A 72,089-nucleotide genomic window follows, 5' to 3' on the forward strand; every position below is an offset into this window, starting at 1 on the left:
TTGTCTTTCTCTTTGATGGTGATAATGGAGATAATGATGGCGATGCACTCAGGGTGAAAGTTGAAAGAATGTGATAAACAGTTTTCTAGGGCTGTTGTTGAATATCAAACAGAGCAGGAGCAAAGTGGGGCAAAGAGAGGTAAACTGAGGTTGATCTGTTTCGTTGTTTTTACGTCATGTCATCAGAACATTGAAAACTTTTGAAGAATGCATGGTTGGTTTAAGTCCAAATTGTTGAAAATAATGAGCTCGATTGCTTTTACGGATTAACAAAAAGAGAACCAAATTGAAAGAACGGCGCACGGGACAAATACATTCAACAACACTAATTTGGGCTTCCCACAAACACTCAAATAATTAAGCACATTTACATATGCAGTTTGTAAAACATATGTGTTGGTGTGTCAGATAGATGGTAAAGACAAGTCTAGAATGCAAAAGTTATGACTTTTATTAATATTTTTATCATTTTTAATAGAATTCGTTATCCAACAGACTTATGTCTTATTGAGCATTATTTTCCGTCATACTATACACTGAATATAGTTTTATAAAGTTAATATAATTAAACATATCAAAATATAATATTTATTATAATATGAATTTTAAAACATTTTACATAAAATATTTTTATCAAATTGAATACAATATAGGGTAAATGTACCAATAGTGGTGCAATTTGTAGTGGTACCGATGTGTTTTAATGGATTTAAAGTGTCAGGAAGGACATTTTCTGAATATTTTAACTCATAGCAATTGGAATATGTTTTATCTTCGCAATCACAACCATTTTTATCATGAAATACATCAAATTTACGAAAAAATACATATTTTTGTGACTGCTTCGTTGTACCTATAATGGTGGTATGGTTCCTATAGTCGTCGTATTGTGTTCCTATAGTGGTGGTAAACAAAGATGCATAAAAAACAGTGTATAATATCAATGAAACTTAGTTTAGAAGCTGTTTTCGTATGAATAGCAAGGATTACTGCCATAATATTGGTTTCTTCCGTAATTTGATCGTAAAAAAATGTATAAATTTGATCGATGTAATTATTGACTAAAGTACTGCATCACACCTGTCGTCAACCTACACCCGGAAGAGTGTGCTTGATTTGAAGTCAATTTTTCTTTCAACCATATAAGCGAATTTTTGCCTGTTTTTGGTAAATTACCTACATAAAACTCATTTCTGTTGCTTATTTTTAGTGAAAACAGTACGACATGTCAAAAATATCCTCGAAAAAATCTAAAACGACCTGTATTTATTGATTTTAGAACTATAACCACTACAGGAACATGCCTGTTTTGTGTACCTATAATGGCACTATGGTGAAAAACACTTAAAAATGCATAAATATGGTCAAAAGGCAAATAATTTTAGTAAAACAATAACATTTCATAACAGTTATGTTGAAAAACTAGTAATTGCGTGGTTATATGGTCATTTAAATCGTTAACAGAAAAATTAGTTTCGTTATGAAATCCTAAGGATTTTGGAAAAGGTTGACATATTTCACAAAATAATGGATTTTTCGGTCACAAAGAAACGGAATGGTCCAATTTATCTTTTAAATTCTTTGTAAAAGGCTAAAGAACATTTCACACTGACGAAAATAACTTAATAACTTTTAATTTACCGTATGGACCGCATTTACGGTCCGATTTTTAGTAGTGCAATACCACCACTATTGGTACTACCACCACTATAGGTACATTTACCCTAATTAAATATAATTTAATAAAGTGCAAACTGAGCTTTATTCCCGTCATACTATACTCTGAATATAATGTGTTATAATATAATAAAATATAATATAATAAATGTAATATCATGTAATACAATAAATATAATATGATTTTCATTGAAGTAATGCTATATATAATAATATAACATAATTCATTTCAACATAATATTATATGATATAATGTAATTTAATCTTTAAACATGCTAAAAAATTGTGATTTTTTACATGTTTCATGTATTGTTTAGATGCTTATAATTTTATCGTAAGTCTTTATCTGCGAGCAATCAAAGTGTGAGACCAATGATTTCTCAGGTTATACCAATGTTCGCATTAAAAGATTAATAATTGCATAGTATATATTTATTCTTCCACAAATTAGTGTGAGTAGTGAAGTCCCAACCGTACCAATCTTGTTTTTAACTTACTATTTTTATCACTAGCCTTCAGATCGAAAACTACCTCATGCATAGCTCGTATGTATCAAAACAAGTGCACGTGGTGTGAGAAATTGATTTGAAATGAATTAAAAATGCTACCAAATTGTATAAACACCACAGCACTTTCAAATCCTTTCGATCGAGGTGTAGATTTGTCAATAGCGTTTTGAATATTGTATGATTATTCCGAAAAATAACTAAAAAGAACTACCGAGTTGGATTTAGCTTATACAAATTGCATAGTGAAATTCCGTGCAACCGATCCTGTTACATCTTTACCACAGAAGTAATAGAATTACCGATGAAATATGAATTCACGTTCTTATATATATGTATATATGGATATATATTTATCCTGGTAGTTGTTGGCACAAGAAAGCTGTCAAAGAATTGTCTTTAGTAAATAAAATACTAAATATTATTAATTTCCATTAATTAATTAACATAATTTTGTGAGTGGAAATTAACTCTTTTATAACTTTTTTTAATAGAATGACATGTATTGAAACGCAAAATCATCTTTGGAATGCGATTACGTTTATGAATTGCAATAGGTTTGAAAAATTCTGGGTGCGAATACTGTTAATACATTTATGTATCTTGAAGGCAAAAAATCATCTTATTTTAGGACATAGCTAGATACACACTTGACAAAACTCACTCATGGTTCACATTATTCTTAAAGTCGTCTGATGTTATTTTTAAAATATAATTTAGCAAAAGCAGAGGATAGCAAAATTCAGAATAAAACGCTTGCCAATACACACACCCTTACAAAAGTATCGCAATTGCGGCCCGTACATCGAATATCATCGACGGCCACGGCGTAGTTCAGGTTGCAACTTGCACTGGCGATTGGAAACCAAACATTGGAGCTGTTATTTGTTTTAAATTTATTTCTGTGAATAATTTTATTATTGTTTAATTGAATTTAAATGGAATAAAATATTCTGCCATGCTCGCGTTTGGCAAATATTTGCCGTATGACGATGTATGCTCATGCATGCATGCATGCGTTCGTGCATGTGTTCATGCTAGTTTTAATGCATGTACAAGAACAATTTAAGCTTCTCTTACTGTACATCCACTTTCGTCATGCGGTTGACACGTGGTGCAATCCACCGACAACGACCATCATGCCGGTAGTGGCACAATCGCCACTGCAGTATGCAATACTTGGCGAACAGGTTTCTGGAGGCAAACCGTTCAACGGAATGGCGATGTGTGACTCCCCATCCTGCTTCGAAATGTGTCGGTGTAGCAGGAAGCGAATATGCCCTCTTTATCGGTTCACCAATTCGACCACGCTCCGCCAAAAATGTGGATCACAGGTATTCGCTCCTTTGCCGAACCGATGGGGGAGTTACAATCCCGACCTTTGCACGCTCCTCCACTGCACAACAACACTGTGGACCAGTACTTCGTCAGCTGCATTTATACAGTATGAATCATTTGTGCATTGGGACGAGATGGCAATCGATTACTTAAATAATCGAGTTCAATTTTTGTTGCATTGCAAGTAAAACAAATAGGAGGAAAACAATGAATTCATTTTTCCACCAACCGGCTGCTGGAACCGGAAATGCGGACGGACGAAAAAATTATAAATGGTAGAGTGAAGTGTCATATTCGCCATACGTTACTGTCTTATTGATCGATGCGAATAAACAGCACCTCAAAGAAAACAAAACAAAAAATGCTTTGAATTGTGTTGTGTGGTGTTGCAATATTGATTAAATCGAATGCATGTTAAATAATTATAGCCAGTATGCTACTGCATCAAAATCACCTGGAGAAGGTTAGGTTTTACTAGCTTTCTTTGAATGCAATAGGTTTGTATAGCATTATTTTGGTAGCATTTAATTTTATTGTAGATATTTAAATTGAAAAAAATATGCCAGGAATTATATTTTATCTTCGCCTGATGTGACACAGTGAGAGAAACATGACGCATTTTACTTAGCCGATGTACAAAATACAAGAAATCGACAGGGGGCCGGAGACGCAAAGCCGCACCGCAACGATAGTCACATTTCATGCAAAGAAGCGTCCAGTAGGACGAATGGAAGATGTTCTAGTGAGACGCCATCATGTCTGCGGTATACACCCTTATCTTGCGGCTCGAAAGCCGCCTCTACTTGCATACATGAGACTGGATGCATGTATGTGAAGCGTGGAGAGGGTCATGGCAGTCAACTATTTTTTTTGTTCCCAGAGACTTAAGAAAAATGGAGACACAATGTTCTTCGGCTCTTATATCCTGGGCAGGCTGCCCAAAACTAGGCGTTTATGTGTTCATAAATTACGCAAAGGGTGTTAAAAATTTGACTTTATTCAGTTCATGGGCACAGCACGATATCTACGGCGAAGGTTCAAATCCTCTCATCGAGGGAATTATGGATTGATTTTTTGATTGATTTTTTCACTGTTATTGTGGTTCTGTAGGAAAATTTCGTGATAATGCTTGTTGTGCACAACAGCACATCAGTCTACGATTTTTTTTCTCAAAACATACAGGACATGGTTTATCTAGCTCAGGCACAAGCAATAATAGGAAAATCTGATGGAAGCTTCTAAAGCCTTCAACAAGTTTAGGCCATGCTTAATATTTCTGAGACATAATGTCTACCAGTTACGTGCAAAATCGCGTAGACCGTACTCCAACAAAGTAATCTGATAATTATTAAGAGCCAATAGGCTAGCGCCCGTACCTTACTGTGCAGCGTTTTACTACCAGCCTCGTGGCTCGTTTTACATCACGTACAACATCGCCTACAATGATGATCCTCAGTTTTATTACATGATGCAGCAATTTTGGATTGTTTACCCCGCCGTATCTTCTCATCCTGCTGATTGTTAGCTTTATCTGATGTTTTGTTGATGAAAAGAACGATGACCATTGATGTGGGTGAACAGCATCTATAATATAGTGAAACAGTTCACGCGAAAATCCTTGAATTGGGTCGTCAGGTTTGTTTGGTGTTGTACATGAATGGGTTCTGGTTACCACGAAAACCCGAAACCACCAGCTCCTCATTCTATGAAGCTTCCTGTGCAAAGCGGTCGCGCCAAAATCGGTTGCAATGTAGTGTGAGTAAACTGTACGGGGATGAGAGGCAGAAAGGATTGATTTTAATCAATGATGCCAAGTGTTTAATGAGTGCGAACAATAAGGACGCCACAGGCGAGGAAAATTGAATTAAAGTAATCGATACAGTTTTTCACATATGCTACACGGACGCTCCCTGACCTTACGTCAGACGTTTGTTGTGGTGGAAATTGTACATCCACAGAAATAGTACCGTTATTCCAATTGCAATCGTTTATAAATCTCACTTTAGCCTGTTCATCAAATATTGGCGTGTTTGTTGGTAATCTGTTTGAATATTCTAGGCTGAATAGAATAAAGCAGTCAATCTATATACAATAAGAAACGAAAGAGTAGCATTAATTTAATCAACTTTATAAACCTTTAAGCTAAGGTTTTGCGGATTTTTTGTAAAATAGCGTAAAAGCGGTAGTATTTTTTTAGTTTGAAAAACACGATTGTTAAGTGGATGAAACATACAAATAATGATAAAGCTATATTATGTACACTATGTTCTCCATATTCTTTATCTATCTTGTATTCGGATCTATATCGGTGTAAATATTGAGAATAAGCTATTGTTAAGACTATCAAACGCATACAACATTTTATTAAGGGGTAATTGTGTAGGCTGCTTAAATACATTTTCATCCATACCTTGGTTATGCATCTATAAGCGTGCTAGAAATGGGGAGACACAAATAATCTGTGCATTCACGAGAGAGTTGTTCGATTCAACGCTTCATAGCGAAACCACAATCACATCAGCTAACCCAACGTTTTTGATCGGTCAAATTTGTGATTCACCAATCTTTTGGTTCATTAATACGATTACGAATTAATTAAACTAATCAGGTTTCTGCATTCTCTCGTGGCAACACACCCGTATTTTCGGATGAGTGTTCGGTCGATAGAAAATCTTCACCGAAGCTCTTACCTCGTCCGGTGGACGTGTCCGATACACCCACCAGAATCATGATTTTTATCCTGCGTTGCATGTGATGGCGGAGTTTAGGGATAGCTGCTTCGTAAGGGTTTTATTTTCCATCCTTTACTTTTTACACTTTTCCACCGCTGGGTACGTTTCCAACGTACGGCATTCAGTTGGTCGTCGTGTCATGTCCATGGGGAATCGTTTTTGATCGAGAAGAAAGGCCAAACAGCAGTTTCCAGGGTTGCAGTTCGAACTGGAGCCGTGTGAGAGCTTGTGTAAAGACTAGAAAATCGTTCTGTTTATTCCACCTCGTGTACAAATCCAGGAGTTTCTCGTGGATAGCCGCTTTGATCCAACCCGGTTCGTGCAGACACTAACACCGGAGGTAACGCAGACTCGCCAACGGGGACTCTTAGACGAAGAGCAACGGGGTGAATTGAGGGTCGGAGACACCACCATGTTGATCCTAACGTAAAACCATGCTTAAACGAGGGTGTAGGTTAGTGAAGCTGCGAGTCGACCAAACGCAGGCTCTCCGGATTCGGATGGGGTCGGAAGAAATCGAATTAAAATTGTATCAACTTTAGTGGCGTTGGTTATTTTTGACGGTTCGTGATATGCTTGCCGAATGGCTTCGTTATCTGATGCGAATAGCTGGTCAAGCCGAGGGTGAGCGAAATATGTGAGAGGAGTAGCCAACCCAAGCCTGAGTTAGTACTCTAAAAACCGTACTCCAGGGTGAGCTTCTCCTATCGGTTGAACCTTTTTCTAGCTCTTCCCTCTCGGTTTATGGTGAGGAGTGATAAAATAAGTAAACCGCTCACAAGTGAGTTATGAATGTTTGATGATCGGTAGTTCACCTCGAAGCCATCAGCCAATGCTGCTTACCAGCAAGTGGGTTGACTTTATTATTGGTCATCCCGTTTTCCTGTCGTTGATGTAGTTCCATTAAGTTTAGATCAATAATTTGTACCGTTCCATCCTTTACATGTGTAATTTGCCGTGTTCGATGAACACGTACTCGTGGAGGAATCGAAAGTATCAGATTCATAAATCTGTCTTATCCATTGCTCTTTCTTGATAATTTCTTATGATGATATTTTGTTGTTGTTTTTAGTCATCAGTCAAATATAAGTTATGCATCTAGAGGTTTGCTTGATACAAAATCATTGCAACATCCGGGCATTATTTGAGACCATATGCATTACGCTGTTGCTATTCTAAAAAAAAATCTCGAAAAAATATATTTTAAATCTTTATACTAAATGTTTCGCCGGTATCGTGGTACAGTCGTCAACTCATAAGACTCAACAATATACCTGTCATGAGTTCAAGCCTAGGATGAACTGTTTAATTATCATATTTCTTTATTCCGAGGAATGATATATACAATATCAAACTAAGAAAAACACGAGATTACAGTCTCCCATTCGTATTAGCTATTAAGATTAAAATAAGAGACTTCTAAAAACTTAGGTCTTGCAAAACTTTATCACAAAAATCACAACCATTACCTTACGTTTAACTATTTTAAATCATTGTAATTTCCACAATTTTCGACCAAATTTTGAAAATTAATATTTTTTTTTTTGAAAGGGTTTAATCTATTACAAAATATTTAGTTTATGAAAATATGTCAATTATTTCATTACTCTATTTTATCATTCAAGTATCTTTGATATCATGTCAAATTTCAACACTGTAAAACATCGTGTTATCATGTATACCACGTCAAAGTTTTACGTCTCAACAAAAGATCTGTAAAGTGATAATCACCCATGACGTGATGAATGATCATCGATCAAGCCAAATAGACCATGTAAGCTTTATTTTTTTAAAGTCAGAGTACGTAGTATATTGAGTATTACCTCGTATATTCGTTACGCAGCCAAAGAAGAGCATGTTTGGGATAGAGGGATTATTTTTTAAATTAATTAGAATAATTTAAAAAAAAGGTTTCTCAAGACTAAATGAATCTCTGAATAATATGGAATGTATAACAATCTTTCTTTTTGAAAACCCTTGTTTTAAGTGATATCATATCTTCTTACGTAATATATGTGTTTTCTTAAATACATTCCTGTGGTTCTATTCCATCTCTTGCAAGGTTTGATTATTAGGGGAAGGTAGGTAAAGACGGACACTGCGGGTAAGATGGACACTTCTCATAAATGCATCAAAATGGTAATTTTCGAAAAAATCAATAATGCAGCATCCTAACTTAAAGTTAAACAACACATTTGCGAACATTTTTGGCGTAATGTATGCAAAATTGGTTAAATCCACGCACAAAATAAATTTTCAATCGTGTGCACCCTTGTGGATCTAATTTGACTACTACGGTTCTTAAGCTCTACAACTTGTATTATTTATATTTCCGGAAGTTTTATTTCATGAATGAGTTGTCGTGATCATTAATGAAAAAACTGGTGAAAGAACGAGAGTGAAAGCAATACAAAATATTGTTTTCTGGTGGTTTAAACATCCTGACACCAAAGCGGGAAAGACGGACACTTTGTCGTAGGGAAAGATGGAAACGGAGTTTATTGATTTTTGTTACTTCTTAGATCAATTGCTGATAAATAGATTTCTTCAAATACCTTAAATAAGGGTATTCCGAAGCTATAAACCAATCAGCAACTAGAGAAAGTATGGACATATGTGATAACGGAACACCAGTTAAAATGGCAGCCATTCATTATGCTATTACTCGCTTGACACTAATGAGGCGCTACACGAAATCCAATATCTTGTCACGACTTGGACAATTTTAAGCAATAAAAAGATGAGTCATTGATACGACATCGTGCAGGAATAGATGAGAAATTCTATAGGATTACAAATATCAAATGTTGAATTTTGACATGGTGGAAAATGGCTTAAACTATTAACTAGTCCCTGAAAAATACTGGGGTCGTGGACTTTTTGCGGCGTAATTTGCTAAAAGGAAGTTCTAGACTGTTGTTCTGTAAGCTGGAGCAACGTCAGCTGTAAGTGTGCAATATTTCAATAATGCTTTAGATGCTGCATTCTACGATATATTAGAAACGGTGCTTACAATTCCTAAAACCAGGGCTGAATGAATCGTCGTTGCAATAGGCCAAGAATTGGTTTATAAACGTACCAGGACATGGAAAGCGATAGAATTTGTTAAAATACTGTAAATGTTTTTCATTCATGAAAAAAACGCAAAAGTCGATGGAAACTTAAAAGTTTCAACACATTTTATGATGAAACATGAGTGTAAGATAATATATGCACATTTTCATGGTCGTTGCACTTATATATCCCTAGATTTTTACCATTTTCCTTAACGTGTCCGTCTTTACCTACCTTCCCCTACATGATTAATGCTTTGAAATCGTAAGGCTTGATGTTTTGCCTGATGTCACGGGTACTTTTCATTCAAATGTAGCAAATTCATTTTGAGACGTTGCATACCCCATGTCTAATGGATGACTTTTGGGAGTACGAGATTTGGGGTACGATTTATTGTTTCACAGCAAATTAAATATTATTTCAATTTGATCTCAATGTATTGGTACACAGGTCCTTTATTATAATTTAAAGCAACAACCTTTTCGGGCACGAACTCGCACCATAGTTTTTAATCTATTGTATCGGAATAAATACCAGCAATACCTTTACTAATTGGGCGATCCCAAGGTACAGTCGTCAACCAGAACGACTCAATAACTTGCCCGTCATGGGTTCAAGCCTAGAATGGACCGTCGTCCTGTAACAAGGATTGATTATCCGGCTACGTGGCAATGAATTAAGTCTCGAAAGCCTGTATAGGCCAGCATTTCCGAGTAGAACGTTATGCCAAATAGAAGAAAAAGAAACTTTACTAATATCGTGGTAATAGTGTCGGTGATGATTTTTTCTTTCATTTCTTTAAGTATGTTTTACCCTGCCTCTGTCTGGAGTAGCTGTTATGCTTCAGGTCAGGTCAGCTGCTCTTGATAATGCTCTTGATACTGATCCTGGGACTTGTCAAATGAGGGAATACTTTTTGAGAGCTAATTTATCATATTTACGTTATGGTGTCATCTGTTTGCATCAGTTTCGATGATAGTTTGTGCCATACTGTTCACAGGCGTTCATTTTTTACTGACATAGAAGGGCAAAGGATGAGCGGAGATCGTCGCATAGTCTGCTCATTTTTATTCATCATATGTTCTTCGTTATTACTCTCCACCCGATTCCAGCTATCGACAGTAGAGCGTGACAAATTTCAGCTAGCAGAGAAGTGATTTTTTTCTAGCACAGTATGGTTTTTACTTTACAGGCACTTTTTAACGGCATTTAAATTAGTTTGATAAGGAGGGATTCCTCAACTTCCTGCGATTAGGGAGCAATTAGTTAATTTTTTTAATGATAATATATACCTGTTCATAGCTGTATGGTAATGAATCAAAAGGAATTTTTTTCTGAGAATCTGTAGCTCATTACGTAAAAGAGTTGACCTTTCGAACGTTCAGGATGTAATATAATGAAAAAGTAGCGAGAGAATACAAAAGATAGTTTGGAAATGTTTCAACAATTAGTGTCATTGCAATATGTGCAAAATTTCTCCCCATTGCGGTATAGATGCGAATTTGCAACCACCATCGTTGGCTACGACCTAAAAGTCTATCGAACATCGCACACGCAATAGATGAAAAATCGTTTTCGAGCTAACTACCTATTTGAACGATTGTAGCAGCTACGAGGAGCGCTAAATTACATCAACTCGTAGTATTACCAAGCCGGTAGCATAACCTCCAACTCACCCATTCACTTTATTCTTTGCCGTTATATTCAACACTGATTGATGACATACTTGAGTGTAAAGTTAGTTTTTTTTGTATGGCTCTAGTTTTTTATGTACGTCCTTGTCGCTATTACCACCAGCAAAGGAAAGTACATTGTGAGCTCATGGTCTCATTGCAGAAAGCAGACGAGATGTTCCGTCTAGTAGGCATACGGATTGCGGCTTATACCCTGTCGATGAGTATCCGGAAGCCGCACTTAAATGCCATAGGCACGAGATAGCAAAAAGATATAAACAAACCGAGCATAAGAAATGCAGAAAGTGCTTTACATAATTGAATTGCAATGCGACACGTTGGCGACAAGTGCGACCAATTCCTGTGGTGAGTTGAAAGGAAGCATATACCATAGAAAGGCGTTTTTTGACTTTCTTAAAAAGTGTTCTTCTCTGTGTGCGGAAAGCAATGCGAAAAAAAGGATAAGTTTTAACAATGAAACCGATGCTCGTTAGAAAAAGTTGCTTACAATCAATGATAAATTGAACAAAATACATAAGTAGCTTTTTAATTTCCCCAGAAGCGTGAAAGATTTATCGTTTAAAGTTTCGATGCGGCAAAGAGGCTGTGTACATCATAATAGTCCTAATAAAAAGCTGTATAAGTGTTTTTTTTCACAAGCCCTTTTTATTCTCAAGAATGTCATCGAGGGGCACTATTGTGGTCTTGGTGAATGGGTTTTTTGCACGTGTGGTTTTTTCAATTACAATTTCCGATGTTTAACGCATCGCACTTATTTTTATTGAACCCTATTGGAACAGTGTTTTTTTGTGTGGATTGAAATACGATGATACGCTTTCATTTCGAATACCGTGAGAAGAATCACAGGTTTAGCATGGGAAAAGGAAACAAACTCAAGGATGTCAACCATGCGTCGATGAAGATAGCTTCCCCAACGAAACAGTGAATGTAAAATGCATGAAAACGAAGAAAGAAATCACGAGCTACAAATATCATAATGACGGTAAAGTGGTGAAGCTAGTGAAGCTGTTAGCAAAATATGGAATTGTGTGCCTTTTGTAGCATGCACACAAAACTGGCGCAACATTTTGACTGCTAGCGTGGTATGTATATAAACGAAACAAAATAAAACTATAGACACGCATATCAGCTGTGTCGTGATGACGGAAACGGAAGCGACTAGGACCATTGCTTGCGTTTTCTGAGCTTGGCCACTCTTCGGAAATCGGGACACCCAGTACGGGAAAAATATTTTCACTGTAAATTTGAATTTTATTCAATTTTCCATTCATTTCTCCTCGAGTTGCCAAATAGTGGAGCCGCTCTCTGGGATGCATTTACGGAAGATAGGTGGATGTGGTTCTTTTGAAACCAACCATTCGGCGCGTGAGTAGGAACCAGGTTTTCTGGTGGAACAGGCTGTGGAGAGCTGTGCTAGCCGACGTCGATTTGTCGCTGTATGCTTAACTATTTCAATCGGAGGTGTCAGGGTATATATTTTTTGTGTATGTGTATGTGGACCTTTCTCAATCGTCACAACATACGAAAAAGGGCAAAAATGGAACATGTTTCTGACTTAAGACATCCATTTTTCTCCATTCTGGTTGTTTCTCGTGCTCCTGCCGCTTTGTGATATTTCCATACGACAATCGGGGCAATATGCAGAATAATACGTAGAGATGCTTGTGTATTGAATAGACAACGTGGCGTCCCATATGTTAAGATATTATTTTATATTTCCATGGTTTTAAGGGTAAAGCTAACGGCCGGCTTCACATAGGGCGCTCGGTACACTATCCTCTCACTTGATGCTCAAAGAGGGTATGGAAATCTTTTCCAAGAGTCATGGATTCCAACGTGGGTGGCGGAGTGGAACGTGCAGAACTAAACTGCATCGCTCTTAAATTGCCTCGATGGCTGCCTTCGGTAGCTCACGTCGCTTGCGTTGGCTTTTAGCTGTATCGGTTTGAGCTCGTGGGAAGCGGAAAGGAGAAAGGGTAGCAAGAAATATGTTTTCGAAAGAAAATTCAATTTCTCCGAAGGATTTCGAAGGTTTCACTTTTGGACGCAAACGTGCATCGCTTTCTTTTCGAGCACATCCATTAATGCGTATGCTTTTGAGCGGTTGAATGGTGAATTTGTATTGGCACAATTTGCCAGCGCGTGTTATATTTTCGTTAGTTTTGTTTTTATTTTCGCCCTATAAAGCGGTTCGGCCGTGTTAGTATCACACATTGGCAATTGTTAGTTACAATTGGCAAAAAATTGGCAACAAATTTCGCAACTAGCTTAAATACTTTGATTTGTACGGAGTATAAAAAAAATTCAAAAGGAATATATCAAAATAGGTTTATTTAGTATTGGAAAGAAAAATGAATGCTTTTTTATCTGCGTTTCTAAATTGATACGCAGTTTCATCGGCTGTGTATTTATTTTCCAAGCAGATTAAGATGCAAGCGCGAAACTAAACCGCGGTACTCACCAGACCAGGCTGTAATCAGATGGTGCAAACCATCATGGTTTGTTTTGCTAGCATCGTACACAATTTAGCGTAAAATTGTCCAAATCAGTCACACTCATCAGAAATCTCAAATGAATCAGATAGAATTCAGGGCTGTGCTTTTTACGTTTGAAATGTTATTTTACCTGTCATTGTCATTTATCTTCATTTGGAGAGATTGGTTTCAATTGTTCTTAGTTGTGAAATTCATCGTGATGGTGTCAACTCAAATATGAAAACAGTGCTTAATTTCTAGAGGAAGTTATCTGTTTATGTAATTTTAGTGAGAATTTAGTCTATGTAATTCTAACAATATTTTTTGTTTTTGTTTTATCTATCCATATTTTAACAATCAAAGTTCGATCCATACTAAAGTATATGGTGTATTTTAAAATATATGGGGTTTTATTGATTAAGTAGCATGGAAATGTTGTTTACATGGTAGGATTTTCTGGGTGCGAACTAATGTTACAATATTTGTACTTGTTGGATGGAAGACCAACAGTACAAAAAATGTCGAGTCATTGATACAATCGAATAAGCTGTAGATTTTTTCACACTCACCGCTGCGTAACCATTATTTTCCACTTTTCACGAGCTGCGTATCAAAACATTCGTGCACTGTCCGTGAATATAAAATTTACTCACGCAAAGTAAGGATGAGGTTTGCTGTTATTTTATGCCCGCTTTGCGTTTGCCTTTTGCATTTCAGCTTCAAATCTACTCCCTCGGCAAACTTTCATTTATACCCATTTCTCTTCCCCCTGCTTGATCGTCAAACAGATCATCAACCGGATCCCGGGCATAACCGGATTAAATTTGAATCAACCGAAAATCGGGAAACGTGATATGCTTCGAAATCGGTCGGTCGTATGGTTGGGGGGGTGGGTAGAGCCTTTTTGCAGTGGTCTCCATGATTCATGATTCGCCTCAGCAGGGTGGCCGTGGATATTATTCTACCTTATCGTTTTAATCGAATCAAAACATTATTTTTTTCACTTCACCACTCATACGGTTGCATAGCGATAGCAGTGCTAGTAACAACATCAATACTCCGCAGCTCATACAACCAGACCATGGCACGTATGCAGAAATGAGTAGGAAGGTAGTCAGATTCCGCACCGTTCCAGGAGTTTTCTGGGCTAGTGAGCTTTGCGACTGTATCACACTCCCCAGTAAAATCTTTTCCGGCTTCCCCTATCCTTCCTTCAGGCTTCATCCAAAATTTTACCTTATTTAAGGGGGCACCCTCCACAGTCAAACACGTTAACGCTTGCACAATTATCAGGGCAACCATCGTTGTTACTTGCTACCAAAAACAGGCCGAAATGGTATGTGAATTTACCTTTTCCGAATACGCCGTCTTGACGATTTTTCCTCTTCTGAAAAGAGGATGCTTGGGTACTTCACACCTAGCATGAGGAGTTCCGATTAGGAATGATTTCGATTGTCAACTAACACAACTTCATTGAAATGCCACAGATTCCTCCACGTGGAGCAAGCCTTGTTGTTTGTGAAATCTATTTATTCTTTATTATTTTTTTCCGGCATTGACTAAGTAACTGTATAATCGTCGCTTGAACGCCCTTCAGCCTATTAAATAGGCAAAAAGTTTCACTTTCTTTCAAAAAGATATCTTATTGCTAAATATCTAGCAGCCGGAAAAATATCCTTCATGAAGTTTTTTGTTTGTGTGTACGATTTTCTTTTGCCTATGTTCATCGACATTAAACTTTTCCAATACTTTCTTCGGCGAAGGAATAAGACACATACAAACAGTTTAAAGTATGGTGCCACCTCAACCCTTTTTTTCATCCTTGTTGAAAGCTCAGCGTCTGTCAATGATTTTGGCTCGGGATTCGTCATCTTCAACTACCTGAGGAGTTTCATCTCTTTAGTCATTAGCATGACGACTTTCTTCCGGTTTCCTTTTAAGAGACAAATTTTTGATTGAAATACTTTTCGACCGAGACTGACTGATTCGCGTTACCGGGTCTGTTGATTTCATTCATGCTAGGAAAAAAGATTAATATACAATGAAATGCTTCGTTTCGTGAAGTGAAAGTGATAATGTCGATGTTCATGACAACATGACTCTTAATTTGAAAAGTTTTTTTTTACAGAATTTCTTGAAACCATTGTATACACATAGCAGTAGCGTTTACTGTTTAGAAAACTGGTAAGAAATTTATATTGGAGGGCCATATCTTAATATGCATGAAGATTGTACAAGTAATGCATAGTTCAACTGATCCAGAGTCTTTCGATGATTGTATACCATTTCATTTTAAACATAAAAGAAACAATTGAGGTTTATTTAAAGGTTAATTCACAATTTATCATTGGAAACCATTATCTTTTTTATGGCACCATTACTCCTAAGATTCACTCTGCTGTCATGCGTATACTATACTTTTTATATCTATATATAGATATTTATTATCAGGTAACAGCGTTCAACATGTAGAGCCAACTTTTGCAATTTGTTCCCAGAAATATTGACGTATACATTTATTTAACGTATAACACCCATTTGATTTTGGTCTACCAAGCCCCCGTTGATAATGGGGCGATTTTATAGGATAAAATCACACAGCAGCATCATTCATTCTTTGCACAGTAGGGGAAGGTAGGTAAAGACGGACACCTTAAGGGAAATGGTAAAAATCTAGTGATATATAAATGCAACGACCATGAAAATGTGCATACATTATCCTACACTCATGTTTTATCAGAAAATGTGTTGAAACTTTTAAGTTTCCATCGATTATTGCGTTTTTTTCATGAATGAAAAACATGGTTTTTTTCGTGCAGTTTTGAAATGTTCGGGTAAGACGGACACCTGATATGGGAAAGATGGACACCATGAAGGGTAAGATGGACACCTGTAGAAAACGTTGGAAATTGAAGAGTTTTACAGTATTTTAATAAATTCTATCGCTTTCCACGCCCTGGTACGTTTATAAACCAATTCTTGGCCTATTGCAACGACGATTCATTCAGCCATAGTTTTAGGAATTGTAAGCGCCACTTTTAAAATATCGTAGAATGCAGCATCTAAAGCATTATTGAAATATTGCACTGCCATATTGCCTCATCAGCGTCGAGCGAGTAATAGCATAACGAATGGCTACTATTTTGACCGGTGTTTCATTTCTCGCTTATTTCAATACTTTCTCTAGTTAGTGATTGATTTATGGCATCGGACTACCCTTATTTAAGGTATTTGAAGAAACATATTCATCACCAATTGATATAAGAAGTCAAATAAATCAATAAATTCGGTGTCCATCTTTCCCCACAACAAGGCGTCCGTCTTTCCCACTTTGGTGTCAGGATGTTTAAACCACCAGAAAACAATATTTTGTATTGCTTTCATTCTCGTTCTTTCGCCAGTTTTTTCATTAATGATCACGACAACTCATTCATGAAATAAAACTTCCGGAAATATAAACAATACAAGTTGTAGAGCTTAAGATCCGTAGTAGTCAAATTAGATCCACAAGGGTACTCATGATTGAAAATTTATTTTGTGCGTGGATTTAACCTTCTTCTTCTTCTTCTTTGGCTCAATAACCGTTGTCGGTCAAGGCCTGTCTTGTACTACTACTTGTGGGGTTGGCTTTCAGTGACTTATGGATAACCCCCCATAGCAGGATAGTCAGTCCTACGTATGGCGGCACGGTCCATTTGGGGCTTGAACCCATGATGGGTATGTTGTTAAGTCGTACGAGTTGACGACTGTACTATGAGACCGGCCAAATTTATTGGATTTAACCAATTTTATATATATTATGCCAAAAATGTTCTCAAATGTGTTGTTTAACTTTAAGTTAAGATGCTGCATTGTTGATTTCTTCGAAAATTACCATTTTGATGCATTTATGAGAAGTGTCCATCTTACCCGCAGTGTCCGTCTTTACCTACCTTCCCCTACAAAAGAGGGAATTACCTACTCAATCGAATCTACTCAGCAAAAACCCTCGCATTCTGAGCAATTGGATTTACAATTAGCCATGTTCCAAATATAGGCTGAATAAATTTATAGAAACTGGAATAAATTAGAGGTTCAAAACGTTAATTGAATTTGTTTTAATCAGTCATAACTCTTAAATTGTAATATCATATCACAATAATCATATCATTGTAATTACATAAATTTTATGAATTAATGATTAAATACTTCTACCATTTGTTTTGAGGTTGAGTATTCATCGAATTATAGAAACATCGACATCTTTTGAAAATCAGACGTGGCTAGATTGATAAGATCCATGGATAAGATCAAAGTGACATTTTATGTGTGATGAAACAGTTTTCTTATTTTTTTTAGATTGTCATTAAAAAACTTATTTTATTATTTTTTATCTCTGTGTGCGGCAAAGCTGCATTAGATTAACAATACTTTACAATATAAATTAATGTAAACTCATAACTATCCTCGTACTATGTAACGTACCATACTACAGAGTATAGTAGATTCAGGGCGAAAAAAAGACATCAAAACGAAAATATACTGAAAACAAAAGCAGAAACGGATGAAGGGAATTTACTTCTTAAAACATAAAATAAGTTTTCAAATCATGTACATTCATCTAATCGTTCCTTTTGAATAAGAAATAAATCATGTATTATCCTTCGAAATGAAACTTTTGTTCATGTTAGAAAAACTTGAAAATAAAAATTATTTTTAATCAAATTATATTTTTATGACCCAAAAAGAAATCGAGGTTTTCTCGTGCACATCTTTAACAGCTTTCAAAACGCTTCAATCAACTTAAATTACATCGTTCAGATTACCTATAACACAACCAACTGCAACTTTTCTGCTGCAGTATACGGTGAAAACAGGAAGACATAAAATACGCATTCCAAAGGAAAAGGTGTGATTTTGAAGGGCTTGCTTGCAAAGTTTTCAGCTAGAGCGTCTATTGTGAAAATAAACTTCTTTTCTTAACATATTCTTCACCCTCGTAATTTTATATCACAAATTCGTTAAGGGCCTGATGCGTTAGATTGTATGTCATCAAAATAGGACGAAACTTGTAACAAACTAACAAAATAAATACGATCCATAATGCTGTATTGTTATCGACTTACTGTGTTTAACAGTCGCAGTTCTATGCTTGATCTGTGTGTAAATATCCGTGCATGAAAATGTTGTTTATATGGCGATCAATTTTATCCAAAGGTTAGATGCCCATTACCAAGTGCTGTACTCTGGTCGGAAACAAGAGACACTGATTGTTTGGCCCAAACTTTGTCATCTCTAGCCGATGCAACATTTTTTCAGTTCAAACACACTTGATCCAATCTACAACAACTGAGATAAATTTGAAACAACTTTTGAGTGGTAAATGTTCAAAAGTAGGGTTCAGATTCTGTAATGCTCGATTGCACCAAGGATAACTTTAAATATTGCAACGTAGACCATGGTTGATGCTTTCCACATTCTAGCCAATGAATATGAAACAGTATTTAGGATTTAGTAGAGGTGGGTATATCTAATGAGCTTTGCCAGTTGTTATTCAAATTTAAAGCAGGTTTTAGTTTTGATTTAAGCTCAAAAGTTATGGTGAGCAAAACGATAATTACAAACCTTTTCGAAGTAACCTGCCGTATGTGCACAATTGCTATATTGTGTCTGATATGTTGAGAAAAATGGTCCGTTATACCATAGAATAATTAAAAAAAAGTTATATTGTAAAGCAAAATTCATACCTAAGGGCAGATTTAGTAGAATTATAATTAAGAGAAATATGCAGAGAAAAACAACACTTTCATATGAATGTCAGTAAAATTGACAATAAATAGTTGTGATAACAATTTCCTGAAGTAAAAGATCATACATCATGTTGATATATATTTTTTATTACTTTTGATACATGCTGATAAAAACATGGGAATTCAAAATAATCATACACGATAAGGTGTTGTAAGAGAATGACCTCTTTACACATACGGTAAGAAATAGAAGGTAAATTAAATACACAGAAAGGAAATAAAATTTGATGCATAAATCAAAACTTTATCGGAATGAATTCTTAACTAAATACCAAATAAAAAGGCATTTCGGGTTTTTCCTCGTGTATTTTCCACATTCAGTACCTGCTTTTAACCAACACCATACGTCCTATGCTTTCCCTAGGTCCAGTTGGCTGCAGTGCTTTTTAGTAGCCTAAAACTTTGACCCTGTAGGTGGCTAGCGGTAAGGTGAAATAGTTTTCGTAAATTATGTGTGTACCTCCTACAATGAAGGCAAGATGGGGAAGTTTTTCCTTCATTCTTCTTTCTCTAGCATACCAAGGAGAGAGGAAAAAGTTCCGTATTCTATGTGCCAGGTAAAAGTGGGTTTCTATATCGGCTTGCAGAAGCTGGCCAGAGGCTTTCAGGTCAGGAGCAGAGGCAGTTGAAGGAAGCAAAACTGTTGAAACTCGAACGTAGAACCTGTTGGGTAACATAAAATCATTAAAAGATCTTTTAAACATGAGCATGTTTCGTCGATGGTGGGCAACTATCGCACTTCACACTTTTGCTACATCGATCCGGGACGGAAAGCACAATGTGCCCTTGCGTCTAGGTGTTTTTCGTGTGGTCATCCTTAATTAAAATTTGAGCGAACCCTCATCCGGAGCGTTCAGCGCTTGCAATCGGGCAAAGTTGGAGATATCTTAGGCAATAAAATCATTATCATTAGTGCCCGATTATTAGTGGTTAAGGATCGGGTTCGAAATTCCGAAGAAAGTGGTTTCCTCTGTTCTAACTGTGCTAGAATGTTCAGCAAATGGGAGGGGGGGGGGGATTCACTAACACAAATAAATGATTAAGTATAATATACATACAAAATAGAGTAAAATGTATTCAAGATCATAAAAGAAGACATTTTTAAAAGTTGAACATATTTATATTTAGAATATGTTTAAAAGTTGAACATATTTATATTTAGAATATGTTTAAAAGTTGAACATATTTATATTTAGAATTATACTAGAGTAGTGACTACGATTACTATGATTTGTATTAATAATAAAAGTATTAATCTTCATAACAAAAAGAATGTGCAGTAGTTTCTGACATACGCAATTACTGATATGTGCAGACTGGTCAATCGTACAACAAAAATACACAGTCAATTGCTCAAAAACGATAAAAAGGTAAGATAAGGAAGTAGTATAACTGTTGCAACCAACTTCATGTAAAACTACACAAAAAGTAAATATATGTTGGCAGCAAGCCTTAATATTCGAAATTTGAAAGCGGTTTCTTCGCAATCCGCATTATTAGCGTACATCGGGAACAACATGTAATAATCTTTCGCCAGGGATAAGCAGCTTTATCAGCAAAGGGTATTGGGTATAATTTGTTTCAATATAGTCATTTGGTTTTGTTTTTCAATGTGAGAAAATGAAAATTCTTTTAAAAACAATTTATTCCTCAAGTATATTTTCCTTTTCTTTTTGGCATCACGACCTACGCGGACTGCCAGCCTATATACAGGTAGACTTATGAGATATATTCGTAAGCAATAGTACGCAGGCGGGTTGTCAGTCCTTGCTACGGAGGGACGGTCTATGCGAACCTTCAACACACGATGTCGGGAGTCTGTACCACGGAACCTCCGCATGACTGAAGTACATTACATTGCAATATACTCCTCATGGCCTATATCTTAAGCATGTTGAACTATCTTCAACTTGTGCAATGTTCTCTAAAGATCTGTTTTACTTATTACGTTTTTAAGTAAGCCAAAATGTTCAGTTGATATGTCTGAAAAACATTTGTTTTCAAATATTTATGTTTTTTTAACCTCACTCAGTGCAATCAAAGGAATAAAAGAAGGGACCTAAAAATATGAAGTATTGGTCATTTAAATGCCATATCAAAAGACAGTAGGCAACTATTACGTTCAAGTAAAAATATCGAACGTCTTCGAATGAGCTTACAAATTGAACGATGGTCTTTCGAACGGTAAAACCCTCCTAATGGCACCGTCATTAAATTCTTAAACTCCTGGTTATCGCTTTACCGAATGCTCCCGTACTTTCAAACGCACCTAGAACGCGATTCCATGGCCAAGCTTTTTTTCGCCTAGGATGAGGGGAGTGAGCCCACTAGAATTTATGGTGATAGCAGCAATGGCTTCAATTACCACGTCGGACCGACGAACGCTCGTGCATCCGCGAAAGGTAATAATTTTCTTTTTTATTATGGTAATTACTTTTTCTTGATCTCGCGGCTAGCCTTCGCACGCCGAGGCAAGGCGCTGCACGGAACGGCGGGTTAACGGAGCGGAAGTGATATTGTTGTAGGTGTTGAAAAATGTCAGGATTTTCATTACACAGCCATCTAGCCGTTTTGCACGTTGGCCAGCCTTCTGGGCAGCGAGCAAAAGTGGAATGTAAACAAGATAACAGGCACCGCGTGCGTTCCTGCGCACACCTGACTCTTCTTCTGTTTGACTGCCCTGATGCTTTCTTCATTCCTACCCTAAATCTGGAATGCGCCCTCCCAGACGGCATGAGAACTGGCATCCATATTTTTTACACTCTCTTTAGCATCGCGACAAAATGCTTGTTAATTAAAATTATGGTCTTTCTGGTGCGTTTTCACTACAATTTACGTAGCCTGGCTTATTAGCGATTGCCGCTTGTCTGGCGGAACGGAATTTGGTGCTAAACGATGACAATCGGCAAAACGGTGGGGAAAATATGTAATGAAAATTGAATAAACACATCTGATTTTTCTCCTGCAACATCGAAGCATTCGAAAAGAAAGCAATTTAATGTATGATACATCTTCCCCTATCATAAGCTGCAGGTATTTTGGAGGTAAACATGTTAACAAATACTCAAAGCGTACTTTTGGAAATACAAAGGCATGCTAGTATTGTATTGCAATTTTTAGCTTGCGATAAAAAGCGAGTGCCAAATAGATCATTCACAAGTGGCACATTTAAAATGATTCTTAGTGCACGTTTCAGCTAGGAATGTTAGAATTACTTTTCATTTATCATAGACGAGAGAAGTCCATTAGCGGTTTATAGCAAATAACCACGAACATTGCAAAACGACGGCACTGAAAACGAACATTATGCAGTACGTTAGACCGCATTAGATTAGTTCTACTCCAACAATCGTATCGTTCATTCCCACGACCAAACTATTTCATGTGCGTGTGGCCGATTAGCATTAAAAGCGAATATACGCTTTTTAAAGTATTGCCCTTACATTACAGGGGATTTTAATGCACCTTTTTCAAGCTTGTTTCAATTTAAATGAAAAGAATACATCTAAGAAATAAAATTTCAATCTCGTCATATGACGATCACAGATGAAAAAGTTGTTGTTTGGATAGTTGTTTGGACCTACCGTCGAACAACAATTGTAATGTTGTATTGAAACGGGTTGAACGGTTGACTTGAATTTAAGAGTTGTAAACGATAACAAAAACCAAACTAGGACATATTTGATATTTGATATATTTTATTAGCTAAATTTAACAGGCCGTATGGCGCTCTTGAAGTGAGTTAAACTAAGTAAAACAACATGTATAAATATAATAATAATATACAGGGTTTTCGAGCATTATATAGACATGTTCAGCGAGTTGTAGAAGCCCAACTTTTCTTTTAATTTCATATGAATATTAAGATGTTTTGGGAGAAAAATTAAAACGATTCCGTTCAATACAAAGAGCGAACAGACGTGTAATCTGCAAATTGTGTTTATATTTTTTGCATTATTGGATATGTTTATACTTTACTGTAAACCCTACAATTGCAAAACAATTAATTCAATCAGACACACGCTGACGTAAAATCAGCAAAATTACTGTAAAAGTGTTCGTGCGAGCAGCTCATATTTCAAGTATATTAATTACATTTGTAGGTGTACTGATGAGTAACCAAACAATGAGAAGTAGCTGTGAAACATTCGCGCCTGCAGCAATAGACCTCCAACGAAAACTATACTTATTTAATTCAATCAACTATCAAAGTCAAGTATTTCCAATTGCTCACGTTTCAGCTTTCCTTGTTAGTACATTTATCGCCTCTCTCTCTCTATCTCTCTCTCTCTCTCTCTCTCTCTCTCTCTCGGAGCAGTGCGCATTCTTTGATAGCACAACAGGCTTGTCTTAACTGTAACCGGAGCCTAAGCATTATTCCTGAGCAGGCCCAACCAACATGAATAATTAAATCACTGAAGTGAAACAAATTGGCCACAATTTGTGGTGAAGCTAAAGGAACGATCCTATGGAAACATCAACAACAACTAGACGATGCCTCGACGTCCAGCTGTTGAAGGCAACCGCGGAAACAAGCCGAAAGCAAGTGAAAAAAGGGAAAACGGTGCAAGGTGCGGTAAAGTGTCATTTGGCGGACAGTTGTGTTCGCAGGAAACGTTTGAAACTGAAAAGAAACACGTAAACAAACCATTTTCGAGATTAATTTTTTCACCCAAATAGATAAGCTCACAAAATGAAACGGTAAGAACGATTGTACCAGCATTAAAGTCTTGTTAAACCAAGTTACTGGTGTGACGTCCGTCGGTTTATACAATTGGCACAGTGTTGGCATTTGATGCGAGTAGAAGATGTCGGATGTTTTGTTGAAAGCAGTAGAAAGTAAAAGAGTGTCTTAATTTCATTTCATTTTTAATATAAAAACTTTATTACATTGTCAGTTTTAACATTGCTCTTTCAAGCAGCATGCTCGATTTTGAATCGTCTGTTCATTTATTTGTTTGCTATTCGCAGAGAAATTTACATGTACAGTGCTCCTGCAATTTTCAACGCACGTTGTATTCTTTTGCTAACCGTGTTTGGCCTGATTTCTATGTCACTCAAGTCTTATAATTTATCTAATATTAAGTAATGTTGATGCGTAATTGTTGCGTTACTTGAATTAATCTCATGTTGTAGCGAGTTAATCTAATACAGAAATCACCTGCACCTGATTACAGAAAGAACAATCATGAACGAGACGGTAACTAACAGAATATATCCAGTAGACCAGCCATGTGAACAAGCTCGTGAATTTCCTTCAGTATCCACAAACGCTTCCTTTTCCCGTTGATCCTCGGTGAAACTGGCTCCATTATCCCTGTATCGGTGGTCACGATCTGTCGAAATAAAAAAAAAGTCCAAAAACAGTCTTATGCATTCATCTGAACAAGCATGAGTTTTACGGTCAGTTACAGTTCCGCAATTACCTTTCTCAATTGTTCCGTCGATATTCCATGTCTCAGAACTGTCTCCTATTCCTATGATTTTGTTGGACGATGAAGAATAGTCATCCAGCGGCGGGCGATAGATTTTGTTTTTATCTGCAAAACATGGAAAACTCGTTTACGTGTTCTATCTCGTATGGTGCAATCGTGCAGCTAATACTAACAATTTTTCCGAAACACTGTTTCTGTGGTAGTTGCAACTGTCGTGGTAGCAGGAGGACTTGTGGCTATTGTAGTAGTAGAAGGAATGTCTGCATAAAATTATATAAATGTGAGAAATCGCAGATACATCGGCTTCGTTAGTTAGCAACACTTACGATAGACCTTGATCGAGCCATCCGTTTCGCCGAGCGAGTTTTTTACAACACATTTGTATGTTCCAAAGTCGGCGATGTTAATATCTTTAATTGTCAGCTTCATCACCACCTTGTAGCTATTGATTTCCTTTATTGACGGCTCAAAGTGTTTTCCTGTCGAAATAATATTACATCTTTCGTTATTGATGGTCAATTGGTAAACTCATGTTTATTCAAATCGGTGGAGTTTTTTTTAATTTTCATCCATAGCTCTTTAATATCCATAGTAGTAAACATAAATTAGAATATGTCTTACAAAATCAAGTTAAGTACAATGTAGAAAATGTAAAGAAATGTAGAAGAACTCGAATTAGTACAAACGAATCGTGGATGATATTTGTTGAAAGCATGTCTTAATAGTTTGTTGGTATTTGGACGTTAGTGTTCGAGGGCTTTCTCATCGTCGTTGTAAATCAACTGAAGATCATTCTCATAAATCTTGCCCTTGGTGTCTCGGAACGAAACGAGGGATCTGAATGCTATGTTTTGCTTTTTCACGCTGTAGGTTGCCGAACTGTTGTGTAGCATAATGAATTCGTTGACATGGGCCCTTATCATTCCTCTCACCGTTGTTTGGATCGGGAGTCTGTACTACCCTTAAACACGGTAACCAACAACTCCAAGTACGACTGGTTCATCCTTACTTTTCTTCGAAAAACGTCTCAATTTTTTTTCCTTTTTTGTAGATTCCTTCCCATTGCCATTGTCCGTCGCATGTCCTTACATTGATTGAATAACAAGATGATGATTGTGACACAATTTTTCCTCGTTATCAGATTTTTCCTTGTTTATTATTTCCATCCGTTGGGTGTTGTTTCGTTCTGCTTGGTCGACAGTGGTTATTCTCCAAAAAAAAAGACCAAAGCCACGTTCATGCAAACGGTACGCCACGTAAACATGCATACAAGCAGAGTGGGCAGCCTAGGTGCGGGTAGGACCGGTACGCCTGGGAGGGCTAGGGTAGGGCGTGGAATTGGTTCAACGAAATATCTACCAGCCGTCAACCAAAAGTCAGCCAGTTTCCTTGGCAGTGAAGAGGAAGATATTAATGATGAACGATTCTGCAACCGGTCGCAGTACCTGGTTGATAAGGGACAAACATCATTCTGTCCCTGGTTATTCGTGCTGAACCTGCTGTGCAAGCGGATTTTGATGCTTTTGAACCATATTTTTATCTATACTCATCAATAGATGCTGTATAAAGACAAGACTACAATCGTGGTGCGCCCTTACCTTGCGTTATGATGGTGTCATTCTTCATCCAATAATTGATGGAACGTGGGTAAGCTTCCGATTGACACTCGAGAGTCAAACGCTGTCCCAGGGCGGCGCCAACAAGCTGATCTTGAATCCATATCATTGGCGGAACTTAAGGTTGAAAAAAGGTGCAAGAGGGGTGTTATAATATTATTGCTAATTATATTTGGCCTTTAAAAAGAGGACTAATTATTCCAAATGAGCAAGCTTCTAGGATTCATTCATGTTTTATTGCGTTGCAACATGGTTAAGATACCAGTTATAATTAAGGATGATGATAAACATTGGATGGAGAAGAATGTGTCCAGATAATTATTGGTGACATTAATACGAAAAATTATGTTGAATAGAATATAACAAGCAATTGTCTTTTATGAAGGAGAATTTAGTAGGAATAAATGTTCACGAGCAAATAGTTGGTTAAATTGTACTTATATTAAAGTTTTATCAATAATTTTGTATTAGGATACTTTATTCACAACCTTTATTTAAATAGAATTTCATGCAAGCCAAAAAAGCTGGCGCATACCCGAAATCACAAAAAAAGAATTGCACATGAAAGCACTGGACAGCTATCATCAGTTGGATTTAGCGGTCTTTATTGTAGTATATAAAACAGCATAAAAACCATGGGTGGTACTTACAATGGACAATCAACATGACGCGTTTGCTGACCGACGGTGGGATACCATTCGACGCGATGCACAAATATGCCCCCATGTGTAGTCGATTAACTCGCGAAATGGAAAAGGTGGAGCTGTTCAGGCTGGTAGCTGTATTAAATGGCGTCGGGTGGAATAATAATGAAACAATTTGGTTGTAGTTTGCCAGCCCAATGCACTTTATATATGCATGATAGTTTAATGGTCGACAGAAACCAAATAAAGCACCAAAGTGTATCAACAATGACAAAATACCAAACAAAACAAAGGAAAAAAACTCATAACAACCCAATAAACCCCCGTCCTACCTCCGGCACTGATGGGCTCATTGCCTTCCCGTCGCCAAATGATGGAAGGAGTTGGCGAACCGGAAGCGGCACATTTCAATGTTACATTGCTTCCCTCACGCACGACCATATCGGTGCTGGTGGGATAGTCCAGTATGTTGGGTGGAACTGTTGGGATTATATTGATATTTTTATGAGCGTTTCGAAGCGTGCATGGGACAGAGATGATCATTAGCATAAGCCAACATGAGCAGCGACAATTAAATCGCATTAATTCACCCCATACGAGTGGCAGATCCGATGAGCAGGCTTCACGATAGCCTGCATCTTCTAGTCGTTATCAACGCATCCTTACCTACAACATTAAGGTAGCCAATCTGATTACGCATTGGGTCCGTGTTAACCTGGCACATGTACCATCCCTTGTCCGACTCCTTCACGTCGCGAATGCGCAAAACCCAGGCGCGACCCTCGACGTGAGCGATGGTCATGCGGTGATTTTTTGTAATGACATGTGTTTGAATTGTCAATATTGTTTGAGTATCCACCCGAAGCCACGCCACCTTAAAGGTAAAATCGTAACTCAATCACTGATTGCAGAAAGTACAATGTGGTACCTTTCCATGTTCATACCTACCTTGTATGTTTGCAGATTGTTAATAACACAAGTCAGTACCGCTTCACGACCAACTGGAACAGTGAGATTTTGAATTGGCTCTCCAAATTTCGGTAAATCTACAAGGATGCATTTATTTAGAGTGTAACTTTTTATGGAGTGGAATTGAAACTTTTTAAATTGTTTCTTGATATTTAATAATTTGGTACGGCTGTCCCGTTACACAATTTAATAATTCTGCATTTTACTCATCAATTTAATCTTACAAATAAATTTAACATACAAAATACTGGCATTAACCTCACTGTAAAAATGGAACAATGGAATATGCGTTTCAGCATCCATAATTCGATTCTCATTATTGATTGTAACGGTATGCATTTATCCTGGTTAAATTGAATCAATTAAATTCGTCTCGATCATATGCTGTACTGCTCTTCGATTGTTTTGCGCTCAATATCTTGCCCTTCCAACGCTGATGGAGTTTCAGCGTCCTATCCGCACGTTCTATGGTTTTACCCGCTAAGCTCGAAAGCTTGTTTTCGAGGTAGCAAGCGCTATCATCTTGCACTATCAGCTGACACACGATATTTTCCAATTTTAATTATGATGAATATTTAACCCCCCCGCACTGTCATAATGCCACTGAATAATGCATCGCTACTGCTATATTATATTCATGAAGCACTTATTCCTAAAAATGAGAGCAGTGCCTCAATGCAAGCAATTCGATCGCAATTAGCCTCTAGATACCCTGCTTTTATCCACCATACTCTATCTCATTTTGACTCTGCTGTGTTATGTCTACCTTTCTTTGTTACTCTTACATCGACACTTTTTCTCAATTGGTAGCAGCTCACTTTTTTGCATGAATTTTCTTTTCACCCGCCTGATTGAGCTTGGATAAAGCGGTAAAAAAAATCTGTGGTTGCCTTTTACCAGATAGAGGAATGATCCTGCCAAAAGGGAATTGTACTATAATATCTGCACAAGGTGCACGTCGCACAGGCAGGTTTGACGGGGTATTGAATGCAAGGACTCATTTATGAAAGTGCTTGTTAACCATTTTTTATAGTAGCTGCTACTAACAGATCCAAAATTGCATTCAAACTTTCGTTTTTCTATATAATTCAGAATGATTTAAACTATTTTATTTAACGATACAATGATCGTTTTGACTCATGTAAAAAGAGTTACCAACATATGTTTAGTAGTACTTACCTTTATCCAGTATATAAGAGTTAGTTTCCTCTATTGCATCATCTACGTGCAGAAAACGACAGAAATAGAAAAATCTCAAATCAGATATAAAGGCACAGATAGAGAGAGAGAAAGGGCTATATTTTTTCTCGAAATACAGACAAAGAAAGAGAGCAAAAAATGCAGAAAACAAAGGCTTAAGGCGTGTAATTAAAATGAACAGTATATGAAAACGAAACGTTTGTTCGTTCAGTCCCCGTCATAAATTATACAATCGTTCTGATTATTATTCCATTTTAATAGTGTTGTAAAAGTGGAATTTAATTGTTTAGCTCTTGTTTACAACATTCTTGCTAATGTATTCATTGTTTTTCATTCAGCCCTGTACTCAACACTACTGTCAGCAGCCGCACCTCACCGTCGGTACCCATTCATTCTCATCAAAACTGAAAAACAAATTGGACGAGTTGTGGCAATGGAGCAGATTTTATTTGTCTCGCTATTCATAGTGACCGTGTACTGCTGATATCAATGTTTTACAATTCTGATCTTTATCGTTCATGGAGCAGAGCGTGCTTTATAACACTCTAAAATGAAGCACACCATAGCTACACAATAGTCCGGATCAGCTAAGCTAAGCAGCAATGAATTTATTTCACTCGTTTTACTTTCCGGTCCCATCAACTTGTTTTGCATTTATTTCATCTTTCTCGAGCTTAGTTCACTTATAAAATGATGCAAATTTGTTTGGTATCTAGAATACTAGAACTATTCCAAATTGCTATATCTGTGAAATTGTTCAAAGTAAGAACATGTTAAACAATGAATCACAGCCAGTTAAAAATGGGCAATATTTATCGAAAGATAGGTTCTAAGGTAAGGATTAAGAAAATTTGAGTACTTGAAGAGCTTGAAAATAATTCGAAAGCACGTGGCAGCTGAAATGTACTCATTAAGCAACATCTTGTCGAAATGGTCACCGTGCTATTACAGACACATCATTATTAAGAGGTAACAACACACTGTTCCCTGTTGGCTCTCCAACCTCATGCCAGTTTTGTGTGAGGAGGCATCGAAAGGAAATCATAAAATTTACAAGCCTGTTGAAAAGGTAAACCAAAATCCCTTCATTCATTTAATTAGCAACTAAAGCAATGTCGGTTCCCTTTCATGCTCATCGTCACCGGTGTGGTGAACGCTACCGCCTTTCCCCATTTTCCCAAAGTGTCGTCTGCTGGTCTCGCGTTAGCCGCCATCAGCGTTTCCATTTCGCTTTTCTTCTTTTCTCAGCAAAGGTTCACAGCGGGAGCTATTAGAACTCTCCGGGTTGTTCACGCTCGACACCGGGTTAACCACAAAAATGAAGACCAAAAAGCCCCGTGCTGGGGATCCGTGACGACCGTAGAAGAAATCTACTGTGGCAGCAGCAAGAGGGAAGCCGGGTTTTACATACATCGGGTTTTATGTTATGTTCTGTGATGTGGAAACTGTTGGCATTTTCTCTTTCTCAACCAATTTCAGCCAAAGTCTGCGGTTTTCGGAGAGGAAAATTATAACCAAACAGCTAATCATTAATAATGAAACCATGCCGAAAGCAGTGGAGACCGCACACATACTACACAGCGACTCGTGCGCGCCGCTCTGTTCTCCGTGAAAACCCGCAACCAAAACCGTAACTAGGCCGTTTATCGTGAAGGACCACCACGAGAAAACGTACGGGGGTGTCAGGGTTTCCTCCATTCGAAGAATGTGACTCCACACCTACTGCTGGTTTCCAGCAAGGTAAGGCAGGCAAGTGCGGTACTTTCCATTCAACGATGCCAAAACTGGCAAATTTCATGTTTTAACAACGTTGTTTAAATAAAATAGCAACGCTTTGGTGAAGATGTCAAATACCTAAGCGTGGGAATCATTTGCGAAGACCTTGCTTGGCATTCTAAGCCACACTTTCGCCAACAATCGTCATCTTAATTATGGTGGCTTCGTGCAAAAGCTGCCAAATGTTGTCTAATACTTTGAGCAATGCTGAAACGCTAATAGGTTGGAAAATAATAAAGTGTTATTAATGCGTTTGCTTGATGCTTAATGATGTGTTGTCTATTGATCATTTGGTTGTAAGGTGCAGATCTATGCTCTGGACCTTTATGCCTATGCTTAATTACAAAATGCGCGCTCTTTATAAGCTGCAACTTTTCAATTTTTATAAGAATTGTATTCTGATAAAAGTGTATGACTATGTTTTTTTTGAATATGAGTCTATTTCAGATACTAGCTTTGACTTTTACAAAGATGATAAATCAATGCTTAAATTATAAAATAATCACCAGACAATAAATCCAATATTAATAATCCGTTCAATCATAATGTTAACGGATAATTTGTGTTATACAGCACCTTTTCATCCATAAGTTATCATTGAAACATTTTGATAGGTGGGTTTTGATATATTCAATTTTTTGCTCATTTTATGAGTGTATATTCTTTTTCTTTTTTCGCGGTAGAGGTGTGTAAAATGTGATTTTTGCCCTATCAACGATGGAGTGACTGACTGGATCCGTGGTACCTCCATCTATGGCAAGAAAATTCATAGCCTGCATTAGTAAGACCATGGACTGTAATTCGAGTTGAACCATTTTCGACCAAGCTTGCCTGATTTGCCTCGTGAACCACAATGAGGGCAGGAAATAATAAATTTTCATCTGCGAAACAATAGGGAATCAGTGCATAATGTACCTGCCGTCTGCCTACCGAGCATCTGGAAAGTTTGTTTTAGAAGTTGGCTGTAACGTAAAGTGTATATAAAGTATATGAAACCCATTCCCGCTGGCTGGTCTAATACCTGCAAACGTTGCAGGAGACCGGAAATATATTGCGTGTGCTTCTAGCACCTGTGTTTCAGCTAGCGTATTTGGTGCTGCCTCTGCTTCTTGAGCTTGCAGATGTAATCGGTCGCACGGAAGTGCACCCGTTGGGGAAGTTCGGAAACACGAAAATTTAAGAACAAATGAATGAGAAATCAGACAATGGGAAGCTTTCGTGCAGGTACTAGATATATATTCACACATATATTTTACTCGTTGCTTTCAACGCCTGCATTGAATGACAGTGAAGACATGCTGTCGAAAATATCGATGTGAAGGAACTACAGCCGGAGCTCGACGGATGGGAGCCAATAAAGAAAAAAGTGTATATAAAGAATATAACGAATAGATTTCCAGATATGTTGGAGTTTCGCTATAAGATGAACAAAATTCACGGTTTATAGTAAAAAACACCGTTAAACGGTAAAATTAAGCATATATGCACAACACATAAAAATTATATGTTTGTATATCCACTAATTGCTGGTATTTCTTATACGAATGTAGAAGCTCCTGCCGTAATTAATAGGCATTTATCATCATCAGTGCCATAAATAAGTGCCATATTTATTAATATTAATATTGCATAATATTTAGCATACATTTAACGAATGTATTGTATTGTATTGTTTGACTAAATCAATTTAAGCACCAACATTTTAGCAAGATCGCAAACAACAATCCCCTTACCAGGAGTCGTGCTGATAACTCACTACATGTCAACAGAAGGTTTACTGTGGAGCCATGTTGGCAGCACAAAAGCTCAAAATGTTGTCGAAACTATGCAAACGTTCGGTCGGTCGGCACCTACGTCCTCTTTGAACTGCTTAAATGAACTTTCAATGCACCGCTACTTGCAACAAACATCAGTCGTTCCTGGAATCAGTTATCCTGGGGATCGGGTCAGGGAAGGATGTTTATGACGGGAAACATGACATTGAGCCATTACCATTTCGTCTCTTTTCGCATGAAACTGAGCTGAAAGTGTCCGTGGCTCTCCATGGAATCCGACGTTCTTACCTTGTTCTCCCTGAGCAGTGGCAAAGATGTGTGTTGCATTCAGTACATACGCCACAATGACCAGCGCTATCGTGGACCAGTGAAGAAATTCCATTCTCACTCGCTGAGGTGGCATGGTGGTCATCCTGGCCATCGTTGCGTTACCGCCACCGCTGTCGTTCTCCGAGGTATGTGCAATTCGATGCAGCTCAGTGCAGTTTTGTACCATCAGATGTAGCTGTGATTATCCTAGCCAGTTCTCAGCTCATGTGATCCAAGACAAACGTTTGGTTCGAATGAGAGGTTCCGACCGACCAAGCTACACACTATCTCTCACACTCACACACTAGCAGATGCATACACACACTCACACGTACACTAACCTACAGCCACACTACAGAGACCAATGGGTTTTTGTAGTATTGCAACCTCACTACCCGTCGGCCGGCAGGTAAACTAACCGAATTGAGCTGACACCGTGTGGTTCCAGCTTATGTGAGTGTGTATGTGATTCCAGCACCTCCACAATCTAGACGCTCATGGTGCATCAGGAGTAGAGGAATAGTTTGCTTTTGAAAGTATACACATTTAGATAGCCACTGATCCGACCGACCCGACTTCGCATGAATATACGTTAACAGAGGAGTACGGTCCATGGGTTGGTGTTTACAGTCGACGTCGTAGTTGTAGCTGTCGTTTGCACAGCCAGGAATGCCGGAACTGCAATGCCCGGCACAACAATGAACACACTAACGCCTTGCGACTGACTCACGCGACCGAAATCAAGTTGGAACCCCTTTGTGCGCACATACGCTACAGTTCTCTCGTCGTTATATCCTGTCCAATGGTTCGATGCTTAATGTGCGACGGGGCCAGCCACCAGTCGAGCGGGGGCGCATGGCCGGGCTACGCAAAATAAAACACTCGGAATTTTCTCACTTCACTTTATCCTTGCATAGTAAATATTCCTTCCCTCCCGCAACTACTTCCTCTGCCGGTCGACACTGGCCTCACCTTGGCCGTTCACTTTCTCCTTAGTTGATGCCTTTCCTGCCAAACTGATAGCGAAGAAATAGCATTCCAGACCTGCCTTCCATGGTTGCTACCAACGGTAGCACTGCCGCCGGAGCGACGGCCAGATGGTGTACGATACTGTGGCTTGATGCCACTTGGTTCTCTTTTCCTCGTCTGTGCGAACCGTCACCTTTTATCGCACAGTTTTCCTTTTTGCGTTTGTTTTTTTTTTGTATGTTCTCTTTACACTGTTTTGGTTTTCCTTTGTTTGAAATGTTTTTATTACCGATTGTCACGAAATTGTACTTTCCTTCGAAATTTATTACATTATTACCCTCTTCACTAAATCTTTTCAAACTGTTCCTATGTGTTGGACTGCGAACGCCCACCCCGGCTACTGGGAGAGAGCGCACGCAGCAACTAGCTGTTGCTACCGCGGCTATATATGCATCTCGCACACGCGACAACACTCACGGAGGTGAACTGACGAACTTACGCACTTGCCACGCAAATGGCGCCAACATTACCGTAACTTGTGCGGCGACCACTAAACGCGTTTTGTTACGTGCCGGAGGGCAGCAGCCTTCGCTGCAGGGCGCTTTTGGTCGGTTCTAAAAACTGGTCGAGAATAAATTCGTCCACTTAACAAATTCGTCTGACCGGTGCGAGACGGTGCGGGCTCCACTGAGGGGACGGTCCGGATGGGGGCGCTAGTCTATATGGCTGGTCGTTTCATTTCCTTGCTATTCCATTGTGTGGATACCAGCATTTGGTTTCGCGGGCGAGAAATATTTTCCGATATGCGTTAATTTGATTCTGTCCCCGGCTTGCGGGTTCTGTTCGTGCCTACCCTTTGCCATCACCAAGGCTAATTAAGTACAGGAAAGGGAAAGAAAGCACGGCTTCATTATAGTGATTGTGAACTAATTAATTTCTTCCTTCTTTATATCGAGCCGGTTCTGATTGATGTTCTGTGTGTGCAACGAGACCGATCCGAAGTGCCCGTCCGACGGATCAAAAGACTAGCCAAGAGAGAAGGGTAGCGCAATATAAGAATACGAGTCGCGCAGTTGAATACTGGTGCAATTCTTTTATGCAAAATGTAAGCAGATTTTAAAAGGTTTTGACGGCATTTATTACAAAGAAGCAAAACTGTAGGATTTAATTTCAGTCTGTTAAAAGAAGGTTGTCGTAATTATTTTCTCTGGCGAACACCATGGTTAATTATGTACGAACATTTCGCTAAAGAAGCATTTGTTTCACTGCACATAATACGGTATGCACGAATCGCTAGACTAAAATGTTTCATATTTGACCGAAAACAAATCGCACATAACCGAAAGCAATGTGGTTAAGAGTAACTCCCAGATAATCCCAAAAAACCAACAATCTAATCACTTAAATCCATTAAAACATCAGTTCCACGTGGGCTACCTACTACCGGAAATAAATCACTTAGCGTTAAAGTGTCACCGTGTCCTGTTCACAAACCATCGAATGCAGCGCACACTACCACCCACAAATCACAAGCTCTCAACTGATGTTCTGCCTCGCACCGAGATCTGACCAAGGCAATGCTGCTTGCAGAACTGCTTGAAGGTAGTCTAATGCCGTTGCTTTTGTAACGATAAAACACATGATCTGGTGAACCGGAGTGCCGAAACGTAGCCGATCGTGTTGTGTACCCAAAAAAAAGTGCACGGTACGCAAAGTGTGCTCGCTCGTCCCATGGTCGTCATGCCGGTTTAATAACAAACAAAACGAACGTTCAAAACAACGGAACTTCGTCCTTTTGCCAGACATGCGCAATAACCTTCAGTAGGAAGTGCTTCTCCTGCTAGGGGAAAATCGTGCTTAAATGAATACTGGTGCGTTAGCTACTGTGTTAGAAATGAATGCAGTGTTTGATGGAATTTACTGATGGTAGATAAATACTCTTCTGTATTTAACCTTCTGGTTTCGAGAAACTGGTTTTTGGAACCATAATTTGGAATTTTTGAATAATTTCCCAGATTCTCACATAGATACAGCACAAACGACAAAGACTATTTGGTCATAACAATACTTTTCGATACACTGGGATAGGCCACCACATCATCAGGTAAATCAATCGTTTTAATTTCAATACACTACATAAATTACATTCTTTCAGGCAACGAACGATGAGAAACGTTCGCGTGAATGCAACACACCAGCATTGCCATGCATGCATCATCACGTAATTAGTGCTTTCCATCGATTAAACAAACGGTGTGGATATTAAATAAAGCAAGTGTGTATCTACTTAAACACTTGCTGGCACATCCTTTAAGTATTTTACAGCCAAAGGGCGCACAAGCGGAAAGGCAGAAGAGCAGGATGTTAGCTAAGTTAGTTACTCGAAGGGCTGCAAAGTTTTATCGCTCGCTAGTGCAACAATAGCAGCTGCAAATATTAAACAATTTGCTTGCTACATGCGGAAAGCAATCACTAGTTCTGCTACGCCTAGCATGGATGTTTTATTTCATGTTTAATGCGTCAGCATTTCGCGTAGCTGTAACATGCAGTTTGGTCCGTTTCATCTCGTAAACTCTCCCTGCCTATCCGTAGCGAGCAGAGCATGTTCTTATTTGCAAATCAAGCAAGAAATTTGCATTTATATGATATCACACGTGAAATCGCAAAAGAGACGTGTGGCGATTTTTTGTTCCTGCTGAGCCGATAGACCCATTTAATGGATTCTTAGTTTTTTCAACTTTTAACAACAAACACTAGAACGGTGGTGCCGGTAAGATATGTGTAGCATCAGCAGAGGTGAAAAGAAACGCATTAATAATAATAAATCTAAATGAACGAAAAGGAAACCACAACGAGGCAAGTAAACTTTTCCGCCCTTTCGCCGGTCATTCAAAAGCCTGCGTTATCAAGTTGGTGTGTTTTTTTTGTTGCTTTTGCTGCTTTTGCACAAGAAAGCCCTGTACGTCAACCCAAGGGGTGATGAACGTATGGGAATTAAACTTTTTTTTTATCTTATGGCTAATCAACATGTAATGCAGGGGAATTTGTAATCTCAGAAGAATTGTTTTTAGTTCGAGGCGGACGATGGAAAGCTGGCTTGTGTGGCGGGATTTATGTAAACAATTTAAACTTATTCAGAAATAAACAAAATGTTTACGTAACTTAACATTCTAAACAGAAATGTGAAACATTAGGAACAGCTTTTCTCATCGGCCTTACTTTAAAGTGAAGCCAAACAGCAATGCATTAATTATGCCACTATTTTTCGTGATCCTCACACTCCTATACACAAGCGCATACATCAAGAAACATACTTTATTCATTATTACAAAGCGAACAATTTATCATAGAATCCACCCATAGATGAACCGAAAAACACCGAATCACGCATACCCCGTTGCGTGTCCAATTGGAATTTGAACTCCACCTTTTCGCACAGATCCATGTTGCAAATCCCTTACCGTTCCCTTGTTAGTAGTTCATGACGCTTGTGTGCCTTGAAATACTCGCACTGCCTCCGTGGTTGGTGGTATCAAAAATTGGTGCCAAACTAAGAAACTGGCAAAACTGGTACAAAAACACAAAAGGTGTTAGAAAAGTCTCTAGATTCGTAAATTATTTATGTTCTCGCCGTATGATTTCGCTACATACAGAACGTACATCCACACTCACACACTCAGTTACACGCATATAAACACAGCATATACGCTTGTGGCTCACTAGCCGCGCGCTAAATCACGGTACTGGAATTGGAAAGTTTTCTGCGTTCCCAGGTCTCTAGCTTGGGCTCTTCGGTGCGGACAAGCCAGCCCGTTGGGGATAGGTGAGAGCACAACACAAGATGGATTCAAAACCTTGCTGGGACTGGTGCTTCTTCGACCCAAAACCGAAAAAGTGAAACGAAACGAACAAAAACAAAAGTGACATAAATTGCTCGACAGAAAATTAAATTTTAAATAATTTTCTTCTTAAGGTGGGAAATGTTTGGAAGAAAATAAACAACACAGGATGAGGGTTTTTTTATTAGCACGATTTTGTTATCCCTTGTTCTTCTGCGTTAGGCGGATAGTTCCAAAACACAGTCGAGGCACAACATCCGCCAAACAATGGGAGCAAGTGGTTGCAATTGGAAATTTGAAAGCCAATTTGCCATATGGAATATAGTCGGTCGGAAAGTGTTTGGAGGATACCGTGGCAACCGTCTGGCTCGATGATGGGTTGTTTGTTTTTTGTTGTTTGCAAAGCACAGGCATATTTTAGTCATGTTAAACTGTTGATAGCTGCTACATTCTTTGCAAGTAGCATTCCATAGTTGCGCAAAAAAAAGCTGCTCAACTCAACGGTTCTCTTAACCATCTGTACAGCTAGTGTTTTTCACCTGTGCTCTTCCAATAATCACATTCTTGGTCTAATGTTCGTATCTTTAGAATGGCACGTTTATGATTGGATGCCCACGAGCTCTCGCAGGTACCTGGTATGAAGAAAAATTCGCCTGGATAATGTTCACGTTCTGCATAGAAATGACAGCACACTGTAACTTTTGGCTGAAGTAAAGGATTTTGTTACAAAACACCAGTCGAATCAAAGCACTCGCCATAAGCGCATAGGTGAAACTGCATTTTCCAGAACAAATTGACGTTGATTGTGTGGGTATAATGTAAGAGCAGACCTTTGGGTCAGGTGGTGTTTGAACTTAGCATGAACTCTTTTTTTCAATCAGAAACGAAAATCTGTTTCTAGAATCTTAAAACTTAATTTGTGTTTAAAATCTATAGGTTAGTTGATAAGAAAAAATCGTTAGTCTGTTAATTTTTCCTAGAATAAGCCACTTTTCCTAGACTTATCCACTATGATATAAAATATTTCCTAACATCAACGACCAGTAAGAATTTTTTTCCCATCAATAACACACCCACAACATTTCTGTCACCTATTTTAAACCGTCAGTTCTTGATTGTGTGGCTACAATGGCACCTGGGCGTTAGAAAAAATTAGAGTAGAGGCAAACAGAAAACCAGAAAAACAGCAACATGTACGTATAAACCATCCGAACTAAAAAGTATGTTGCTGATAGTGTACCACGCCATCAACATTGTTTGATCTTTTGATCTCAGTAGCGCCTAGTTTTAGTTTTCAACGTTCATCCAGGACAGTGTGTATGTGAGTTTTTTGTAATGTGTACTTGAATCTACATCTTACAATGACACATTTTACAGCTTTTTTTGCAGGTATACTTAGCATGCTAGTAGCATAAAGCAATATTACTCCATGAAAACTACGATCTCTCTTGTACCAGGAAGCATGGAACATGTGCTGTGACCTTACTCTCCGATCTTTTCAAAGCGATAGTAGTGTTTGGTAAAAGCAGATTGCATAGCAGTCTCACGCAAATGTGCACCCATTGTTACAAAGACTTTCATTGTATTTACGTTGCAGTTAGAAAAATAGCGATTAGATAAAGCAGGTTACGACGCACGGTACCAGAAGTAAGCAAACAACATGGTTGATTGAACGTGATATTGGATTCCTTAGCAGATGCTGACCTCAGAATATTGGCGAAGCGAAAGTGGTTACGCAAATAAAACATGCTTGAATGAAACCCTGCATTTGTTTAGCAGTGCTATTAAAATTAGATTCTGCATCACAGATCTAGCGAATCTTCTTGGTTTAGTTTACAAAAATAAATCAATACCTTCAAACCACAAAGCATCGGTGTCAGTATTGAAGTAAGCACCTAGCGACGTAAGAGATAAGAAGAAAGGAAAAGGTAGTGCTAAAAGCTATTCAGTAGCATGTTGTCTCGTAAAACCAGCACATAAAATACCCCAAAACCCTAGCAAAATCTTTCAAATTGAAAATAATACAGTTTAACTTGCGGATGTGAGCTTTTAGGTCGATGTCGATCGATGTCTTGTTCCCGATGACTTTGTTGAAGGCCGTTTGTGGATTTGTTCTCGCAAGGAGCAAATTGAAACACATAATTGGATAAAAGCATCACCATTTGCAACCGCATCAGTGGGAAAAAGGAATACGAAGAAATTCCCAGCAAAGATGGCAGAACCCCTTATCGAGTGTGCCAAATGGATTTGTTATTTATGATTGCCTTAAGCGTGTATCACAAAACCTTTCGTTGAAGCACGTGACTGTGTTCACTTCACGCAGAAATGTTTAAAAACCCGCTCATAAGGAAGTTCTGTTCAACATTTCGCGTATGCAACGGTACCATAAACAATTATTGGTATCTGGTTTTTTTCTCGTAAATGTAATGTAAATACACTTTAATTTTATGAACATGGAATCGTGCCGTAATAAACGATTCACACTGGTTAGAATGTATTCAGTCCTAGTTTTGACTGATATTTTTATTTAAAAAAAATATAAATAACAATATACCTGTTTCTAGTATTACTTCTGGTTCGATAGAAATAATTAAGTAACAACCTCCATTTATTAGTTATCATTATCAGTTATCAGCAAGTTTTGCGTGTAAGTGAGAAGATTAATAATCTACTTCAAACTACTATATTAATTATGGTTTATTTCCAATTCAAAGGCACATTCGGTTAATTACTGACTTACACGTGGTAAGATTCTTTGAAGTAATGCATGAATATTGATGCCATGAGGTACATTTGTGAGCGTTGTAAATCGTGTCAGAGTATGTAGAAACGCGAGATTCCTACGGTCTGTGCCATGCCCACGGACAGAATTGAACTCCTTGAGCATATTTCATTTTATACTTAATTAAGGCAATTATTTTTTCCACTCTGCTAAGCACGAAAACAGATTTGCAGCCGCCGTAACAGACGCGGCGTTCCAGAAGTGGCGTTACGAGATGCCAATTCCGCCAGCCTTGTCGGTGTCCTGTATCAACCGTGCTACTCGCCCGTCACAGAATTGTCCGCATGCCAGTTAGCAGGTTGGTTGGTTTGACTAGTTGACTGCTTTGGCTGTCTTTTTAACTTTCTTTCATCTTCCTGCAAACCCATCTTTGCGTTCTACATGGTAAGGGTTTGTAGCTTTCTTCTAGGGGACCGATTCTGACCTCGTGTTGGATGATGCTTGAACCAGCGAGAAGCAAACTTTACCATACTAACCGATGTGCAGTGGCTTCAGCGTTGCTAGCAACAGACGCTCTAGTTTAACTAAACATGAACCTTACCTACCTACTCTTGTCGAATCGTCTTACGCATGACAAATTTTCGACGGCAATTTGTTTACTTGTTCTTCGCGGAAGTGACAGATGGTTTGTTGGTTTTCATATTTTGGGATAATAACGCCATGGGCCGATCAAAACAGGAGCAACGGTTTGATGATGTATCTAATCTGATAATTTACAAAACGCTGCATATTATAACACATCTCAATAGTAATTGTCACTCATTTAAAATTATACTTTTATTGAATTGGTTTACACACTATTTTTTAGTATTGGATTTCTACTATATACAAAATATGTATTGCAACGAATAGTCAATAATAATCTTTTTTTCTTTTTTTTCTTCTTATTTTAGGCGTAAAGATCAACGCTGCATATCATACCGGCCTGTACAGGCTTTCGAGACTTTATTCATTACCACGCAGCCGGATAGTCAATCCTTGCTAGTGGAAGGCGGTTCAATATAGTCTTGAACCCAGGACAGGCATGTTGTCCAGTCGTGCGAATTAATGAATGTACTTCGGGATCGCCCCAGCCACCAATAATAGGGCCCGTATAGGTGAGAAAATGAAAGATTAATTAAGGAACAGTTTACTAATGTAATGTGAATTGCAAATTTTGTCTTTGCGCTAAATGATATGAATCATAACAAAAACTTTCTCTTGGAGTTTCATAATAAACGATTACGCAAAAACTGCATAAGTTTCTGAGAAATGTAAATTTTATAAAAATTTACACTATATATACTAAATACCATATACTAAATTTTTGAAATAAAATATAATAAATACCGTAAATTAACACAATTCGTGAAATATCATGACCAAAATAGCAAAAATGAAACAATAAACAAACAGTATCAAACATTTGCAGGATTGCTAAGCGTAAAAACTTGAACTACATCATACAAATCCAGATTGAAATCAAAACTTTTTGTCTTTCGAGAGCCATCCTACAAGCAGCAGTGGTTGTCTAAAGCACGATCTTGCTCGCATGTTCGTAAATTAACTGTTTTGTTGCACCCTTATGGCAAGAGGATACAGGCATTACTAAAATCGTTCGTAGCGCATGGAAGAAGACAGAAAACAGCAACCTGAACACAAACAACGAGATACACCAGCTCAGTCGGTATTGCTGTAGTTCGTGTAGAAAATTCATTAACGAAAAATATAATCATCCTTTCCCATCAAATCAATTTCCGCTGTTTTCCACCATTTATGACGGGCATCCACGCAAGCGTTTAGTGGTTCCAGACTGGTCTTTGGTCGCTTCTTGAGTTGCAAACGCATTCGTCGCTACTTCCGGAAATTTGCTCCAGAGACAGTGCGGAATTGTAGCTGCTTAGCGTTGTTGTAACAGTCGTTGGTTTGGTCCGTTGTTTGGGTTACGGAAGGATACTGCTAACAGATTCTTCATCAGACCATTTGATCGTACCTACAACTGCTGGAGAGCGTAGCAGTTGTTGTTTCAACGGATAGCACACTTTCATTCACATTCACATTGTGAGGTTGGATTTTAATTCGTTATCTTCGGAAAAATGATGAAATAAGATATATCTTTCCAAATAATTCCATTGAAACCTTAACACTCTCTCTTCGAAAAAGGTAGTTAAACGGATAGATTCTTTGTTTCAAAACTACAACAACACGTTATAATACTAACACAACAAATCATAAAAATATACTACGCACAAATTGAGTTTTCTACAACCTGGTATTTTTGAGACGAGATATTGTTACAGTCGATTGAATAAGAATCCTAAAGAGCATTAGACGTTGTTTCTTTCTATCATACTATAGTTTGCTTATTATATTGCTACAATTTGCTGCGGCAATATAACAGCTTGACCAAGTTTAAAGATAAAAAGAAGCACATACAAAATTAACTGTAAATTGAAATCTTTACTTATTTCCACAATACTATCCAATTAAAAATTTCATAAGTTTAATTCAATCCTTTCAATACAACGTACTATGGTGTATGTAGTTGCTGGATGGGATGAGAAAACAACGACATAATCATTCGATTAATTAATTCCGAACATCAACTAGCCTCAAACAACAGTCTGTGTCACATCTCTTATTTGACTTACATCAAATAAGATAATAATAAAAATGTGCAAGTGCTGCGGCAGCATCCATCAACACCACGCTTTTGAACTTTGTAGATCTTTGCGTCACAATCAAGATGGTTAATGTCAATGGGTTGCAGTGAAATGCCCGTGTACTTCTGTTTGCCGTCTATTTTACATGCCAAGCAGTCACTATAGCAGACATTTGAACAGCGCAAATTTGGACCGTTAAAAATGTGTACCTCTCAGAAATGCCGACATTCTTCCTAAACGAGCTATCCTTTGTGCTATCCAGATTCGGATGGTTGCTGAATCGTGTTGAAAAGTTAATTTCACACTAATTAGAGGTTTATTAAATCCTTTTAATTTGAACAAGCAAACACCGCGATACTCTTCCGCTCGGACAGGAAAGTTAGTGGCAAGAAGATTTAATTAAATCTGTTTTACGGATACCATCGCTCTGATAAGACAAGCAACGTCTGTTTTCCGGTTTTGAGTCTTGAAATAGGACAGATTTGATTTTATTTTAAGATTATTGAACAATTGGGTTCACAAAATGAGTTACCTTTCTTTGAAGTAAATTATTATCATTCTTTTTTTTGTTTTCTTTGGCGCAAAAACTGCTGTCAGACTAGGCCTGCCTGTATCTGCCATGAGGTTGGCTATTAGTGATTCTTTGATTACCCATAATCAGGACAGTCAACCCTTCGAATGTGAGACACGGTCTACAAAGGGCTTGAAACCATGCCGAGCATGCTGGCGGGAATTTTAGACATTAACCGTTAGAAAATGTGAACTGATTGAGACGAAGTACAAATCTAGATTCTGATTTCTTATTTTAATGTTATTCGGCTAATTCGTTTTACAATAACTCTTTATGCAAAATATAATATATCTAATCTGTAAAAGAATTTGAAAAGTGGTTTCATAGCAAACAAAAAACAATTTAGTCAGTCCGTTCGACACTTGTTAAAGTGGCAACAAATGAATCAATTCTACAGATATAAACTCTTCCTTTTATGGACGAGTAACACATTTTTTTACAAATGGTGTTTTGTTACAGAAAAATATTTCAACCTTGTATGAAAACGTTAAAGTATGCATTTTAATCAGTAATAGCTAGCTTCCCCAGGTATGATGAGGCCAAGAAACTAGCTCTTTCAAAGGTTTGCGGTTCTCATTTCATGGTTAATAGAGAGACAGATAATAAATCGCCGAGCTTGGTGGATATTAATTTCTTTTGCAAGCAAACAAAAACGATGCCTATTATTGTGTGAACTATACATTAACCCGTATCAAACTAACTAAACAATTTGCCTCCAAGAACCGTGATCGCATGTCTAGAAGTGCTTTCATTATGATAGCCCCAACCAATGAATCTCAGATACCTGTTTCGTTTAGATATGATTCAGTATTTCATGTTTTTTTCCTCGTTTCGCAACACTAGGTTCATCATGGTCACTTACAAAAACGATAAAGCGCAAGGTGTAATTGCAAGATTTTCACACAATTTGGAACAGCTGTTATTCTGAGGTGTAGACATTTACAGCATTTTCGTGCGGAGTGTATTTTGCAATATCATGAAATGGAAGCATCATCATCTAAAGGCAATGAATACAAAGTTCTATGAAAATGCCGACCCACATAATGGATCTATCCACAATCCATTATCCTCCATGTAGAAAAAAACCCATTATAACCACTATTAGTAACAGATACACTGTTTTTTGGTTTGGTATGGGGTAGGGTACATGTGTCAATAGTTGGCAATTAGTAAATCTATCGATTTTGAACAAGTTTATATTTTCAAGTTGTAACATTTTTAAGTGAAATTATATGTTGTTAATTATCACTTATAACTAAATAAGACAAGTGATATGGCCAACATGGCCGTTCTGACGAGAAAAAAGAAACAAAGTAAGAAATACAATTTCAGTGAATTTTTAGCTAAACTGACTGTTTGAAATGTTTGCATGTGATTGATTGTTGTTAAATATGGTTTTGGGCTGTTATTTTGAGATAATACGTTACATACGAATACAACTCCTTTGCATTTATTTTGTGTCGATAAAAGTGTGACCACAATTGACATTACAACAATACTTATCTCATTTATGTATATTAATAGAATTGAATGTAATTAACAAACATATTGTCGATAGCTGCAATAGCTCGAACAGGCTAATTTAACAAAACTTTAATAAGTTTAATCATTTTCTATGTTTTACTAAGATATTCAAAAAAATATTGCTATTTGTTGTGTTCTTGTTTTCTTTTGAACTACATTTACAATCTACTTTAAATCGAATTTTTAATTAAAACCATCCATTCTGTCTAAATGTATATGTGCAATTATGTTATTTGTACCTTCCCGTACAGCAACGCTGTTGGATGCTTTTCAAGTTGCAGTTATATTTTGGTACAGATTTTTGTAACTAAAAAGCAATTATTACTTTTATTTGCAAGCTTATTATGGAATTAATTTATTTTTAGAAACATTTTTTTACGTAAGGGGATTGCATTCATTTTAACCACAATAATTTGTATGACATACTGAAAGGGTTTGAAATGGTGTTTACATATGTTGAATGCATTTTTTCCATCTTTCCTTACGCATAATTTTCATACCCAAACTGTTTGCTGTAAACTACAGACAAAGGGTTTGTACTGAAAGCAATTAATACTGAATATTAAAACCATCATATTGCACGAGCTTTCATAAGTTAGCTCTTAGTCCGAAACTATGCATCAATTTGCACTCTTTCGACCCACGATATTCTGCACGTGCCTTATTTCATTTGGCCGTTAGGAATCACCGACAGAGCTATTGAGGACGAAGGGGATTGGACGCAAACAAAAGATAGTTACATGTTTCGTCGAGGCGTTTCTTTTACCATCCAAGGATCTCTTTTATAGTGCAATTATGAGAGGCTTAGCTAACTTTTACTGATAAGACCATTTAATTACCAGGATCTCTCACATAGGGATTTAACGCGCAGCTTTTGAATAATGTCTTAATGTTTTTAATGCACACTGTATATACGTGAATGATATTCGCCTCATTTTATAATGTCTTTTTAGAAAAGGTTAACATTTCCAGAAAAGGAAAACTTTGAAGCGTTGTTCTAGTTAGCAAAATTATCTTTATTTACAAATTGTTGTCTTTTAAACAATTGTTAAAATATTGTATGAAGCTTTAATCCAAAGTTCGGTAGGCGTATTTCGGAACATTAATAAGATGTAATAGAGATTGTTAAAAAAGAGCAATCTTTTTGCAATAAATTAATTTATCGTATACATGTTTTCGTGGGTTCCAACGAAGCAAGAATTGACTATCCAGCTTTAACTTAATATGTTAATATGGTATTTAATAGGTAGATATCCAATAAGAAAGCTTATATAGAGTATCGTAGCATCAAAAGCAACTCAGTAACTAAAAGTAACACAGTAAGAAAGTATATAAGGTATCAAGTAACCATGAATGTTTTTCAAAGGTGGTTTGAATAATTATACTCAAGCACTACAAAAATAATTAAAATAATCAATCATTTACTTTCATAAAACAGAATCTTTTAATTATTAAATTTTAGAACAAATAGTGTTTGCGTGATGCAACACTTTGAAGTCCAATGATTTAGATCAGCGCTCGGAAAAGTACGGCTCACGGGCCAAAAGCGGCCTTCCGCAACATTAAGCAAATGCTTAATGCTTAGTGCTTAAATAAGCACCTAGCATTTTTAAATTAACCTGAATAACCTCATTAAATTGATTTCTATGTTCATTACTATACTATACTATACTATAAAAGTCATTTTGCAATGTGTGCTGCATATTTTGTCAAGCACAAAATTTACTTTAACTCCTAGTGCGTAAGGGAAAGCGAGGCAAAATGGGCACCCTCTATTTCAGCATTATTTCACTACAAAGATACGCAAAATGTATTCATTAGAGTGTTCTATGAACACCATGTAAGTTTCATAACCCTTACGTAACATATAACCAAGAAAAGTGCAAAATAAGGTTTATTAGCATATTGATATAATTTTTACCACTTCGAAAATAAGCTTAACCCAGCGTCACAGGGATGCGTTGAAGTTTTGCATGATATAATTTTAAAGATATGATGTTTCTATACAATTTTTCTCAAGGAAGCAAGGCGATTGAATGTGTATTTTTACTAATATAACAAAAAATACAAAAATGCTTCACTTGGGGAAAAATGGGCAGTTACGCTTGGGGCAAAATGGGCAGATGCTTTTGACGGCGCTTGGTGAGACTATGGTGTTGTATTTGTCGTCCCAATAATGATGACAGGCAGAGCTTCAAAAGATTCAATTTTGTAGATTTAAACGTGTAAAAATTGTTTTAATTTTGATAACATATTTTTGGAAGAATTTTAAGGGCTTTCCTGACCAGCAAAACAAAATATAGAACGAAAATACATTTCACGAAAGGTGCGCAAAAGCATAGACCATTACCTAAGCGCAGTTGTTGTGGCTCATATTGCCCCAGTGTTTTGACGTTTTACAGTTTTTTTTTTTAATTTGCCCATTTTGCCCCTGGACTATGCCCATTTTACCCGGCGTGTCAAAATAGCTTCTTGTAAAACATAAATTTTTATTTTACACGTTTTCATGTTTTAAGTTGTGTTCATTCTATGTGGCAATTTTAATCCATAGATAAATGGTGGAGGCATACAATAATGAAAGAAAAATTGTGTTTTGTGGTTTATTCAAAGGAATATTCAGTAAACTGCTTAACATGGCCATTTTGCCCCGCTATCCCCTACTTGGACTGCTCCAGTGTTAATTTTATCCCAGCCAAGTTTAATTTTGACAGCCCTACCGAGGTGCAGGTTTTCCTATGTTTTCTACGTTATTTTACAAATTTCTACGATGCTGGCCATCCCAGAGACAAGGACCGCCTTCGCCTCCCGAGACCCGTTTTTGCATATATGTCTTGCTCTGAATGCGGCATCTGATGCGTATGAGCCCGGCATGACGATAGCAAATGTGTTGAGTCGCATTAATTTACTTCGCGCCTCTCGCCAGAATCTTTAGCGTCTTTTTTATTGTTGTGTAAAGCGTGTGACTATATATGTTATATTGTACTCTTACATATATCGAGTGGGCTTGAGGTCCGTCGATCATTTTTATAAATAAACAAATAAACAAATACATTTATATTTCTCGCAGTTTTAGCTCGTCCTGTTTATACTTTGATTACCAAAAATTCGATCGATACGTTTAAAAATCACCTTTTAGCTTAATATAATATTCTTGACCCCAATTCATGATATACTGTTAGCTACCGCATAGTGTTAAGATAATTTATATTTAAATTGCTTAGGCCAGTACAAAGACATGCAAATATTACGTACAAAGATAATTGATTAATGAAATAAAAACATTACTCAACATCTTTTAGTACGATATTTCATGCTTTTAGTATCTAAATGTACAGGTCTCATTGTACAGTCGCCAACTCTTACGGCTCAATAGTACGCCCGTCATGAGTTCAAGCTCCGAATATATTGAAAGCAAAATATGAAAGAAAAAAAATATTTTACAGGCTCTTTAAATTCGTCCCTTTACATCAAGTTTGCTTTTGATAAACCATCTTGGCAGTAATATGATATGCCGATCAAAGTGAAATTGTTTTAAGCATGTTTCTGTACATGTAGTTTTTAGATTTTCATAGAGCTATTGTAATCGCAGCAACGGGTAGGTTTGAGGAGATTTTGTTAATGTAAACCAAGAACTGCACGTGCAACGGATTTATTTGTCGAGATTTTTAATATATTAAAACATAAACACATTTAATCACTTGATTGCTAGCCTAAATAATAGTAGGTTTTAAAAAAATTTTTAGGTATAATATATAGACTTTAAAATATTATTACAGTTGGTCTTTTATTCCATACAACGTGTGACAACAAGTTAGGAATAAAAGACACGCATGCTGCAATGCGCATGTGGACCAAATAATTTTCCATATTTCAAGCACTTAAGTTAATCATGCCAACAAAATACTGATATAGTAGGTGCTAACAATGTAACAATTAGAAGAAGTTAATATTATTATTATGCTATGAGATTAGACAAAAATACACACCAATAGACAGGTTTAAATGTTCACTCAAGAATACACAGTACATCTATTAATGAATAAAAAGTTGCGTGTGAGTCATCTTTAACAGTAGTGCGTATGCTTCCCTATTTGGAATTATTAATTAAATTAGTTAGATCATCATATATGGCTGTCTACAAGGCCTGTACAACTTGTTACATTGAACAGATCTTTGTTATTGTCGATCAAACTGTGGACATTCCATATCAACAATCGATAGACATGCAGTTGCATGATACTCACTTCAACCAAGCAGATAGACAGAATGTTACTACAAGCTAAAAGGCAAGGTAAAACTGTACCAATCCATCATTTCATATCAATCAGAACCATAAATCATACGTTCGTCTGATGGATAATATACGAGTTGACAGCATACAGAAGCAATCTCGCTTGTCTGTGATGAAAATCCATTCTGCAACGGCATTGTAGCCTAAAGCTTCTATTTCAATTTCATGAGGTATTTATTGGGCTACCAACCTTCAAATGTACTTGTACATGCTCTGAACAATTTCCGTAGTCTCTATTCTCTTTACAAGTATCATCACGCCGATGCTCTTCGTTTAAAGCCCTCAAATATTTTTTTTTTTTTCATTTTGGGAGAACTTTCCACGTTGGCCGTATCGCTTGCAAAGTGCTTATATGAGACAATATTGGAATTATGAACATAATTTTGAATGTGTTTACGATGTATTTAAAACAAAATTAGCCTGCTATGGCGGTATTACATTATCAAGTATCATTAACACTAAAAAAACTCTAACTAAAACGTCCAACAATAAAAAAAATCTATTTTTAGTGTGTTATTTTTGCTCTTTGGATTATATGACACATACAATTCTTCGAAATTATAAATAAATAATCTGTTAGTAATTGATATATCATGCCATGTAACAAGCCAATGCAGATAATACCCACGACGATGAAGGCGAAATAATACATTCTAATTGAATGTGATGCAATTGAATGTGAGGCAGAGTTGACTTGCTTATTGAGTAGGCACAATAAAGTTTTATTGCATGAGAGCATATTATCATTAAGCCCAAATGTCTACTTATTTTTGTTTCTGCGGAAGCTCTATTAACAACCATTGGTTACCTTACCTTGTTTTCGAAAGACAGTAGCTGCATTAGTGTTATAATTAAATATTAAGGCAGTATAGCCGGGAATCAATAGTTGTAGGAGTTTTAGATAGCATGCCAAGATGATATGCCATTAGAGAGATGTTCGATAATTGGCAGGCAGTGTAACAAAATGTCACATGTTTGTATTACTGTTACTAGATGTCCAACAACATTTTCAGAGAGTTTTATTTTTATAAACTTTATTGGACATGCTTTACATAACACAGTTTGTTGACATGTACACTAGGTAATTTGGCTTGACTACAGGGTTACACCACGCCAGTTGTTTTTTAAATGTGATATGGCGTTGACGCAACGAATACACTGTAGCATATCTGCTATACAGAAAAAAAAGTTTAATGCACGATTCAATAGTAATAGTCGACTTCAATGAGGCCGCCCCGTGGTACAGTCGTCAACTCGAACGACTCAATAACATGCCCGTCATGGGTCCAAGCCTAGAATGGACCCCCCCCCCACCACCGCGTTGCAAAGATTTGACTATCCAGCTGCGTGGTAATGAATTAAGTCTCGAAAGCCTGTATAGGCTGTTATGTCCACGTAGGATGTTACGCCAAATAGAAGAGGAATCGAATTCATAAAAATCGAATCCACAATAAAAAAAAACAACAAAGATTATAGAAATACTAATCAATTGAACAAGTTTAGATAGATTTCAATATCAAATCAGGAGGTTATAAAAATTATATAAAATAAAACGAGAAAAAAAACTATTCCATGAAACATTTATGAAATAAAAAAGTCGAGGATATAGTTGTAAACAGACGGTTTTTATACCACCGACCGCTTTCACTGCGTTTCCTAATGTTGACTGTCAAATCATACAAAGATCGTAATGAACACGAAAATTAAAACAAAAAAGTTATACAAGCGATTACTTCAAGCATGCTTTAATGAGATAAATATTGTTACCGTACAAGTTTATCTATTAGATAACTATTTGTAATGCCGATAAGAATATGTGGAAAGAGTATTATGGTAGGCCCATTGCAATTGAATATCGTATTCGTCTGCACTTCCTCCAAAACATTTACGGGCAACTTTGTAGCGGTCTAAGAGAACGTCGATGGTGAAATGGAGCGGTCTAAGGAACCATTCCTTAACTATGTATGTAACAGCAGTCAATATTTAGATTTTGCTAAAAAATCTGTGTTGAGGTTTTTGAGTCACTTTTGTTTGCTATACGAGATGTACGGCGACCTCACTGTCGTACAGCGTATCAAGCTCGCCAGGCTCCGGTGGGCTGGCCATGTTGTACGCATGGAAACGGACGACCCAGCCCGTAAAGTCTTTTTAGGCCGTCCACAAGGACAGAGGAGGCGTGGTAGGCCCAAATTGAGGAGGCAAGATGGCGTGGAGGCGTCCACCATTAAGGCCGGGATAACGGACTGGCAGACGAAGGCGCGAGACCGTGAGCGGTTTCGGACACTCCTGACGCAGGCCAAGACCACAAAGCGGTTGTAGCGCCGGATAAGTAAGTAAGTAAGTTTGTTTGCTCGGATCCATTTTGAGCCGTTATACACTAAATTGATAAGGTTGGCCATACCAACCAAAAATATGACCAAAAATATTTTTAACATATTTTGATTTGTATTCTCAAAACAATCATTATATACAAAGAAATATTTTTTTGAAAACTATTTAAATTTGGAAAAAAAATTATTTTGATAATTTTTCTTAGAAAACTCTTAAAACATTATAAAAGCTATAAAACACTTTAAAAAATGTTAAAAACACTTTTCTGTAAATCCTCTCTAGAATATGTTATTTATATTTGTGAACGATATTGAAAAGCGTTACTTAGCACAAAAAACTATTATAGTTATTAGCTGTGTCTTTATAGTTATGGTACGACCACACAACTCATATATTTATTGTGTTTCTCTTACAGATTTTCCACAAATTGCGAAGAACGACTGTCCTATAGTCCTATAGTATAAAGTGTTCTATATAGTTGTGGCAGGCGCTGTATAATCTCTTTGATGGTAATTACAAAGATTATGAAAAACATCTATATGAAAGAACCTAACCAACGCATGGAAAGAAATGAGCAAGGTACATAAATACTGTTTAGATTTATGAAAAGTATAACTAAGTAAACTAAACTTAGTGAACTAAGTAAACTAAGTGAATACTAGGCAATATAATTCCTTTTGATGAACATCCTTTATAAGCAAATTATTCAAGCTTACTTATAAAAATAGCACCTAGCACCACACCACGTAGCATAGAAGATACACAAAAGGCTCTTCGTCGGATGAAAAATAATAAGGCACCCGAAACCGACATAATTGCACCTGAACTGGTCAAGAATGGAGGTGCACGACCAGAAAACGAGATTCATCAAATTTTTACTGAGGTGTAGGATAGCGAATCGATGCCTTGTGATAGGAATCTCGGCATCATCTAACCCCTGTACAAGAAAGGAGACAGGTTGGACTGCAACAACTACAGGGGTATTACGGTGTTGAATACCGCCTATAAAATATTCTCCCTGATCCTTCAGGTCGTCTTGTCTTTGTCGGTAACTATCAAAGAGGATTCCGAAACGTAAAATCAACTACTGATCAGATCTTCACCATGCGGCAGATCTTGGAGAAGATGGCTGAATACAGAAACGACACATACCATCTCTTCATTGACTTCAAAGCCGCATATGATAGCATAGCTAGGGTAAAACTGTACGACGCTATGAGCTCTTTTGGAATCCCGGCCAAACTGATCAGTCTAGTAAGAATGACTATGACCAACGTCACATGCCAAGTGAGGATGGATGGAAAACTCTCAGGACCTTATGCTACCACCAAAGGTCTGCGCCAGGGGGACGGGCTTGCTTGTCTCTTATTCAACCTGGCGCTAGAGAGAGGCATCCGCGACTCGAGGGTGGAGACTACGGGAACCATCTTCTATAAGTCAACCCAGATCCTGGCATACACTGATGATATAGACATCATTGGTCTTTTGCTCTCCTATGTAGCAGAAGCCTACCAAGGGATCGAGCAGGCGGCAGAGCGCCTCAGATTGCAGATAAATGAGGCAAAGACCAAACTGATGGTGGCAACATCAGCGGGCCTACCAATAAATAATCAAAATCTACGTAGGCGTGACGTACAGATAGGTGAACGCAATTTCGAATTCGTCCCACAATTCACCTATCTTGGGTCAAAGGTCAGCAACGACAATAGCATGGAAGCTGAGTTGAGCGCAAGGATGCTGGCTGCCAACCGGTCATTCTACAGCCTGAAAAATCAGTTCACCTCAAAGAACCTGTCGCGACGGATGAAGCTGGGACTATATAGAACCTATATAGAACCGGTACTCACATACGCTCCTGAGACATGGACAATGTCAAAATCTGACGAAACCCTCCTAGCCGCGTTCGAGAGGAAGATGCTCAGAAGGATACTTGGCTCTGTTTGTGTGGAAGGACAATGGAGGAGCCGCTATAATGACGAGCTATACGAGATGTACGGCGACCTCACTGTCGTACAGCGTATCAAGCAGGCCATGTTGTACGCATGGAAACGGACGACCCAGCCCGTAAAGTCTATTTAGGCCGTCCGCAAGGACACAGGAGGCGTGGTATGCCCAAATTGAGGTGGCAAGATGGCGTGGAGGCGTCCACCATTAAGGCCTGGATAACGGACTGGCAGACGAAAGCGCGAGACCGTGAGCGGTTTCGGACACTCCTGAGGCAGGCCAAGACCGCAAAGCGGTTGTAGCGCCGGATAAGTAAGTAAGTAAGCTTTTGCATCATGTCGCTCAAGAAATTTTGGATGGGACGCAGCTGGGGTTGTTGTACAGGGTCGCGTACTAGGATGTCATATAGAAATTCAGCCAAAATGAAATGGTCGAGTTGTGTTTTGGCGTCATTGAACGCCGCTGCCTATGAACCTGATTTCTGCTTCCTGATGATTTTTTGTTTATGTTTTGCAGGTACTATTTCTGCTGATTGGTTTGGCTGGTTGCATCGATCTTCCGGCTAAGCTATCGTAGCAATGTAGTCACTTGTCCCTCAACTAATGGATGATATACTATAGTTAAAGGTGCATTTAACGTTTTGTCAGTGCAGGATAAGATAAAACCAAGAAAATTCGACAATTTTGTCAATTATTTAATGCAAACGTCATATCGTTGTTCTATTATCTGTGAACGGAAACTTCTCTTACCTTTGTATTCTTATGGCGTTTAGTTATTAACCTCTTAATTGGTTCATTTTCATGCATTTGAAACACCAATTTTAAGAACTACTCAAATCAATTGTTTCCTGGTTTTCCTAACCTTTTTTTCTTTACCTCATGCAACCTATTGGCAATGATGTTTGATTTTTCCGGTATGATCATTGTGGATACCTAAATACCAGACTGTCTCTGGGTATAATTGAATGTAATGTTTCAGGTGAAATCGAAACGATACTACTCGTGTATGATCCCCTTAATCAGATTTTAATTATTTTTAAAAACTAAAATACAGTAGATAATTTGTACTGCGTTTAAAAAAATTCATATTAAGCAAAACGGCAAAGCCGTTTCTCTAGAATAAAAAAAAACATATCACCCCATTTTAGTGCAACTGCTGGAATTGAGCAGTTCGAAGTGGAGTGGAACAAATCCGTTAATTTTTTTTTAATTTGTTTACGCTGACATAACAACTGATTTAGAATTTATAAATAGATGACGAAAAGGCTTTTTCGTCCTGTTTTTCTCTGGCAAATCGTCATTACAAGGTTGGTAATTATTGGTAGCATAGGTAGCAGAGCGGAGATTACTCGCCGGGGTGATTGAATCAATCATTCGCTACGGTGCATCAATCTAGGTTGCGGCCACGGACCGTCAGTGGTGTCGGCGGATGTTGGCTAGTGTCTAACGACACCTGTCGCAGCGAGTAGTGAGCGAATTCCGCTCTTTGAGCCACAGCTGTAGCTGTAGTCATGCCCAGAGTCATTCCCCCCCACCATTTGGTAAAGGAGGACGAGCAATGCCACCAGTGATACCTCGCCAACCCGGAGACGAGTCGTGCCGTTATACGACGCAAGGAACGCGCCGTGGCAATTGAGGCGTTGCAACGGGAGTGGAATGTTAACGTTGCAAATCCAGGAGTCGGCCGCTATGCTCTTTGGCTCAATCGGCACATCGCTTGATTCCCGACGTGCATACATGGATGGTACAGAAGCGGGGTGAAGTGGTTTTCCATGTTGCGTAGATGCTCTCGGGACACGGATTTTTTGGAGAGTTTCTGCACGTCTGCTGCATCGCTCCATCCCCAGAATGTCTGGGATGCATAGACTCACGAGTCAGTGCTGTTTGCTGTTTACAGAGGTCCGGTGCGACTTACAGGAGCTGACCTCCATTAATAAGGGTTACTCCCGGCGGAGGTTTGTGCAAAGAGAAGACTTCTTCTTCTTCTTGGCCTGCTCAATGAGCACGTCTCGTAGCCATGGCCAGGTCGCCAATTCGTTTCCAGGAAACTCGGTCCTGGGCTGCAGTCCTCCAACCACGGCTGCATCCGATCTCCGACAGGTGCGACTCCACCTGATCCAGCCAGCGAGCTCGCTGTGCTCCTCTACGCCTCGTGCCGAACGGGTCGCTGACGAGCACCTTCCTGGTGGGGCATGAGTCCGGCATCCTCATCACGTGCCCCAGCCAGCGTATCCTTCCGGCTTTGATGACCGTCAGGATGTCTGCACCGCCAAACAGCTCAGCTAGCTCGTGGTTCATCCTCCTTCTCCACACGCCGTGCTCGCACACACCGCCAAAGATAGTCCTTAGCACCCGCCGTTCGAAAATGGCGAGTGCATTGGCGTCCTCCGTCAGTAAAGTCCAGGACTCGTACCCGTAGAGGACCACCGGACGTATCAGTGTGCGATATATCGCGCATTTCGTGTGTTGTTGGAGTCTTCTGGATCGCAGGAGTTTGTGGAGCCCGTAGTAGGCACGATTTCCCTGAACAATGCGCCTTCGGATTTCGCTGCTTACGTTGTTGTTCGAAGTTACGATCGTGCCAAGGTAGCAGAACTCCTCTACCACCTCGAGATCGTCGCCGTCAACTGATACTCTGCTTCCGAGTCGGGCTCTATCACGGTCAGAGCCCCCGGCAAGCAGGTACTTTGTCTTCGTCGCATTGATCCTCAATCCAAATCCTAGCAGCTTCGCGTTTCAGTCGGGTGTACGCCTCGCACACCGCCGCAGATGTTCGCCCGATGATGTCGATGTCATCCGCGAAGCCAAGGAATTGGAGAGTTCGGGTGAAAATCGTGCCCCGGATGTCGAAGCCCGCGCTTCGCATGACACCTTCCAGAGCGATGTTGAACAGCAAACAGGAGAGTCCATCCCCTTGCCTCAGACCCCGGTGAGATTCGAACGCTTCTGACAGCATGTTTGTCACTCTCACCTTGCACTGCACCCCGTCCATAGTGGCCCGCAACAGTCGTACCAGCTTCCCAGGGAATCCGTGCTGCTGCATGGTGTTCCATAGTTCGGTCCGATCTATGGTATCGTAGGCCGCCTTGAAGTCGATGAACAGGTGGTGCGTAGGGATCTGGTGCTCTCGGCATTTCTGGAGGATCTGCCGTAGAGTAAAGATTTGGTCGGTAGTTGATTTGCCTCCAACAAATCCAGCTTGATAGCTGCCGACGAAATCTGTAGCAAGAGGCGAAAGTCTGCAGAAGAGTATTCGGGACAGGATCTTGTAGGCAGCATTCAGGACTGTGATGGCCCGGAAGTTAGCACAGTCCAGCCTGTCGCCCTTTTTGTACACTGGGTGTATGACACCCAGTTTCCACTCGTCCGGTAGTTCTTCCTGATCCCAAATCCTAACAATAAGCCGATGCATGATGACGGCAAGCCTCTCCGGACCCATCTTGACCCATCACCCATCAGTTCGGCCACCAGACCATCGCTGCCAGCTGACTTGTTACATTTCAGCTGTTTAACGGCGCTGATGACTTCGTCCAAAGATGGCGGGGGCACTTCGTCATTGTCATGCTGGCTGTCGTAGGGTTGCTCTCCTCTGCTTCCTGCGTCTGCTCTGGTATCTGCTCCGTTCAGGTGTCTGTCGAAGTAGCACTTCCATCTGTCGATCACCTCTCGCTCGTCCGACAGGATATCTCCCTCCTCACTGCGGCATATAGCGGTCATGGGAGTAAAACCGCTCCGTGCCGCATTCAGCATCCTGTAGAACTTACGAGTTTCCCCCGACTGGGATAGCTGCTGCATGAGTTGCTCGTCCGACTCTTCGAAGCCGCGCCTCTTGTCCTGGAAGAGTAGGGTCTGCTGCCTTCTCAGTCGTCTGTAGTCTTCCACGTTCTGCCGGGTCTCGCGCTGGAGCATGCGGGTCCGCGCGGCGTTCTTCTCGGAGAGTGCTCGCCTGCACTCATCATCAAACCATTCCTTCCTCTGGTTATGGGTCACGCGGCCAATTGTTCGCTCGGCCGTGCTCCACCATGCGCCAGTGGTTATTGAGAGACATCGCCTCGGTAGTGATGTCCTCCGGCAGCGCTTCCCCAAGCGCGATTGCGAAGTCCCTCGCCACATCAGCTTGTCTCAGCCGGTCTGTGTTTAGCCTTGGGGTGGGCTGATAGCGCAGTTTGTTGGACACGCACAGTTTCTGGCGTAACTTAACCATAACCAGGAAATGGTCTGAGTCGACGTTTGCTCCTCTATAGGTCCTTACGTCGATTATGTCCGAGAAGTGCCTTCCGTCGACGAGAACGTGGTCGATCTGGGAAAGTGTTTGCTGCGGTGATCTCCAGGTGTAACTGAAGCGAGGTGCGTGCTGGAAGAAGGTGCTGCGAATGTTCATGTGCTTGGAGGAGGCGAAGTTTACGAGCCGAAGCCCGTTGTCGTTGGTCAGCCGGTGGGCACTGAAACTTCCTATCGTCGGTTTAAATGCCTCCTCCCGTCCGACCTGAGCATTAAAATCCCCGATGACAATTTTAACGTCGTGTTGTGGGCAGCGGCCGTACTCCCTCTCCAACTGCGTATAAAAGTTGTCTTTATTGTCATCGGTGCTCCCAAGGTGCGGACTATGCACATTTATGATGCTCAGGTTGAAGAACCTGCCACGAATCCTCAACCTGCACATCCGTTCATTGATCGGCCACCACCCGATCACTCGCTTTCGCATCTCACCTATGACCAGGAACGCCGTACCGAGTTCATGCTTTTCACCACCGCTTTGGTAGATCATGCAATTATTAAAGGCGCTCCGTCACTCCTTTCCAGCGCACCTCCTGAAGTGCTATTCCGAAGCCATGGGCCCTCTCCTCGTACTGTGAGGGACGTGCAGTTTCATGTCCCGAGTTTCCAATCGTTAGCCTTGTTCGGTTGCGTGGATCGGTATCGTTTGGTCCGGTTCAAAATCTTTTGGTCTAGGCTTCCTAGGCTCTGCTTGGTAATATTGGCTAATGGTGTTCACATCAGACATGCATTCTCTCTCTTTGGTTTTGTACAAGGCAAATCACATGTGTTATTCGGCATTTTATGTATCGATCCTTCCTCTGTTTTCGCGTAAATATTGTTGGGGTATTTTTGCACCTCAGAGTGACCCACAGATTTCCGATGGGGCCCTCTCATTCCTAACTAAGGGACGTAGCATGGATTAGCTAACGTGGATACTACGTCGATATTCAGCCGCTAAATGTCCTTCAACGATTGCTTCAAGTAAATGGAAGAGGCCAGTTTTATCTAACATACTATGGTATTCGACCATATGCCTTTCTTGATGAACTGAAATTGTTTTGCAGACATTTCGCACAATAAATGTCTCTGTTCCCAGCACGATAGCAACATTGACATCTCCTTCTCGCTGATTATCAGTACCTGCTTTAGAAAACTTGGTGTGTGGAATGAACCTTGGAGTCCAATTCCTCCTTCGTGGGAGAAGTAAAACATGAAGTGTTCTGCCAGTCATTGCCATCCAGGGTGAGATAGGGCTCGTCGGTTGCGCCATGTTACGATTCGTGTAGAAAGTCGAGATGATCATCTTATCCATATCGGTCCAATGCTTGACGGAAGGCACTTCTCCGATATTATCGACGTCAAGGCGTATAGAGACGCAAAGGTCGACGATTTATTGATAATTTCCTGGTCATGGTAAAGCTACGCTAGAAACTCACCGTGGTTAACAACCAACGGAGTCATCCCACTCCAAGGTTCAACCTGGACCGTGTAGAGTAGGCAGATGTGGAGGAGGGATACGCGACAAAGCTCGGAGAAGTGCTTCCGGCCGGCAACAACACCGCTGCGAAGCCCCTCGCAGACCACTGGCGTATGGTGGAACGAGCCATCAGTACTGCAGCTTAACACAAGATCGGCCGCTTAGCACATAGAAAGAAAAAGGAATGGTTCAACGAAGAGTGCAGATGTGCACTGTCTGAGAAGAGTGCAGCGCTACGACATGAAAACTAAAACAATTTTTTTCTTTGTTTTTTTTTATTGGCTCAACAATTGATGTCGGTCAAGGCCTGCCTATACCACTTGTGGGCTTAGCTTTCAGTGGACTTATGGATTACCCACCATAGCAGGATAGTCAGTCCTACGTATGGCGACGGGGTCCATTTGGGGCTTGAACCCATGACGGGCATGTTGTTAAGTCATAGGAGTTGACGACTGTACTACGAGACTGGTCAGTGCTGAAATACGCCTCGGTAGTATGGTGGTCATCAGCTTCACGCCTCGTCACGCGGGTATGGTGATCATCAGCGCAAACTCACGCGGGTTGCCTTGCGCTTCTAATGTTTTCATATAGATTAAGCCGGTCGCTGTGCACTCTTAGACATCGAATCGCTAAACCAGCGACACTGCAACGCCCTGTTTTTTGAGGGACTGCTAAATATTCACATACATAATGCGCGTTTCCGCGCCCGCGGAAACGCGTATAGCAATACCGCCATATAAATGAAATGTCATTCCAACATTTCATTTCATTGCTGAAATGTTATTCCAGCATGTCATTTGTTTTCGCTTGCTAATGCTAGATCTCTGCTTAATTGTTATACGCGTTTCCGCAAGCTGCACCGCGTACTTGTAACTACTGTAAGCGGTTTTGTAACTTGAAAGGTATTTGGTCTATACCAAGAATCTCCAAACTACGGCCCGTGGGCTGCATGCGGTCATCGAGGGCCTATAATGCGGCTTGCGATGACTGTGTAATTTTAGTCTTTACATAACATTTATTATTTTGATTCTCTTTATCCAAAATTCAATTTCTGTCAATGGGCCTCATCGCGAACGAAAGTCGATAACGGAGTGGATAATTTAGTCGATCGGTTAGCAAAATTCCAATGTTATCCAATTGCGTTTTCTCAATCAGAATCTTCGCTAACCGATCGGTTTGGCAGTGGAGTGGAATGGTGTTTGCCGCCATAGCAACGTGGTTAAAAAGTCGAGCAGTGGGATATGCAGTTGAAAACTTCATATAAAAAAAACCATTTCAGTCGGTTAGCCATATCTACTGCTCCACCCCAGTTGATATAACAGTGGAAAACATAATAATATTAAAAACCATGTTTAACAGCTTTCAAAAAAAGGATGTTTTATCGCTGTTTGAGTTATTTTAGATGTTTTATCACTCGATTTAGCTAAAATATTCTATTTTAGAAAAAATAAATTTATCTGTTTTTTTAATAAACAATCAAAACACATAAATTTAGGTTTATAACAGGTATCTAGTTTTCATAGTTCAAGCTAAGAAATAAGAAATCAACAAAAGAAAATCTTTTCTGCTAATCCTTCTCTTCTATCCAACCTTATGTTATGGTTTATTATGTTTTGTTATGGCCTTATGGCATGTTAGATTCGGTTCCGTACGTACATACAACAAGATTGGGAAGACCAATAGGATCACTTAGTACAAGAAAGTGTAAGCAACTCATATCCGTTGGAGCGGCGAGTTCCGGTCAGAATCGTTTGCGTTGCCTTGTACCTATCGAAGGTGTTGTGCTTACTTTTACCTTCTGGACTATCCCCAAAAACTCGGGGTTACTTATGGATGGATACAGCCCGAGAACGCTCGGATTGACTCACACATCGCTAAGTTTCACGCCTCGTGACAAACGCGTCACCCAATGAACTTTTTTTGTTCATCCATTTAAACGAATATGTACACTTGAAAAACATTTATACTGAATCACATAGATTACAATTTTAACGTAGTTATTTTATTTTTATCAAATCTGACGAAATCATCATCGTATGTGTGGAAGCACACTCATTGTCGTATCAAGCTCGCCAGGTTTCAGTGGACAGGCCATGTTAAACGCATGGAAACGAACGACCCAGGTGTTGTGCGGAAGGTGGTGGGGAGTGGATTTCATCACTTGGTTTTGAAACAAATACACTTTAATTTTTTTTCTTGGGGGAGTTGGGGATGTTGGTCGGGATCCCTCATATATGGGCCCCTTGTAGTCTTTGAGTCCCTTCGTCCGTGGAGCCTCTATCGTTCACGGATGAGACGGATGGTATCGTTCGGGATGAGACTACTGTACACACCATATATGCTGGACTTGATATCCACGGGACCTCCTGCGGCCACTCAGTCCGCTTACCGTTAAATCCGCCATTGCGGAGGGGGCGTAGTAGGTTTAAAGTTAAGTGGCCAGATGACTTGGACACTTCAACCATTAAGGCCAGGATAATGGACTGGCGAGGGCAAGAGACCGTGAGCGGTTTCGGACACTCCTTATTGCACGGAATAAGTGTACCGCGTTGTTTCAATATATTTTTGCACGAGAGCGTAAAACACGGACGTTCACGGATCCAACGTTTGCGGTGGCTGGAGTTGATGGACGCACATGGTACATGGCACAGGACAAGGGTCAGCGAAGGCGACAAGTTCAGAAAGGATTCAAACCTCCTCCTCCAGTTCATACGATTTTGATTCAACTAGACTTGTTCAGCCAACAACCCGTTTTACACTTTACCCGGATTGTTTGAATAGGCCTACAGTCAGTACTCTCTAAGGCCTGGTGTGGATTCTTCACTAGATGGTCCGTAAATAAGCAAAATTTACTATTTTATTCATTCCGCAAAACAACACCTCTAAATGTAAATAAAAGTGTGATTGACAGATAGGCAAAACCAATGGCTACTCGAATAGGAAAGAGTTATCCAGCAGTGGAGAAATTATCCACCGGTGGAGAAAATTATCCACCGGTGGAAAATAAATTCCACCGGTGGATTCGAGCATATTTACCGATCGGATAAATTTTATAGACTATCGTTCGCGATCAGGCCCAATGTCAATGTCAGTGAATCTATTCAATCTGTTTCAGTTATTTATATAGTTTAACGATCGTTGTCATCACTACAAGTGGATATCTTATACATGTATGTCCATTGTGGCTAGGAACTTTATTGTTATTTGGCCGGTTGCACCCACCTTTCAGCCAAGCGCATGCAGCAATATAGCCACTCTACCTCGGTCTTTCTTTTCAGCTTCCTTTGGAGATTCTTCTCGTTCAGAGTTGTCGGCCGTTATGAACTTATCTTTCTTTCAATGTTGTGTTGTCAGAAGTTGTCCGCATCAGGCATACACAAAGTGCCGCATGATATCGTCCATATGTCCACATATGCCAATTTTCGATGCAACGGGGTGTCGCTTGTTTAACGCGCATACTTATGAACGGAGTTGTTTCACTTTTTTGGCCATTACATTTAAAGTTTGACTGATAGAAGTGTTTGACTGACTCATGTAATCCTAGGTAGAACGAGAACGCATGTTTATTGTGTTGTTTGGTATATCTAAACAATGTAAGCAAATGTGTCCGTATTTGAAAATATTTGTAGAATTAATGGGCATGTGTGATCATGTAAAAGCTTGAAAGAAAGTACAATGTGTAAATCGAAAGAAACAGAGAATTAACAATCGTTAGCATAGCTTGGAAGAACACAAGCACAACGAAAGCTGGAGAGCACTCCATGTATTTTGAGCGGACTCGTGACATAATGGATTCCAAAAGTCGAACATACACTACCCAAAGGCCTGCGTATAATTTTTGCAGAAAAAATGTGCAAATTTTGCCGAACAGGTTCTTATGCTGCGTTGCATATTATGCCGTGTACAGTAGTGATGGGTTTCCAGAACCCACGACTCTGAACCGTTTCTGAACATTGCTACTCCGGCTCCCATTCCGGCTATATCAAACTATTTCGGCCGGAGCAGTTCGGATCCGCTAGTCGGCAGTTGGAGCCATCGGAATCTATTCCGGAACTATTCCGGAACAGCCGTCGGAACCATCGGAGCTATCTGGAGCCGTATTTTGGCGGAGTAATTTGGAAGAATCCAGATTTTTGTTGAGTTTACTCATCACTAGTATGAAGCAGGACATAGCTTCTGTTGTACCCCATGATGCGAGATTTGTTCGTCGGGAAAATGAAACATTTCACTAAATGCATTTAGCAGTGAAATATTTCACAAAGCTTTTAGAACCTAACATGAAAGCTCTTCCTCTCGCAGTGTTATACCATCAACAAAGCTTTAGCTGAATGTTATACGCCATTCATAATTGCATGGATAAAGTAGAATTCTTTTCTTCAAATTATTAGGTTGTTCTTTTTGATACTTTATCAGTTTCAATCCTTTGTGTACTTTAGATATTAATTATGTAGTTGAGTCATTTGTCGGTTTGCATGATATTTGCAAACTAAATATTAGCTCAACAGCTGTGTTTTTTACACTTTGACGGCCGCACGACTCGCTCTCGTTTTTTTGCTAGGCGCCTTAGCTATTGTTCGTTCTCCTGTTCTTTTCTGTTCTGAGTAATTTTGACAGAATTCAGCTGTAACATTATATTTCCTATAGCAATACAAAATGCCGTTAAAGAATGAAAAACGCACAAAACAACTCGGCCGTTAATCAATATTTTCTTTATCGCACCACAGTGGTGTGCGCGGCCGTCGAAGTGTTAAATGCTGTGTGTATCATATTAAACAGGTTTAAATTTTCGTTTTTAATATCCATCTTGTTTAAATACTTGGTTAAATACCTATATTAATGAATAAAAAAATTGTAATAATAATAGCAGAATGTAATTGCATGTTCTGTGGTGTTGTATTCAGGTATACATTCCATCCATGCAATCATTTACATGCATTGACGAATATATTAAAATCTCCATTCTAAAAAATCAACACTGTAACAAAAATATGACTGATCAAATATTTCTTTTCATACCTATTAACCAAAAACGTAGCATGGCGGTCTCATCGATGGATGCGCACTTCTATCCCCTTGTTCGATTCTCATCCAGACAATCCTCCCGAAGCAAGGGCTCTGATTATCCAAATGAGTTGTGCTAATACATTTATACCTGATAACCTTTTCGTAAGGCCGTTGCCGTATGCTTGTCAAAAAAGAGAGATGCGATGTAGTGGTTATACTCCAGCATAAATTTTCTCTGATTGTTATTGTTGAGAATATTTTCATCGCTGAAGGGGGACACTTTTGGTCGAAAGTATTGCTAAGCAGCAGCTAAAGTATCTTACAAAAAAAGATGAAAACATATCCTTTGACTTTGTCAAGCTAGGGATTTTAATTATTTTGCTATTTGAACAATAAACGTCAAATAAATACAAATGTTACAAGCACATGTTTACACATGATATAAGTTATGAGAAAATTAAGAATGAGTACGCTCCTGTCCAAACTTTGTGATGAAGGCAGTTTTTGATGAGGGTGATTAACATCAAAGTGATGTCTTATCATGTGTTAAATGTACCATCAACCAAACGCATGCAAAAGTTCAGCTTTTCTTTACATGACATGCTGCATTCATATGTTAATGTTAATACACTCTGAAAAACTACAGAGCAGGGTGCTAGAAATGATTGAAAATGTACTTCTTTTAACGAGAATTGAACCCACGTTGGACATTTTGTTAAGTCGTGCAATTTGCCGACTGTATCACGGGGCCGCTGTGAATGGTATTTCTGGAGTACGTAAAATTTGAACATGTTGCTAGTTTCGTTGTTTTTGACATTACGTGCAATGTATGGTTTATTATATATTGTTTATTCAACTAATGTTATAGTTATTTTAAAATAGACTAATAGAATATGATACGTGGTGCGACCGTATTTACTGTTGAATTTACTTACTAGCTCTGCATTACGAAATAGGATTCCAAACCCTTGTGAGGGATAAAATAAGGTTTCGTAACTTCAACTCGTCATTGTTCAACACATTCAATGCAGACTGATGTGACATGTAACTACAAGTTAATGCAGACTGATAACATGTGTCATCACATATCCAAGGTTAAGGGGGTAGAGGACTCATAGCGCTTAGAACAGATCGATGGTGGTATGACTTAAACCTCGTTCCTTATGTATGATTGCATTTTTTTCCTTTTCATATTTCAGTTTATTCCGGTTAAAGTTTGTTGTGGTAACATTCCCTTCCCAATGTCATTATGCTTTTTGCTTACTTAAAAGAATGATAAAAATATTAATAGACAATAGATATACGTACATTTTTCATGCACCTATTTATTTAAAGAGTATAGCAGCTCATCATCGTACCCTACAATAATTATTGTACTGTCTACAAGGTTTGCATGAAAAGATACATTTGCTTTCCTCGATCACGCTAGGCAACTAACGCTGTCATGTAACATTCGTTGTGTTCTTTTGCTCTTGTCTACGCTACGCAATATTATCATCGCAGCTTAGAGATATTTTTGATATTTACATTCTTATAATAGCATTAACATCCATAAAAGTCGTTATGAGCGTCATTTTCATAACCGTAAGTTTTGATAAAGAAAAGAATTTTATGGTTTAATAAAAAGTCCATTCTGTTGATCCCTTCCTAGCGCCATTCAACACGGTACATCGGGCTATCTCTGTTTATTTTCCATCCGGTATAGGGATACCGTAGAAGGGTAAAGAAGTGCAGAGATGCTAAAGATGCCCATTATGCGCACACCTACACGATGCCCGTTTGAAGTATTAGAGGATGAAATGATTCGCAATCCATTGGCATAACGTATAATCGAAAACGAGGGCGCTACCTGCTTCTGGCACTTTTTAGTGCAGTCGACCGGTTCGTAGTGTTCCGGTTTGTTTTCCCTTTTGCCGGGGGCTAAGAAGACGGCTAAATTATGAAACATTTCTGGCTCCTTGGCCAAGTCATCCCTTTTCCTCTGTATCATATTTGACTGGCGTGTATATGTGACCTAGGGTGTTGAGCTCTTAACGTTTTACGACAATCAAGGCAGCGTTTTATGAAATGTTCAATGCCATATCGTTTGTATTGCAAATGAAATAACACCAAGCATGTAACCTTCCACCATTTGGTTGTCCCACCTTTCCGGGCCAAGCAGTAATGGGCAAAGCAGCCTGCAATTTCCTGAGTGGTTAAGGTGGGTGTGCGTTTGTGGCTGTGTGTGTATGTGAAAGGGAATCACTTTATCGAAACTAACAGTTTCGGCCTAGGCCCAACACGAAACAGTAACTCAAAATAACAGCATTGGGTCGGTTTATTTTGTTCGTTAAAGACGGCAGTAGAAATCGTTACATTTCATACGTTAAACGTGAGGATGAAAAGTGATGCGCTAAGTTAAGGCATAGAATGAAGGCACATACACGTTTCGTCATAAACAGCAAACCATTCTTAATACCATTTTATAGTGGATGTTCTTTTTCATTATGCTAATATATCATAATTCTAGTAAAGGAGAAACGGCCGATTTTAATGTGGTAAAGGGATGTTCCTCAAAATGATCAGCATTGCATGTTTGCTTTAAATATTGGCTTGTTCAAATTTTTAAGGTAAACGTGCAAATGAGTACATGTAAACTTATTCTTATTGGTTACAATCAAAATTCAAAATATTATGATTGAATTAGCAGATGACTTGTTTCTTTAGAAGAGCTTGTTATCAACAGTGAAACTTAAATATCACTTAGAAACTGTTGCTCTTTGTATTTATAAACTTTTGTTACTATTCTTTCATTTAGCATGTGCTTTCTTGCATTTACATTACCTCACTAAATTGATGGTACACTAAATGTTTGCGCTAATTTAATAATGAATATTGAAAAAAGGTTGCTTTGGTCAATACGAGATCGGTAAAACTAGAAAGAATAACAATCGAAAGGAATGTATGGTGTATAGTTCCCAGAACCAGAAAGATTTTTTCGTCTGGACATATATATTTCAATATGCGAACGATCTTTGAATATGACTATGAAGCAGGTTTCTTGTTAATTGTCACCAATCACTAATCTGAAAAGCAACTTTTTTTTGTAATGTAAACATACTAAATAGAGTGTGTTGCAACAAGATATCAAGATATTTTCATTCACCTGGAGAAAATTATTTATAATAATATCAATCGTTTGTTGACTATCGATATGTTCTGTCTCGAGCTTAGCAAAAAGGATTAAGTTTCTTCTCTCGCATAGTCTTGATTAGTGGTGGGAGCTCGAAATCGGACCTACCCGATTCCGATTCCATGTTCGAAATCCATTCCGTACCGATTCCGATGCTGAGATCGATTCCTATTCCGGAGTCGCTTCCGGAGCCAATTCCGGAGCCGATTCTGGAGCCGATTCCGGAGGTGACTCCGGAGCCGTATCCGAAGTTGACTCCGGAGCCGATTCCAGAGTTGACTCCGGAGCGAAATCAGTCCGGGAATATACATGAGAATGGATCTTTTAAAAGTAAATTTTGATTTTTTGTGGTTATCAATACGTAGTATGATTGGACCCAAACGCCTATTTTTATGGCCGAAACTGACTCCGGTTGGAAGCCACTTCTAATTTAGGAGCCAATTCCGATTCGAGAGCCGATTTCGATTCTAGAACCAATTCCGGGGTCGATTCCGGAACCGATCAGTGGTTTATTGATTACCCTCAACAGGATAGTCAGTCCTACATATGGGGTAACAGTCCATTTGGAGCTTGAGCCCATGACGGGCATATTGTTAAATTGGACGAGTTGTCGGTTGTACCACGAGACCGGGCGGGAGATCATCTTTACTGCTCACTGTAAAATATTTTGGCACGCATTATCTACATATAATACGCTAATCTTAATATGTTTTTTTTTTTCATTAACCATTTTTTAAAAGATCTTAAAAGACCAGCAACTGTGGTAAAATGTTTAATATAAGAAATACACAAATTAAGACTCAGATATTTTTTTCCCTATACAACACGCTTGCCAACCCCAACGGGAACAAGCAATCAGAACAGTTGTACTGACTGGAGAAAGTCATCGCGAGAAGGATTTCATTTCTACTTGTCAGTTCAGCATGCAGTGCACTTGACAAGTTGTAATTTGGACCGACAATGGAGAATGGTGGATGGAAAATGCACCATTGTCGCTCGCACTTCATTTCAACCGCGTTCAAACCCTCAAGACCATTCTTCGTCTCCCGGCAATTTTGAAACCATCTCTATCGTCGCTGTCGACGTCGTTCCCGACACACGCCAATGCTGTGGCATTTTCCGCTCGGGGCAGTTTTTTCAACGTTTTCCACGGTTCGGTTGTATGTTTTCGCTGCTTGTCATTACTGTGGTACACAAAAGTGGATGGAAAATCACTCACACTTATATGTCTGACAGCATAGTGGGGTTGAGTCCCGGTGTTGGAAATAAACGGTATAAATGCATGCAGTAGTTTGCTGCATTAAAATGTATTGAAACTTTTACATTTACAAGTACTTGCAAGCACTCAAATGTGTTCGAATCTGTAGGAACTATTACAACCGGTATTTATTATGTTTTTGTATGTTATATACTTTAAAAAGGAATATTACCAGCACATATTAGAACTGTTGAGTAAAATAACATGAAACCCAGCAAATGGCCTAGCTATGACTAATTCTTCTTCTTAAAAATTAAAACTGATCGATCGCATCGCGTTCCTTTTATATCAGCCGATGATATAGCACTATCTTTGTCCCGCGATGATAATAACTCCAACGTTCATCACTGTACAATCCGTGCAAGAATTGAAAAATGTCTTTTCGCTTGCTTCGTCCTACCATATTATGAATGCAGTGGTATTTTTCGATGAGGTAATATCGGGGGATCCTACAAACATGACCATTGAAACTCAATTCACCGATGAATGAGATGTACCGCCTGTCACGCGACAGAAACAGGCAAGGTTTGATGGATTGAAAATAAGAGCAGGAAAGATAAATCAATACTGGCATCTGAATTGGTGGTAGTTTGCACGCATCATCGTCAAGACATGCGAGATGCATGAGGTTAATTTATGATATTTCATGCCACTTGCAGCTGGAAACAGTGTTGCATCGTTGCAGTACCGTAACATAGCAATGGGTTAGTTTCAACAACACAACATACAAAAACCTGAAATACAACATGTTTAATAAATCATCGTTCTCACATTGCAAACTCGCTACGTAAGCCTGATCAAACACAATGATCTTAATTAACATTCCTAGATTTATGCTAGGCTCTATGTTTCACTGTAAGCTGTCAAGAGCGATAAGTAGCCCTAAAATTCGCACAAAGGATGAAAACCGCCGTGTGACATGAAATCGAGGCTGGAGAGCGTATTATTAACTGAAACTGACACAACCATTTAATTGTACCGCAAAACCCTGACAGTCACGATACTCACCGACTCCTTTCGGGCTTCCGTTCGTGTTTCGTGGCGTTGCCTTGGCTGTCTATCTACCAAGTTGATTCATTCGTTAGGCGTAGTTTGTAAAGCTGCGGAAGAGTATGAACTGGGGACTTTCAGTAGAGAACCTCCCAGAGAGACAGCAGCGCCCGGATACACCAACGTGAATGCAGTGAGGAAGAAGCTCAGACAGAGGCCTTCAAAAAACGAAACATTTGAATTTCGATTTCCATCCCACGTAGTTAGTGTGGTGGCGTGGAGGCAATGTGCCTTCAAAAGCGCCTTCGTCAAACTGTTTGAATGATGTCAAATTATTTTGGATAGCTTTGTATTTGGATATCTTACTGATTTGTGCGTTGCGTGTTCAGGCTTTGTTAAGTGATGAATTGCTAAAGTCATTTATACCCGTCACTCCGCATATAGGTGCTGTCAATCAAAACTCTCCTCCGAAACCAAATCTCGTCCGGCGTTAGCCGGTCGTCTGTCGTTCGATCAATCGTGGTTGGTCGGTCGAGCTGGTTACGAGCGAAACGAAATGAGTGGAACGATAAAGAAAAAGAAGCAATGAAAAAAGGCTGTGTTTTCCAATCGACAGTGACGGCGGCATCGGATTCAACGTCATCGGCAACACACTACACCTCAGGACGCCGGAGCCGCTCACTCCTCAATGGTGAGTGAGATTCCATGCTGTGCATTCTTGACATCTCTGTCAGTTAGTTGGTTTGAAGCGGCGTTTCAGTTCAGTCGTCAAACCATCCATCCTCCTTCGCCGACGCGTGGTATGATGAGGTGCGCATTACTTCAAAACCTCCGAATAGCTTCTGCTGTTATTCCAATACTCGGTTTACCATGTTTACCATCCTGTGTTGGTAACAGCACAGCCATCAACATTCTTACTTACTGCTTCATACGTTCTGGAGTAATTCTTTGCTCATTTCCTCCAACGTCAATGTTGTTCGATGGCTTCTATTTAAGATTTGTTTCGGGCAGTTGAAATATGTTCTTACATACGTTCTTCGTGTAGAGAAGGGTTTTAAGCTTGTGTTCCTTATCATAATAAATTTGTGATTTAGTTTTTTGTGATAATTGTTGATTGAATTTTAATATACGAGAATGATTACTGAAAAAACGAATTTCCATACAACAATTATATTTTATGAAGCATAAGAACAGTAATATTTCATTGCACAAAACAAGACTATCTTAGATTAAAAAATCATATTAGAAGAGAATTACATTAATTTTTAAACATTAAAGTTTGCTTAATTTTTTAAAATATAAAGATACTTTTACATCAGTCATTTTTTGAAGCTTCAATGCTCATTTCGGAATATTTGTTATTATTATTATTATTATTATTATTATTAATATTTTTATTTTTATTTTTATTTTTATTATTATTATTATATTTATTATTTGTATTGTTATTATTATTATTATTAGTATGTTTATTATTATTATTAGTATTTTTATTATTATTATTATTATTATTATTATTATTATTATAAATAAATAAATAAATAAATGATAGTTTCATGTTTCAGCCATCGCATTAGAGTGGAGTGCTTCTGCAGGGAAAAGCGTTTTTAAAAACTTGTGGTCAAATTAAGGACATTTTGAAATATTGCTCATGTTTATATGTCTCAAATGATAAACTCTCAAAGTGATATTTAACAAATACATTAGGTTATTAACGAATGATAAACAAACATTGAAGATATATGCTACATATCATTATTTATGTAAAAATCTTTTAAAAGCGGTTCGGGACAATTTAAAAATTATAAATTTTATACAAATAAATTATAACTAATGAATAATATATAAAATATAAATAATGTACGGATAAATTTAGCCGATCTCGATACACATCGTTAACTCATACGACACAATAGTTAACTCATACGATTTAACAACATGCCCGTCATGGGTTCAAGCACAGGATGAACCGTCCCTCCATACGTTGGACTGATCATCCTGTTATGGGTTATGAATAAGTTACTGAAAGCCAAGCCTACTAGTGGTAC

The 72,089-nt window shown here is 38.7% G+C and overlaps 1 protein-coding gene across 15 annotated transcripts; it reads right to left on the reverse strand.

Annotated features, from left to right (window-relative positions):
- Nucleotides 1-24,116: 24,116 nt before the first annotated feature.
- On the reverse strand, nt 24,117-35,566 carry LOC1279645 (lachesin). Of its 15 annotated transcripts, none has more exons than XM_061657840.1 (12): nt 35,452-35,566; nt 32,968-34,270; nt 29,108-29,149; nt 27,908-28,005; nt 27,626-27,833; nt 27,292-27,438; nt 26,966-27,094; nt 26,298-26,432; nt 25,026-25,178; nt 24,873-24,959; nt 24,691-24,804; nt 24,117-24,600 (listed from the first exon to the last, which is right to left on the reverse strand). In XM_061657840.1, the coding sequence occupies exons 2-12, from the start codon at nt 33,173-33,175 to the stop codon at nt 24,422-24,424; spliced, it is 1,500 nt and encodes a 499-aa protein (XP_061513824.1). In that variant the 5' UTR covers nt 33,176-34,270; nt 35,452-35,566; the 3' UTR covers nt 24,117-24,421. The 15 variants fall into 15 exon arrangements, with proteins under 15 accessions (XP_061513824.1, XP_061513835.1, XP_061513833.1 ...); XM_061657851.1 differs by having other exon boundaries at nt 32,968-33,340; nt 35,402-35,566; XM_061657849.1 differs by having other exon boundaries at nt 32,968-33,475; nt 35,402-35,566.
- Between the last annotated feature and the right edge of the window lie 36,523 nt (nt 35,567-72,089).

The sequence above is a fragment of the Anopheles gambiae genome, chromosome 3 (assembly GCF_943734735.2).
Source record: "Anopheles gambiae chromosome 3, idAnoGambNW_F1_1, whole genome shotgun sequence".
Classification (NCBI taxonomy): Eukaryota; Metazoa; Arthropoda; class Insecta; order Diptera; family Culicidae; genus Anopheles; species Anopheles gambiae.

Bases quoted from the DNA above. Each gene is read 5' to 3' on its own strand.
- LOC1279645 (XM_061657840.1), bottom strand. From the start codon at position 33,175: ATGGTACAAAACTGCACTGAGCTGCATCGAATTGCACATACCTCGGAG. The intron at 24,805-24,872 runs GTTAGTATTAGC...CATGTTTTGCAG, and splicing joins AACAGTGTTTCGGAAAAATT to ATAAAAACAAAATCTATCGC. The intron at 24,601-24,690 runs GTAATTGCGGAA...TTATTTCGACAG, and splicing joins CGACGGAACAATTGAGAAAG to ATCGTGACCACCGATACAGG.